Source organism: Zingiber officinale, chromosome 9B (genome assembly GCF_018446385.1).
Source record: "Zingiber officinale cultivar Zhangliang chromosome 9B, Zo_v1.1, whole genome shotgun sequence".
In the NCBI taxonomy this organism is placed as follows: domain Eukaryota; kingdom Viridiplantae; phylum Streptophyta; class Magnoliopsida; order Zingiberales; family Zingiberaceae; genus Zingiber; species Zingiber officinale.
Window position 1 is genome coordinate 38,409,394 of NC_056003.1, and position 72,089 is coordinate 38,481,482.

Consider the following 72,089-nt stretch of genomic DNA (forward strand, 5'->3'; position numbering starts at 1 on the left):
AGACCGATCAGGGCCTGGCTGTGTCACTGGATCGGTCAGCCGACCGATCCAGAGGCGAACAGAGACATGGGAGGTGAACTGATCGGTCTACCGACCGATCAGGGTGCTCCTGGATCGGTCGGTAGACCGATCCAGCTGCGCCCAACGCAGCAGGCGCACGGAGGCTCACTGATCGGTCAGTCCGACCGATCAGTGAGGTCCTGGATCGGTCGGCAGACCGATCCAGGTGCGTACAGAAGCGAAAGGAGAAGAGAAAGCTTTTGGATCGGTCCGCCGACCGATCCAGAGACTCCTACCGTGCCAGTATCAAGCTGGATCGATCCCGTGATCGATCCGACAGCCCAATCGATCTGTGGATCGATTGAAATGCCTGATTACAGCTAGCAGGTCATCCGGGAGGCATAGGTTGTCTCCCCTAGCAAGTGTACAACTCTTAGGTACACCCAGAGCATTAAGTTTTGATCAGTTTAGTAGAAAAATTTTAATTAGCCTAGCTTTCCGCACAGTATAGTTTAACAATAACTGTAGCGATTCGCCTTACAGCCTAGTAGTAGAAGGCGGGTCGTTACAGAGTGGTATCAGAGCGAGGTTCCATACTTCCTACACACATATCAGCATTGTGCCTACAGCTTCCAAGTAAGAACACCTCTACTTTATTTATGCTTCTTGTTTATTATTACAGTTCATGTTTACATACCTACTGCTTGTTAGTATGTGATAGTTTAAACATGATATCAGTAGTTAGATAACTGTGATAGTGTTAGTTATACCTATGTTCTCTATGTCTTTAGAAATGGCACGAGGACGCCCAGCTAGAAGGGCACTAGCTACTGAGCCCCAGCAAGAGGCAGGCAGTCCAGTGCCTCCTCCAGACCTTACAGCACTAGTGGCTCAGTTACAGCAGCAACTAGCTGAACAGCAACAGGAAATAGCCACCTTAATGGCTAATCAGCAGAATACCCCCACAGTCACCCCGGAACCGAATTTGACGACTCCGGTAGTCTTAGAGGTTCCACCAGCTCAGCCTACAGCACCAGCACCAACACCAGTAGCCCCAGCAGCTGAGCCAAGAAAGGAAGCATATCTGATCCAGTGGCAGCGAGTCAAGCCAGAGAACTTCTCAGGCGCTAGTGAACCATGGGATGCACAAGCCTGGTTCAAAACACTGGAGAGCACGATGGAGCTTCTGGACTGGCCAGAACACGAGAAGGTGAAGTGTGCCTCCTTCTGCCTGACAGGAGACGCACGCATGTGGTGGGAAAGAATCAGAACGAAGCGCCCAGTGAACCAGATGACATGGGCTGACTTTGAGAAAGAATTCTTTGAGGAGTTCTTTCATATGCGGGTTACAAATCGCCACTATGACGAGTTCACTGAGTTTCGTCAGGGCAACCTCTCAGTTGAGGAAGCCGTGAAGAAATTCAACAGGTTGGCTCGTCTATGCCCAGAGCTAGTCAGCACGGAAAAGGAACGGATCAGGTTGATGCTGAGGCCAGAGATAGCAGTGAACGTGGCTGGTGGCATACATAGGCCACAAACCACAGAGGAGTTAGTGAGCAGTGCCTTGACCACAGAGCATTACCAGAACAGCATGAGGCAGTAGAAGCAAGTCTCCTCAGAGTCCAAGGGCCAAGGAAACTCTCACACTCAAAAACAGCAAGGCCACAGCTCTAACTGGAAAGGGAACTCCAACAGCAAGCGCAAATCAGGGAGTGACTCAAAAGGAGGACCATCTAGCAAGCGACCTAGTTATCCAAAGTGTGCCACTTGTGGGAGATTCCACCCAGGGGTTTGTCGCAAGGGCACACGAGGATGCTTTGAATGTGGACAAGAATGGCACATGGCTAAGCAGTGCCCGAACAAGACCGGTCTTCCTCAGCCACAGCAGATCCAGTATGCAGGCCAGCCAGCTCAGTTACATCAGATGCAGGCCGCTCTAGAAGGTCCACTCATCAGCCAGGGCCGATTAGAAGCCCCTCCAGCTATGGCGAATGCGAGGATCTACTCACTCACCAGAGAGGACGTAGCAAATGCCTCGACAGTCGTCACAGGTCAGATTAGCATTTTTCAGTACAGTGCTACTGTTCTATTTGATACTGGGGCAACCCATTCATATATAGCCAGGATGTTCTCCGAGAAATTAGAAATACCCCCAGAAGTACTCAGTGGTCAGTTTCTGACGGCACTACCTTCAGGAGAGGTCATGGCATCGACGCACTGGCTCAGAGCAGTGCCAGTCATTATAGCAGACAGGGAACTCTTCTGTGATCTGATCCTGCTGGAAATGACTGACTACGACGTCATCCTTGGGATGGACTTTCTGATCAAATACGGTGCTTCCATAGAGTGCCGTAAACAGAAAGTCGTATTCCAACCCGAAGCAGAAGCACTATTCGAGTACATCGGAGAACCAAAGAGAAAATCCAGAAAATTTCTCTCAGCTATGAAGGCACAGAAGTTGATGGATTCGGGATGTACGGGGTACCTAGCACATGTAGTCACTACCAGCCAGGACGAGGACCAACAGCTAGCAGAGGTCCGAGTTGTATGTGACTACCCAGCAGTCTTCCCTGAAGAGTTACCAGGCCTAGCACCAGTCAGGGAGATTGAATTTGAGATAGAGATCTTCCCCGGCACCAATCCTATTTCCAAAGCGCCCTACCGCATGGCTCCAGCAGAACTGAAGGAACTTCATGAGCAGCTACAGGAGCTACTTGACAAGGGCTTCATACGCCCTAGTCACTCACCATGGGGAGCGCCTGTGCTATTCGTGAAGAAGAAGGATGGAAGCATGCGGCTATGTATAGACTACAGAGCACTGAATCGGGTCACGATCAAGAACAGGTATCCTCTTCCCAGAATAGATGACCTGTTCGACCAGTTAAAAGGAGCAGCAGTGTTCTCTAAGATTGACCTCAGATCAGGATATCACCAAGTCAGAGTCAAGGAGGGTGATATACCGAAGACAGCATTCAGGACCAGATACGGACATTACGAGTTCGTAGTCATGCCTTTTGGCGTGACAAATGCTCCAGCTACATTCATGGATCTTATGAACAGGGTATTCAGGGAGTATTTAGATAAGTTTGTGATTGTGTTTATCGATGACATTCTTATCTACTCAGGAACTCAGGAAGAACACTCAGAGCACCTGAAACTAGTATTGCAGACCCTTCAGCAGAACCAGCTATACGCCAAGTTCACGAAATGTGAGTTTTGGCTAAATCAGTGTCCTTCCTGGGTCACGTCATCTCAAAGGATGGTATTATGGTAGATCCAGCAAGATAGAAGCGATAGTAATGCGGAGGAGACCTAAGAACGCCAACGAGATCGGGAGCTCGGGATTAGCGAGGATATTACAGGAAGTTTGTAGAGGACTTCTCCAGATAGCCTCCCCACTGACACCAGGAAGAACAAGAAATTTCGGTGGACAGAGGACTGAACAGCTTCAGTGAACTCAAGAGGAGATTGACTAGTGCACCTATTCGACACTGCCGAAAATACAGACAGCTTGATATATATAGTGGCGCCTCTAAATTGGGATTAGGAGCGGTCGATGCAAGATGGCAAGGTAATCGCTTATGCCTCCAGACAACTCAAGGATTATGAGAAGAACTACCCCACTCATAATCTTGAGCTTGCAGCAGAGTGTTCGCTCTCAAAATTTGGAGACATTACTTGTATGGAGCTCGGTCAGAGTGTATACTGAGATCATCGTAGTCAAGTACTTCTTCACTCGTAGAAGGATCGAATATCGCGACAGCAGTGGCTAGAGCTAGTCAAAGATTATGACATAGACATCCTCTACCACCCAGGGAAAGCCAATAGGGTAGCAGATGCACTTAGCAGAAAATCCAACGCTACCTTATTATCTCTAGCAGTCATGTCACCACCCCTACAGAAGGAGATCGCGGATTTTGGTCTCGAACTCATCGTCGGACAGCTCTCTACTATGACCTTAGAGTCTACCTTGCTTGGTGATATTCAGTCAGCTCAGGATCAGGACCCTGAAATTCAGAAAATCAAGCAAGGGCTAACAGAATCAGAAAGTAGAGAATTCAAAGTGTCCGATAGCGGGGTGTTGTATTTTGGTGATAGACTCTGTGTTCCAGATCAGGAGGAGCTACGGAGACAGATTTTAGATGAGGCTCACAGGACTCCCTATGCGATGCATCCAGGCTCCACCAAAATGTATCAAGACCTGAAGAAACGTTTTTGGTGGCCCGGGATGAAGCGAGACATCGCCAGATATGTTAGCATCTGCCTCACCTGTCAGAGGGTCAAGGCAGAACATCAGCAACCAGGAGGAGTTCTGCAGCCTATACAGATCCCAGAATGGAAGTGGGAGGATATCTCGATGGACTTCATAGTGGGGCTACCTAGAACCACGAATGGTTTTGATGTCATCTGGGTAATAGTCGACAGGTTGACTAAATCAGCCCACTTTTTAGCTATCAAGATATCCTACTCCATGGAGAAGCTAGCTCAGTTGTATCTCCAGGAGATCGTCAGACTACATGGAGTCCCACGAACCATCATTTCAGACAGAGACAGCAGATTCACATCACACTTCTGGGAGTGCGTACAGTCAGCATTGGGCACCAAATTGAAATTCAGCACAGCATGCCATCCTCAGACAAATGGTCAGACGGAGCGAGTAAATCAGGTACTCGAAGATATGCTCCGAGCGTGTGCCATAGACTTCAAGGGAAGTTGGTGCAAATATCTGAGTTTAGCAGAATTTGCATACAACAACAGTTATCAAGCCACTATCGGCATGGCACCTTATGAGGCACTCTATGGGCGGAAGTGCAGATCACCAATCTGTTGGTATGAGAGTGGTGAACAGAAGGAACTAGAGCTTCAGACAGATCTAGTGGCAGATACCACAGCAGCCATCCAGCAGATCCGCCAGAGGATAGAGACAGCACAGAGCCGCCAGAAAAGCTATGCTGATACACGACGCAGACCCCTAGAGTTTTCAGTTGGGGATACAGTTTTCCTCAGAGTAGCTCTCATGAAGGGAGTCATGCGTTTTGGGAAGAAGGGCAAGCTAGCTCCCAGATATGTGGGACCATACCTTATCATGAAGAGAGTGGGCAAGGTAGCATATGAGTTAGAGCTACCTCAGGAGATGTCAGCCGTCCACAACGTATTTCATGTCTCCATGCTGAAGAAGCATATCCCAGACGCCACCCAGGTGATTGAGCCCCAGTTGGTACAGGTCCGTGATGATCTCAGCTATGACAGTCGGCCTATTCAGATAATAGACCGAGCAGTAAAGAAATTACGGAACAAGGAAGTACCATTAGTCAAAGTCAGCTGGCAAAATCACACAGCAGCAGAGGCGACTTGGGAGACAGAGGCCAGCATGAGACAGAAGTACCCAGAATTGTTCTAAGTTCGAGGACGAACTTTTTATAAGGTATGGGGGATTGTAACGCCCGAAAATTCTCAAAACTATTTTAGAATTATTCTAAGATTTTTCTGGAATTTTTAGATATTTTTCCGGAAAAATCCGAGTATCGGAAGTAGCAAAAATAATTAGAACCGTAAAATAGCTTAGGCGGGAATCGAACCCGAGACCTATGGTTTACGGATAAGATTAGTAACCGGTGAACCCAGCAGGGCCGTGCTGAAAGAAAGGAGAACCAAATATATTTATATTAGAGTTGGGTTCATTAAACCACTTAATATAAATAATAAACTTAAGTTGGAGTTGGGTTATTTTGGTTCGGCACCCTTCTCCTCAAACCCTCACCACCGCCCCTCTTCTTCTCCTCTTCCTCACGCACGGCACACCAAGCCCAAGGTCCATCGGTTCACCTTCCGGCGACGACTCCAACACGAAAGAGGTTCTTCTCCGCGAGAGGAACGCGAAGACGTGATCGGATCGTCGAGAGGATCATCTCCACCGGAACTCTAGCGAATAGAATCGTAAGAAATTACGATCAAGAGGTAAGAAACCCCTCACCTGCGGTATAATAGCTCCGTTTGGTTTCATACGCATTAGTTTTAGCTATATGCAGGTTTTCCGGCACATAGGGTATGTTTAAACCCTCCTCGAGGATTTAGGGATCTAGTTGAACACCTCTAGACGGGCCGGACATGTCGTTCTCCTTTAGTTGGAGATTCTAGACGTTGTCGGGTGCCTAGAGGTGATCTCCCTATTAGAGGAGAGAGTTGGAGCACACCAAGTGTTCGGTAAAATGTTAGTGTAGCTAAATACCACCTCAGTTATGTTTAATAGCTCAGTTAAATGCATTAGAGGCATTTAAACCAACACATTAGTTTAATTCAGTTTTATGGGACTAAGGTCCAATGGGTGGGCTCCCACAGTCGCCTCTAGGTTCAGATAACCTAGCTCTAGGTTCAGATAACCTCGAAACAGCATGTTATATCAGTTAGCTATAGATATCAGTATTTTATTTTCAGTGGCACTGTACTGGATTAGATATCCATTGGGTTGGACTCCCACAGTCGTCCCTAGGTTCAGATAGCCTAGACAACCCTGCTAAATTCGGGACTTGCAACCCCGGGTCTAGTAGGGATGCGCGCACAGCAAGTACAGTTGCCGGGCCCAACAGCATGTTTAGTATTTTCACCTATTATATATTAGATTTCAAAACTCAAAATCAATTATGCTAGTTGAGTTGGTTTCCAGTTACAGATTGAGTTTCAGTTAGTTTAGCTTATGTTCAGTTCAGTGTTTTATTGCTTGCTACGATATGATTCAGTGCTTATGCCATGCTTGTATGTTATGCCTTACGATTTCAGTATACCATGTCTTAGCAAGTTCAGCGCATATTTTCAAATAGCATGATTTAAAAGCATATTGCATCGAATGCATGATTTTGTGAGGTAGATGGTTTCTTACTAAGCTTTAAGCTTACAGATTCTACTTTTCCTTATACTGCAGATAAAGGTAAAGGAAAGATGGACTAACAGAGGAAGCTGGAGGGCAATGCAAAGATGGTGTGTGTGGCAGGAACCGGAATCAAAGGTCCTTAGGGGACTTAGCAAGTTTAACCAATTAGAACTCTAGCAGTTTTTACTTTCATACACTTTCAATTGTTAAATGTGTTTAGTGACTTAAAATGCCATGAACCAGTGAACCTTGCTCTAGCTTAAGTCTAAAATTGTTATTACATGTTGTTAGAATAGTTATCATGCATGGGATAGTTGATAGGTGGAGTCTTGGCACAACCCAGGGGCTGAAATCAGAGATCAGATTCGAAATCAGATCGGTCTCCAGACCGATCAGGGCCTGGCTGTGTCACTGGATCGGTCAGCCGACCGATCCAGACAGATACAGTATGCTACTGTATCCTCATGGATCGGTCAGCCGACCGATCCAGAGGCGAACAGAGACATGGGAGGTGAACTGATCGGTCTACCGACCGATCAGGGTGCTCCTGGGTAGACCGATCCAGCTGCGCCCAACGCAGCAGGCGCACGGAGGCTCACTGATCGGTCAGTCCGACCGATCAGTGAGGTCCTGGATCGGTCGGCAGACCGATCCAGGTGCGTACAGAAGCGAAAGGAGAAGAGAAAGCTTTTGGATCGGTCCGCCGACCGATCCAGAGACTCCTACCGTGCCAGTATCAAGCTGGATCGATCCCGTGATCGATCCGACAGCCCAATCGATCTGTGGATCGATTGAAATGCCTGATTACAGCTAGCAGGTCATCCGGGAGGCATAGGTTGTCCCCCCTAGCAAGTGTACAACTCTTAGGTACACCCAGAGCATTAAGTTTTGATCAGTTTAGTAGAAAAATTTTAATTAGCCTAGCTTTCCGCACAGTATAGTTTAACAATAACTGTAGTGATTCGCCTTACAGCCTAGTAGTAGAAGGCGGGTCGTTACAAAATCAGCCCACTTCTTAGCTATCAGGATATCCTACTCCATGGAACAGCTAGCTCAGTTGTATCTCAAGGAGATCGTTAGATTACATGGAGTCCCACGAACCATTATTTCAGACAGAGACAGCAGGTTCACGTCACACTTCTGGGAGTGTGTACAGACAACTTTGGGCACGAAGTTAAAGTTTAGCACAGCTTTCCATCCTCGGACAGATGGTCAGACGGAGCGAGTAAATTAGGTACTCGAAGATATGCTCCGAGCATGTGCCCTAGATTTCAAAGGAAGTTGGTGCAAATATCTGAGTTTAGCAGAATTTGCATACAACAACAGCTATCAGGTCACTATCGGCATGGCACCTTACGAGGCTCTCTATGGGCGGAGGTGTAGATCTCCAGTCTGCTGGTATGAGAGTGGTGAGCAGAAAGAACTAGAACTTCAGACAGATCTAGTGGCAGATACCACAACAGCTATACAGCAGATCCGCCAGAGGATAGAGACAGCTATGCTGATATATGATGCAGACCTTTGGAGTTTTCAGTTGGGGATTCAGTGTTCCTTAGAGTAGCTCCCATGAAGGGAGTAATGCGTTTTGGGAAGAAGGGCAAGCTAAGTCCCCGATATGTGGGACCATACCTTATCAGCAGAAGAGTGGGCAAGGTAGCATATGAGCTAGAGCTACCCCAGGAAATGTCAGCTGTCCACAATGTATTTCATGTCTCTATGCTGAAGAAGCATACCCCAGATGCCACCCAGGTGATTGAGCCCCAGTCGGTACAGATCCGCGAAGACCTCAGCTATGACAGTCGGCCTATTCAGATAATAGACCGAGCAGTTAAGAAATTGCGGAACAAGGAAGTACCATTAGTCAAAGTTATTTGGCGAAATCACACAGCAGAAGAGGCAACTTGGGAGACATAAGCCAGCATGAGACAGAAGTACCCAGAATTATTCTAAGTTCGAGGATGAACTTTTTATAAGGTATGGGGGATTGTAACGCCCAAAAATTCTCAAAACTATTTTAGAAATATTCTATGATTTTTCTGGAATTTTAGGATATTTTTACAGAATTTTTAGAGTAGCGGAAGTAGTAAAAACAAACAGAAACCGAAAACGGCCTAACCGGGAATTGAACCCGAGACCTATGGTTTACGAATAATTCTAGTAACCAGTTGAACCCAGCAGGGCCGTGCTGAAAGGAAAGGGAAACAGTTATATTTATATTTAAGTTGGGCCGAGTTACCCACTTAATATAAATAGAAAATTTAAGTGGGGTTTGGTTTATTTTTATTTGGTTCGGCAATTTCTCCTCCTCACCCTAACCTCACGCCGCACCTCTCCTTCTCCTTCTTCCTCTCGGCGCCAACCCTAGGGTTCTCTCCCTAGGATCCTAAGAGCACCTTCCGGCAGCGATTTCAGCACAAGAACGTTCCCCTCCGCGAGAAGAACGCATTGGAGCGAGGAGATTGTCGAAAGGATCGTCTCCACCAGAATTCTAGCAAATAGAGTTGTAAGAAAATTAGCGTACGAGGTAAGAAACCCCTCACCTGCAGTATAAGTAGCTTTTCGTACGATTGAATGTTTTTAAATTAGCTATATGTAGGCTTTTCGACGCATAGGGTGTATTTAACCCTCCTTTCCAGGTTTAGGGATCTAGTTGAGCACCTCTAGATGGGCCAGACACGTTTTCTCCTTTCAGTTGGAGATTCTAGACGTTGTCGGGTGCCTAGAGGTGGTCTCCCTAATAGAGAGGAGAGTTGGAGCACACCAAGTGTTCGATAAAATACTTAGCTCAGTAAAATGCTACAGTAGACATTTCTAATAGCTCAGTAAATGCAATAGAAGCATTTAAATAGTTTAGTTAGTCTTGCTACAGCTTATATGGGGCTACGGTCCAATGGGTGGGCACCCACAGTCGCCTCTAGGTTCAGATAACCTAGTAAAAGCAAGATAAATTAATTAGCTGTGATTCAGTATTTTATTTTCAGTAGGGGCACTGTACAGGATTAGATATCCATTGGGCTGGGCTCCCATAGTCGGTCCCTAGGTTTAGATAACCTAGTAAACCCTACTAAATGCGGGACTTGCAAACCCGGGTCTAGCTAGGGATGCGCGCACAGCAAGTACAGTTGCCGGGCCCAAACAGCAGTATGATTACTATTTTCACTTATTATGATAATAGCTTTCAAACTCGTAATTTAGTTATGTGAATATAGTGTTAGCTCAGTTTTAGTTTCAGTTTCAGTTTAGTTCTCTTAGTTGATGCCATGAAATAGCTCCATGCTTAGATTTTATTATGCATGCCATGTTTCAGTATTTATGCCATGTAACTTCAGTATGCCATGCTTTAACAAATTCAGTGCATGTTTTTAAATAGCATTTGTTTTAAAAGCATATTGCATCGAATGCATGTTTTAGTGAGGTAGATGGTTTCTTACTAAGCGAAAGCTTATAGATACTTTCTTTTCCTTATACTGCAGATAAAGGTAAAGGAAAGATGGACTAGCGGAGGCTGGAGGACAATGCTACGAGGATGTGTGTGGGCAGGAACTTGGAAAGAAGATCTTAGGGAACTCTAGCAAGCTTTGTTTAAACATTAGTACTTTTTAGTGTTTTAGCAATTTGCACTTTAGTATGTTGATCGCTATGAATTAGTTAACCATGCACTCTATTATGCTTAGAACATTGTTCTTTATGATGTTAGAATGTTAGTTGTGGTTGTTAGAGTGTTTCCCAGCCATCTTAGAACATGTAATGTGATTGAGGCACGAAATAGTGCTGAAATCAGGGGTTCTGGTTCGAAATCAGAAACCCAGATCGATCTACAGATCGATCAGAGTTGGGTTGTGCCACTGGATCGATCCAGTCGCGAACAGAGAGTTAGCGTCTGTTATGGATCGGTCAGCCGACCGATCCAGATGCGAACAGAGAAGTACAAAGCTCACTGATCGGTCAGCCGACCGATCAGTGAGACACTGGATCGGTCTACCGACCGATCAGTGTACTCCTGGATCGGTCGGTAGACCGATCCAGCCGCATACAGAAGCGATCAAGCTTGTGGATCGGTCAGCCGACCGATCAAGGGTTTTTCTGCGTGCCAGTATCAAGCTGGATCGATCACTGGATCGATCCGACAGCCCAATCGATTCATAGATAGATTGAAATGCCTGATTACAGCTAGCAGGACATCCGAGAGGCATAGATTATCTTCCCTAGCATGTGTACAACTCCTAGGTACACCTAGAATATTAAGTTCAGATTTTACAGTAATCAGTTTAGTAAAATTTTAATCAATCCAGATTTTCGCAATAGTAATTTAGCACAGCATAATGTAGCGATCGACCTTACAGCCTAGTCAGTAGAAGACGGGTCGTTACAATATTAATGTAAATAATTTAATCTAGGGTAAATACAAGTTATTGATGTCTCTGATTTTATTTTATAGAGTATCTATGTAAGATGTAATAATCTTCTTAGTAATTATTGGTCATTGTGCTTGTTGTTGCATAAATCATTTTTCCTAATATATGGAATGGATGTTCTTATTTGGTCTTTGTGACTAATTAATTTTGTTATGGTCTTCATGACTTGATCATCATATAGTCTATATGATTTATTTGGTCTTTGTGACTAATTAATATTTTACTCTAGCCTTTGTGACATAATCATCTTGTAGTCTATATGACTGACATGGTCTATATGATTAGATAACCTTTATGAATTGACTTGGATGAATGAGAGATGTTGAACGTTGCAGATATTGCAAAGAATTTGTAATGTTAAATGTCGAGGAGATGATTGATTCATCTCCCTCAGCATTTATTGCAATTAAGGGCTATCAAAGTATCAGTTACAAACCGATGTGTTGCAGATGTTGCAAAGAATTTGTAACGTTAAACGTCGAGGAGATGATTGGTTTATCTCCCTCAATGTTTATTGCAATTAAGGGTCATCAAAGCATCAGTTACAAACCGATATCTTCTTCTTATATATTTATGCGTCCAAGAACAATCGAAAGGTGAGAAAAATCATGGGGTGTGCTAAGAGGCGATGGTGGACAAAGGAACAGAGGAGAACATCTCTTCAAATTTTGGTTTGTGATCTTGCGAAGAATTTTTCGATTTGTGATCACTCTTCCGATAATAAATAAGAAGAACTTATAGAAATTTAGCTCATCGTATTCAAGATCATTTCGAGAGATCACTATAAGTATTTACAATTTCTTTATAGAATTTATTTGGTGCTTTATAAACTTGCAACATTATTAGGTGAAAATGACTTGACTTATGGGCTAGGCCACACACGTCCCAATCATGGCCATGTAGGAATATTTTAAAAATAATAAAAATATTATTTTTAAAATAAAATAAGAAAATCTTAATTTTCAAATTTTTTATTTACTTTTTACTATTTTATTTAAAAAAAGTTATGCTGAGCTTGGGTCGAACCTTAATTACAACTCTCAGCATAACCTTTCATATTTCATGTAAAGCTAGCTTAGTAAGTCATCTAAATGGGTTTGGATTCATGGGTCAATTTTTTTTACCTGTTACCATAAAATTGGATTTTTTTTTTTCCCTCTGATAAAAAGTGCACATAAGAATACTAGTTATTTAGATCTATTTTCATTCAATTTTTTAATTTATCCTGATAATTAATAAAAAAATTATTATTAATCTAGTCAATCATCTATCAAATTAATCGATTTGAATATCTAGATATTTAAATTATAAAAAATAATAAAGAAAATATATTTATAATGTAACTAATATGATAATATATATAAACATGGTTATTGCTCCTAAAACCAGAAAGCACAAGCTTTGTCCCCCCGCCCCCGCCCCCGCCCCCGCCCGCACAAATAGTTAGTATTTATGCTGAGTGTCGCATAAAACCGGCATTCAATGAATATAAATTAATAAACACGTGTAGTTCGAAGAATATGCTATTTTTAGGTAGACGGGGAATGGCCACCTACCAACTTTCAATGGTGAAAATTGGACGTTAGAACCTCGTGTGCCAAAAAAAAACGTCATGATTAATTGAACGGCTTACTTTATTTTATATATATATATATAAATAGACGTCAGAACCTCGTGTCCCAAAAAAAAAACGTCATGATTAATTGAACGGCTTACTTTATATATATATATATATATATATAATTTTTATTAAATTTAATATTTTAAATTAAAATTAAGTATAGTTTTTTATTAAATTAGGATGATTTTCATCATTTAAAAAAATTTAATATATTTTCCAATAATTAAATAACATTTAAAAAAATTTAATACATTTTTCATATATATTAAATTTCTCGACCATTTTTTCGGATGTGATATAAAACATTGAGAGTGGATTGTTCTAGTGGAAATGAATTAGATTTGCACATCTCACATCGAAGAGTTAGAATATTTGCTTCAATTGAGATGGCTAGATTTGTGCCAACTTCTACCAACAACACTATTTGACAAAAAAAAAAAAAGTTGGTAGAGTTAGAATATTTGAGATTGCTAGATTTGTGCCAACTTGAAACTTCTACGAACAACACTATTTGACAAAAAAAAAAAAATTTGATGAATAAGTAATTTTTTTAAAAAACATAGTGTTTGTGTGGAAGTGAAATAAACATACATTTGTGGGGTTGCTTCTTCTAAACCTTTTAAGAAAATCATTCATAGTTTTACTTTTGGCTTGGAACCGACGGTTTGACGATTTAGAATCACTAGTTAGATGGTTTTGAGGTCGACTTTTAACCTTAACTATCCATGATAGTTACAATTCACAATTCAGAACTGCTAATTCATGGTTCATGACGATTAATCACGGTTCAAGATTATTATTATATTTAAAAATTTTACAATTTATAAATTAACTAACAAACTTCTCTTAATTGACTAATAAATTATAAAATTATTATTATTTACTCTATTACTCTTCGTTGTTAAACAATTAACTAACAATCATACATATCAATATGATATAGAATATTTGGATAGGATATTTGACTTATACTCAAAAGATTTAGGTTAAAAAAAATCAATTGAATTGCCAGACTCGTTGACCCGGCTAGGTTCGAACATCAACGGGTAATCGACTCGTTGGCTAGGGCAAGGCCCAACTTGTTGACCATGGCCGAGTCCAGTTCGAATACGACCCGTGGGTAGATCTAAGTCCTAGTTGATGTATGCATAATGTTTGTTAATGTCAACCAAGGCTAGCTTTAGGAGGAGGCAGCCTAGGGTCTCCATATTATCAAGGTTTTCTATTTGTATTTAGGTTCTTTTATTAAATTTGATAATTGATCAATTTTTTGACAGACCAACTGGAATATTCCACCTATTTTATAATTGCACATGGATCATGAGACACATCCTGACTAAACCTTTTACATCCATAATTCATTATATTCAAGTATAAAAAAATCAATCTGAGTGAAAAAAAGTCGTTTCACTTTTTCCCTTTTTAATTATTTGATTCTCTCTCATATAACTCTATCCCTAATTTTCTACCCATCTTTCGCCTCGTCACTACGCCACCTTCAAATCGCAACGGAGAAACTCTCCAAAGAGATCGGTAGTCCGACAAACTCTAATCTTCAGCTCCAATCTCGAATCCCACTAGTCCATTAGTTCGGCACTGATAGTCTCTCATCTTTGATCTTCATTTTCCAAGTTCCTATTTGAGATGAGATTTTTTGCTTCATTTCTTTTTATTTCCCTTCATTTTCTACATTTGTGGTTTGCATCGTTAGTTTGTTGCACAACCTTTTGCCTTATTTGCCTGTAGTCGTAGAGTTTAATCAATTGACATTTTTTGGTTGAGATTTAGAGTTTTGTTTACTACATCATTTTGTGTATTTGATTCCATCCTAAAATTAAAATTGTTGCTGATAATTAGGTGGAGATCATCCTGATAATTGAACATGTCTTGATTATTTGGGACCTCACTTAATCATCTTGATTCCTGAACTATGATTATGTGAAGTCTGAATTTTTTATGCAAGATTTTGTTACTTTATATTCATATAAACCATGGCTAGTGTATTGCGCACTCAAAATAGGAGTCTACCAATGGCCTCACAGCAAACAAAAATAATATTTAAATAATGGACACCAAAATGTGTGGATTGGTAATTTGAATTAATTTATTAATGTGCATCCATATATAATTATGGTTAATCATTATTTGAGTATGCTTCATTGTGGTTAATTATTATTTGAGTATGCTCAATGAATGAATCAATGTATCAATAATTAGTATTTTAAAAGTATTTGTTTATTGCAATTATTAAAGTTATAATTCAGAATGTTTCATGCATCAAAATTACTTAATGCATGCAATTAATCCTATCATCGATTAATTTGAAAATCCTAAATATATATATTTGTTAATATTTAAATTATATTTTGTTTGTGTTTTGTTAGACTTGCATTGTGAATTATGAGGGAAAAAGAAAATTTGAATATAGAAGTTTGAAGAGTAAAAAAGAAAAAAAGACTAGAGATTCTTACAAAATTTCTCACTGGATTTATGGAAAGGTACATAAAACTTGTAGTTTCCGTAGTTGAAGATTTGACTATTATTATAAATTTAGATCAAAATTTGAATCCTGAGAATGTAGTTGTTGATCAAATTTTGACTGAGAATATAGTTTTGAATGATGAGATTCAAGTAAATAATAATCATGAGGGGACTAAAAATGGAAGAAAAAAAAATAATAATAATGGAATAGAAGATGTAAATGATATTAAAAATTTGAATGAAAATGTAGATATGAGTTGTCAAGAATTAGATGATTTGTTCAATCTGGGAAATTGGGAGAATAATATGTCTCAAAGAAAGATTGATTGGTTAACAGAGAGAGGTCCAAAAAGAGTTATGGATATTGTGTATCTAGTTAATGACCATGGCAGAAGCTTCAATGATAGATATTATAGTCGGTCTTTATAGAATGGAGAAAAACTTGATAGATCATGGCTAGTGTACTCTCAGAGGAAGGATAAAGTGTTTTACTTTTATTGTGTGTTATTCAAAAGAGATAAAGTTATATCAAGTCCTTTGACAAGAACTATTGGTTATGGTGATTGGAAAAATATTCATGTGAGACTTAGTGAGCATGAAAGAAGCATTAATCATATAAATAGCTTAACAAATTGGATGGAGGCAGAAACAAAGTTGAGAAAAAAAACTAATAATTGATTCTTCTAATTAAAAAGTCATTGAGAAAGAAAAAAGATTTTGGAGAGATGTTTTGAAGAGAATTATTAATGTTGTAAAAACTCTTGCTAACAGTAATTTGACATTTCGTGGAAGTAATGAAAAACTTGATGATCATAATAGTGAAAATTTTATAAGTATAATTTGGATGATTGTTGATTTTGATATAATCATGGAAGAGCACCTTCAGTGCATCTGAAGAAAGGAGATTCGTCGTGTCCATTATCTTGGCCATAATATTCAAAATGAATTAATACTTTTGTTGTCAGGCGAGATTAAGAATAAGATCTTTGAAATCATTAATAGAACAAAATATTTTTCTATAATTCTTGATTGTACTCCATATTGGAGTAATCTAGGTGCCTCCAAGTGTGATCTTATCAAAAGAGGAATGCCCAAGTATGAGTCTTGGCGGTGTAAGGCCAAGCATGTAGTCTTGGCAACATAAGTCCAAGTATCACTTGGCAATGGATGAAGTCCCGAAGGCACAACCTCTTGGCGGTGAAGACCTAACAACGATGACAAAGCTGAAGGAAGCTCTAGAAGGCAAGGTGTGAAGGATGGGGGGGCATCCGAGGGACGTGAGACTAATGGAGAATGCTAAAAGGCTAGGTCTAAGTTGGTCGAGCGAAGATGAGTGCTGAGTGAATGTACTTGGGGGGTCAAATCCTAGGGTTAGGGTTTGATCAGTTGACTGGGGCAGGGCACAGAATATTTCTGTGCCTGATGATTGTGAAAATAGCCTAGTTACACTAGCAGTCAAACCACACTGTAGCAGTCAACCGGGTACTGTAGCAGTTTCTATAGAAATAGACTGGTTCACTGTAGCAGTCAACTAGTATCGAGTCATTGACCTATAACGGTCAAATTCCATTTAGGACTAGTCGATTGGTGCTTTTTCCAGTCGACTGGTGGCGGGAAACACAACTTGTGTTTTATCCTGAGCTCTATCTAAGAGAGCTCGGGGTGCTTGGCCATGGTTGAAGAAATATGTTTGGTTAAAGTCTATTAGAAGTCTCCTAAGTGATCCAACCTTCTCTTGTGATCTAAGAGTGTTTGGATCAAGGTTGTGGTGATGTTTTTCCATCGAGAAGAATGTTTGAGCTAGCTGGAAGTTCTCCGGGGAACCATCCACCGACGGATCAGGATCGCCCACCTTACGGACAGCCGTAGAGTAGGAGCTTTATCTCCGAACCACATAAACGACCGTGTCTTTGTGGTTTGCTTGTCTTCATTCTTCTTATTTTAGTTTAACTTTCTATTTATTAATTTGTTTTGTATTCTGTTGTGCACTAACATTATAGGAAGCAAACAATTTCGATGAGACGCTATTCACCCCCTCTAGCGGTGCAAATGTCCCAATAGGTGCTATCAGAGCAGGCCGTTCTTCTATGGACTAATCACCGAGGGAGAAAAGCGCTAGAGGAGGATAGAGTCTGAAGGACCTCTATGATGGGATATCCGAATCTCACCTCCATACGATCAAGATGATTTCAAGTATTGGAGGAAGCGGTTGGAGACTTAGTTCCAAATAGTTTGGGACCATTGGACCGCGTTGGAAGTTCCATTCGAAGCTCCGACGAACAAGAAGGGAAAGCATCTCCGACCTCGTCATTGGACTAAAGAGCAAAGAGAGTAAGTGGAGACGGATAAGGAGGTAACTAAAATTGTATCGAATTTATTTCCTCCTAATATTATGTCACATATAGGTGAGTACAAGTGTGATCATGAGTTATGGAGCAAAGTAATCGCGCTTCATGAGAACCCTACACAAACACAAGAAGTGGAGGAGCCCAAAAAGAAGGGCACGTTGGTCCAAGAGGAGAAGGACCAATCGGATGTTGACACGTGTTCAACATCCGAGGAGGAGAAGGAAGATAATGAAGTGTCATCAACATCTTCAAGGGAAGAGGAAGTGGAATCGTCTATATCTTCAAGTGAGGAGGAAGAGGAGCCATTGAAGGAAGAAGAGATCTTGGAAGCTCAATCCTCCACCTCATCCACCAAGAAGAGCGGGAAGAGCCATATCAAATGCTTTGAGTGTGGTAAGATGGGGTACTATAAGAGTAGGTGTCCATCACTCCAAAAGGTAAGGGAGGTAAACCCTAAACTCACTAAAGTTAATTTAACTAATGTGAGTTGTAGGAAGAAGAAGGAGAAGACGCATATTAGATGCTTCACATGTGGTGAGTATGGTCACTACCACACCAAGTGTCCAAGGAGAGGAGAGCTTAAGAAATTAGCACACTTAAAGAAATGGGAAAAGAAGAGGAGCTCAAGTTAAGGAGGAGCTTCAAAGGTAAAAGGGAAGGTAATCCATATTTTGAAGTTTAATCCAAGCTCTAATTCTTATATGCTTGTTAGAAATAATGTAGATTATTTACCCAAGTATAATCATGGATTTAGATATAATGATAGGAATAGGTTAATGTAGGTGATAACCCTAGGAGACCTATTCATGCTAAATCTTATAAGAGTGGACCTAATAAGACCCAAACATTTTACCTAAGGGAAGAAAAGTGGGTGAAAACCTAGGCATTAATCCCAAGAAGGGGAGACATATGCCTAGGAAGGTGGGTAGGTCTAGGAATGTCCAAGGTGGGCATGTTAACTCTAGGGTTAGAATCCTAGAGTTGAAAAATCAAGCCTTGAAGGCAAGGCTTAAGGAAATGGAGAAAGTCCTAGATAGGTTCATTATTAGACCTAGAGGACTTAACAGGTGCTTGGGTAGTCAAAGACCCAAAAATGTCAAAATGGGTCCCTCCAAGACCAAAAGGAGGACAAGTGCTAAGGTGACACATGACATTGGTAAGGGAGGAGTGACCAAGGATAAGGGAGAATCATCCAAGGCTAATGAGAAGAAATATGCTAGGATTGCATATGTTTATGGTAAGGATGATGTGCCTAAAGTTAAGGACAAGAAGCAATTAACCAAATACAAAGTGTCAAAGGTTAAGAAGGTAAATTTTGTAGGCCAAGTGTCACTCGAGGTGCACCGAAGTGGCCTAGACATAGTGAATGAGTCACCTAGGGAGGTGACTAAGGCTAAGAGCTCTAGGGGGAGCTCAAAAAGTCTTTGGGACATATGATAAATGGATCTCAAGTGGGTATTACTTGAAAGTCTAGAAGAGCCATGAAATGTGCCAAAGGGTTTTGGAGACGAACTTGAGTCTAGAACCTAGGGAATTGGCACAATGGGATTGAGTTTCATGCATGAAAATATGATTTGGATTCATATTGTATGAAAATTTATTTTTGATGTATAGATGTCATATAAACTAATGCTAGGGATGATTATGGTTTGGTACGAGCAAATACATTAAGAGAAAACCAAAACTAGGACTTTAGGTCAAGGTTTAATTAAACTATTTAGCTAGTTTGAGATTTTATGTCAATCTTGGGATCTGTGATAGATATATTTATATATATATATATTTTCTAATTATATATTGGTAAAATAGACCTCTCCATAAAATTTAAAGATTTTTTGAGGTTTGTGAAATTGCTAGTGCATTTCTAAAGTTGGGTCAAAATATTAATTTTTTGCCAAAATAGATTACCAGTCGACTGATGAAGATATTTTTGAGCATAGAATGTCTCTGTAAGCTTGTTTTGATAAGAGCAGTCGACTGGAGCCTATTGTAGTCGACTGGTAATAATATTTTTGAGCACAGAATGTCTCTGTAAGATCGTTTTGATGAGGGCAGTCGACTAGGGTCTATTGCAGTTGACTGGTAACAATATATTTTAGCACAGAATGTCTCTGTAAGCTCGTTTTGATGAGAGCAGTCGACTGGATCCTATAGCAGTCGACTGATATAGTCTGAAACTATTTTTCAGCATTAGAAGCTGACCAAAAGGATGGTGATCATATATATAATCTTATGGGAGATTAATACATGATGTTTATGGTCATTAGAGGTCAAAGAATCCAATAATTAGGATATTATTGAAGCTCTTTTTGATGTATGGAAAAGGGAGAGAATTTTAGGTTTAAATGAAAAACCTACACACCTTTGCAAGAAATCCTAGCTTAAGGAGGAGCTTAGGTGAAGGGGGAGTGATTGCTCATTTATTGACAAAGGAGGAGAAATTTACCTTTACGGGAAATTCTAACTCAAGGAGGAGCTTAGGTGAAGGGGGAGTCTAGGGTTAGGTTCCATGTTTATGCATGAGTTGATTTGCATGTTTATTTACATTGTTATTGTAGTTATGTTTCCCTAACTTAAATGAATTGTCAAAAATCAAAAAGGGAAAGATTGTTGGAGCAATTTAGGTGCCCTAATTTTGATGTTTGGGTAAAAGTTTAAGTTAAGTTTATTGTTGTACTTGATATACGTTGTGAGTGTGCAGGATATAGGTACAACAAGGAAAGTCCAAGTGTGAGTCTTGATGGTGTAAGATCAAGCATGTAGTCTTGGAAACATAAGTCCAAGTGTGACTTGGCAATGGATAAAGCCCAGAGGTGCGACCTTTTGGCGGTGAAGACCTGACAATGATGATAAGGCCGAAGGAAGCTCCAAAAGGCAAGACGTGAAGGATGGGGAGGCATCCGAGGGACGCGAGGCTGATGGAGGAGGCTAGAAGGCTAGGTCTAGGTTGGTCGGAGGAGGATGAGTGCTGAGTGAATGTACTTGGGAGTCAAATCCTAGGGTTAGGGTTTGACCAGTTGATTGGGACAGGGCACAGAATGTTTATGTGCTCAACGACTGTAAAAACAGTCGAGCAGCACTGTAACAGTCAAACGACATTGTAGCAGTTGACCAAGTACTGTAGCAGTCGATTGATATCGAGTCGTTGACCTGTAATGGTCGAATTACACTTAAGACCAGTCGACTGGTGCTTTTGCCAGTTGACTGGTGACGGAAAACACAATTTGTATTTTCTCCCGAGCTCTATTTAAGAGAGCTTGGGGTGCTTGTCATGGTTGATGAAATATGCTTGGTTAAAGTCTATTAGAAGTCTCCTAAGTGCTCCAAGCTTCTCTTGTGATCTAAGGGTGTTTGGATCAAGGTTGTGATGAGATTTCTCCACCGAGAAGGAGGTTTAAGCTAGCCAAAAATTCTCCGAGCAATCATCCATTGACAGATCAGGATCGCCCACCTTACAAACAGCCGTGGAGTATGAGCTTTATCTACGAATCAAGTAATGAGTGTATCTTTGTGGTTTGCTTGTCTTCATTCTTCTTGTTTTAGTTTAGCTTTCTATTTGTTAGTTTGTTTTGTATTCTATTATGCACTAACATTATAGGAAGCGAACGATTTAGATGAGATACTATTCACACCCCCCCTCTAGCGGCACAAAGGTGCCAACACTCTGGACATTAGTTATGAAGAACAAATGCCCCTTATATTGAGATGTGTTGATATTTATAAGACTCCCATAACAGTGGAGAAGTTCTTTATTTAATTTTTGAAAGTTGCTGAAACATCAGGGGATGCACTTTACAATGAACTTAAATATGTTTTTGGGAATATTGGAACTTGATTTTAATGACATGAGAGGGCAGGGTTATGATAATGGTTCAAATATGAAAGGATAATATAAAGGAGTAAGAAATAGAGTACTTAAAGAGTATCCTAGGGTATTTTACACTCCATGTGATTGTCATTCCCTTAATCTTGCCCTTTGTGATATGACTATGAGTTGTATTCAAGCTAAATCATTTTTTGGAGTGATACAAAGAATTTATAAATTGTTCTCCGGTTCTACAAAAAGGTAGGAGGTCCTTAAATCTTTTGTAAAAGGTCACAATAGAGAAGAACTTACATTAAAATTATGGTCAAATACATGTTAGGAAAGTCGTCTTGATAGTTTAAAAGCTGTAAGATTTCAAGTGCCTCAAATAAGAGATTCACTATTGCATCTAGTAGAACATACTGGTGATGCAACAAAAGTGACTGATGTGGTGTCTTTGGAAAATTATGAACTTCAAAATTTTGAATTTTTGGTGGCCATGGTAATATGGTTTGAAGTATTACAGAAAGTAAATAAAGTCAGCAAGATTCTCCAAAGAAAATATATTACTATTTATGACGGTATTAGTCTCTTAAAAGGTTTGATTATCTTTTTGGAAGAATACAGAAATACTAGTTTTGAAGTCGTAAAGAGTGAAGCTAAAAAGATTTCTTTAAGAATGGAGGTTGAGCTCATATTTCGTGAAACTCGTATTCATCGTATAAAAATATTCTTTCATGAAAATTCCCGAGATGAACCAATATAAGGAGCTAACGAATATTTTCAAGTAAATTATTTTTTGTAAATAATTGATAATGCTCTTTCTTCACTCAAAACAAGATTTGAGCGGTTTCAGAAATATGAAGAGGCTTTTGGATTTTTATTTAACTTGAGCAAGTTGAAAGATGCAGATGATGAGAGTTTGAACAATTCATGTGCTGCACTTGAAGATTTTTTGAAACATGAGGATGATTCTGATATTAATGCGCTTGAATTATTTTTTTTAATTGCAAATTACTCAAAAAAACATTGCCAAATTGGATTCCAAACTCCTTGAACTCTTGGAGTTGTGAACAAAGCAAAGAATGCAAATAAAGTGTAAAAGGCAACAAAACGAGGAGAGAAAGAGGTGGCCGCAAAAGGAGGCTAGCAAATTATATTGCAAAACTTAGGTTTACAAAGGAAAAGAAAATATAAATAGATAATAAAAATAATAATAAAAGACTAATCTACCCTTATATAATAATAATTTATCATATACTAATATCCCCCTCAGACTCACGATGCACCAACAAAAAGCATTGAGAGTTCGTTAACTAGAAATTGAAACCATGCATTGGAATACGCCTTGGTGAGCAAGTCTGTAATTTGCATGGAAGATGGGACAAATGGCAAAGTGATGGTGTCATTCTGATAGTAATGACGAGTGAAATGACAATCAATCTCGATATGCTTAGTGCGCTCATGAAAGACAGAATTGTGAGTAATTTGAATGACACTGGAGTTGTCATAATGCATAGGGGTAGGGTTTAAGAGAAAAACACTCATATCAACAAGTAGCCAATATAACCAAACAATTCCAACAGTAGTAAAGGTCATAGCATAATATTCTGCTTCGGTAGAAGAACGAGAGACAATATCTTACTTTTTATTATTACAAGAGATAAAAAAATCTCCCAAGAAAATACAATATCCTGTGGTAGACTTACGATCTATAGAATCACCACCCCATTCTGCATCTGAATAGGCCCGCAATTCTAAGATAGAAGTGGAAGGATAAAGAAGACTATGAAACTAGGTACCTCAAAGATATTGAAGGATGCAAAGCACAGCTCCCTAATGTACTGAAGTGGGAGAAGCAACAAACTAGCTAACAATTTGTACAACATCAATGTCAGGTCTAGTAATGGTGAGATACACTAGACTACCAACTAAAATGCGATATAAAGATAGATCTAGCAAGGGAACACCATCAGTAGAAGAGTACCGAACATTAACCTCAAGCAGAGTATCAATAGTGCGAGTGTCGGATAAATGAGCTTGCTCTAGGATGTCACCAATATTTTTGGATTGCGAGAGAAGATAGTCATGAGGAGAATAAGTTACTTCAAGTCCCAAAAAATAACTCAGGGAACTCAAATCTTTCATATCAAACTCACGGGCCAAATGAAATTTCAACTCTTCTATTCCACTTAAATCATCCCCTATAATAATCATGTTATCAACATAAAGAGAAAGTAATGTGCGACCTGACGAAGTATAATGAACAAAAGAGTAAAGTCATGCTGGCTAGGAAGAAAACCAAGAGATCCAATCATAATGGTGAACTTGTCAAACCAAGCTCGAGGAGCTTGTTTAAGGCCATAAAGAGTCTTCTTTAATATGCAAACTTCACCAGGATTCTGAGTGACATCTAGTGGAGGCACCATGTAGACTTCTTCTTAAAGATTTCCATTTAAAAAAGTGTTTTTAACATCCATCTGGAAAATAGACCACTGACGAACTAATGTAACTGTAATGAGAGTACGGATAGTAATAAGCTTGGAAACTAGATCAAAGGTTTCCTCATAATCCATACCATACTGTTGGGAAAATCCTTTAGCAACCAAACTATCTTTATACTTCTCAACTGACCCATCAGATTTAGTTTTAATCTTATATCCATTGAGAACCAATCGCATGCTTCCCTAAAGAATGAAGAACAAGATCCCAAGTACTTGTTTGATACAAAGCAGGAAGTTTTTCCGCCATAGCCTTCTGCCAAAGAGAATCAAGAACAACCTCTTTATAAGAGGAGGACTCAGACAATTGATGAATAGAAGTCAAAAAAGAAGAAAAAGAACTAGAATAAGTAGAATACACAAAATTAGGTAATTGAATAGACTTACGAGATTATTGAGGGTAACGAGAAGGAGGATCCACTATCACGGGAGCATCATGGGAAGCAGTAGGAGTAGAGGAATCATAGGAGAGTTGAAAATCAGAATCTATATGAGTGTCAATCCTGCAAATAGCATCATTAGAAGAAGAGTTGCTAGGGTGGTCTAATTGTGGGGAAACATGAGATGACATATCATCAGAGTTAATGCAAAAAGGATCAATACGAGTGAGATTAGATTTTTGAAGAATAAGAGTCTCAGAGGGAATAGAATAGAATGAGATGTGTTCAAGAAAAATAACATGATGTGAGACATAGAGTTTTTGATTAACTGGATCATAACATCTATATCCCTTTAGAACCTCGCCGTAGCCAAGCAAAACACAAAGAGCAGACCGAGAACTGAGCTTACTACATTCAGCATGAGGATAAAGGACAAAATATATGGATCCTGTAGGATCGTTGTGCTAGAGGGGGGGGGTGAATAGTGCTCGTGACTTTCACATTTGTATAAAAATGTTCGAGTTAAGATGCAGTGGAATAAGCAAGAAAAGAAAGAAAGTAACAAAGCATCATGAACACCAAGAGTTACTTGGTTCGAAGCCTGTGGCGACTCTTACTTCAAGGCCCGCATGTGAGAGTGCTTTCATTGGGCAATTTGCTATCAGTTCTGAATAAGCACAAGTATGGAATTACAAGATTAAGACAATTGTAAAATGAAAATACCGACAACTACATATCTGAAGATTCTTGTTCTCGATCATCGGAGCAATGTTTATGTCACGCCCCCAAAGGAGTTCCTGTCAGACAAAAATCCGGCAGAACCTCCCCTGTACCGGTGACAATCTGAAGCATCAATACAAGCAAAATACATCAGCCACATGCGGCTGGAATATTTATATACACAACCACGCAGTTATAATAACAGCCCACACGGCTGGAATGAAATAATCACAACCACGCAGTTATATATAAAACAGCCCACACGGCTGTACTAAAAACCAACACAGCGGAAAAACGAAAACGGAAAGCCCAATACAACACAATCAACACACTGCTAGCCGGCTAGGCTTATACAACAAATACAACACCAAAAGAATAAGATAGCCACATGGCTAAGCACAAATACAATGCCACGAATAAGAAAAGAATATACAATAGAAAACGAACACAGTCTTCGAATGTGACGTAGGACCCGGCAGACAGGATACTCCGAGCGACACCCCAACCATCTACCTGAAAACATAAATGTATACATGCGGTGGTGAGTATAGGTAACTCAGCGGGTAATAGAAAAGACAGTGCATGGTCTACAAATAAAACATGGAGAACACAAGTATACAGTCTCAGTAGGGAATAAGAACATGATCATACTATCATAATCAATGCATCTGAACATACCTGACATAATAACCTGACATAAACTGTACAAACCACAACTAACATAATGACAGATACATACCCAATCTGGAATCGACACATGGTACAATGATCAGTAAACTCACTGGATCTGCAACAGATATACCCGTGACACCTGTGCAATATAAGTACGACTGCATATACATGTAAAATAAATGACATGTATGCAGTATGGCAACCAAATGCAACAACCATATCTCAATCAAGTGCAACAACGACAATCACATGCAACTAGTATCTACTAGGCATGTATGCAAATGCAGATGCACCGCGCATCAAATGCAAGAATAATAACTGCGTATGCATGCTCCATGGTCACCCCCGCCACCTCTCTAGACACCACGACCCCTGTATGGCCGAGAGGCTTGGGTCTGTGACGACTGTACTACCCTCCAGCCCACTATATAGTGGTCGAGGCGGACAGTCCGCTAGTAGCTATCTAACTACATAGCATCAGGGTCCCTGACTGCTCACAACGCCGGATCTCACTAAACCTCGTGACCGGGTGGCACGACAGGACTAGCAGCAACTGCTCCAACTACCACTACCCATGAGTGGCCGAGTGGGCGGTGCTAAACTAAACCAACTGATGACTCTCTCACCACAAGGGAGATAATGGTCATCAGATGCAATGAATGATGAACATGATATATATATATAATCATCATCCATGCAATAACCCCAAACCTCACAAATACCTCCAACATGAGTATAATCATCATGATAAATCCACACATCCCACCCAACACATGTACACAACTACACATGTATAATCAACTAAGAATCTCCAATAATCCCCCTGGACACATATGCACAGATCGTAAATACAATCAACATGTATCCTCCAATAATAAACACATCAGACACGTGTATAAAACACAAACATACAATCAACATAACTCCTCCAAAAGTACATAACCAAACACGTGTATACATACAACATGCGAATGTAGGGTCAACATGATGACTCCTAAAACACATACCCACCTTTGTACAGTCCACATCATATACCCAATCAGCATGATAATACCAGCCACCCGACAATCCCTACAAGACATACTCTACACGTGTAATCACAATAGAGTAGATATCAAGAGTGAAGACTGTATATGAATTAAATAGATCATCACAAGGGTCAAGCATAAGTATCATGCAGGAAAAATAACAACCGATCATGATAAAAGATAAAGCAGCCTAATTCATCCAATAATAACCATGCACTAAGTATAAGAAAATCTACATAGAGGTCAAGGAAGAAATACCCGCCTTTATCTGTCGACCGCGTCAGACAATCCAATCCCACGTCGAGACGCTCGCCTCGAAATAAAATCCTGTGATCACATAATATATTTAGCTAATTACATAGGTAGCAAATAGCTAACTAAACTCCCCAATCTAATTAGAAAGACCCCAATCGAAATAACTTACCTAATTCCTCACTTCAACTCTTTCTAGATCCAAACATAATCCACAATCTATTAATCAATCCAAAACTCACTAATCCAAACTCATCCTAAATCCACAACAACCTAACATCATCATCTACAAATAACCAAACCACCACATCAGACAATCCAACCAATAAGCAATCCAATGATCTCAAGAATGATCACATAACAATCCACATCAACCAATCATCATATCCACAAATTTCAACCCAATATAAACCTCAATCAATCCAACACATACAAATAATGATCATGTATCCATTTACATAAATCATTCACCAAATAACCATCACAAATCAACTTATCATAATCAAATTCCAAATTATAACCATTTAATCCATTTATCACCATCATTTAATCTATGTATCAACAACTAACATCAAGAATCAATCCTACATCACACTACTCATAAACCTAAGCAGAACAAAGTCTCACAACCCATAGAAAATCCAATTTAGCATCATACTAATAGGATACCCAAGTACAACACTAGAAAAGCACTGACCTTGAAGTATGACAGCAATTCCAATAGCTCAGCAACCCTACAACTCACGGCCAAGAAGCTACAAAGAATACCCACAACCAATTCATCCAAGAATTAATCCATAAATCCAATCATATAGCAAAGGATTTGTTAAAACCCTAATTCACAGCACGAACTCACCTCAACATATCCCTAACTCTTCAGCCGAGACCTCCACAACTCCAAGAAATGGAATTGGCAGTGATCGGTAACAAGGAAGATCCACCACATACTAGTCCAATGCTTCCTCTATTCCAGAACAGAAAGAACATCACCAAGAAGATCAATCAAATAAGATCTTAAAGCTGTATGTTTCGAAATGAAGCCTACCTCGATTAAACTCTTCCCGGTGGTGTCACCCACTTCGATCCAACTGGTGGATGGATACAGACCACTTTCCAGTAAACAGATCGAAGAGGATGAACGAGGAGATCAACTGGCTAGAGACGACGCGAATCAGGGCCCTCGCTGTGCCCTAGAACCGGATCCCTTCGATTGCGCTCAACAACCGGTCGAAGAGACGATCGCTCATAGAAGATAGCCACCAGAACGCCTTCTCGGCCGGAGATAGCCGGGTATCCTTCGATATCCAGCTGCTCTTCCTCAGGCGACTCGGCGAGGCTGCGATCGCGATGGAGAATGCACCGTGTCGGCGTCGGGCGTTCGCGCGAGAGAGGAAAAGGAAATCGAGAGGGAGAGGGAGAGGCTTGATCAGGCTTACACCGGCGGGCGGTGGCGCGCTTGCCTTCGCAGGGAGAGAAATCGCCGGAGAGGGAGGGGTTTCGGGCAGAGAGAATCGGGGAGGAAGAATAGGAATCGGGGAGGAGAAAATAAAGAGATGGGATTTAAACTTAGGTTAGACTAATTAAAGTCTAAGTCCATTCCCAAATCAACTCCTACTTAAATGGTGTCCCAAACAGGCCTTTATTGTACCCCGAATCCATCCCCTCTAAACGAGTCATACGAACTCCATTTAAATCCCGAAAAATTCCTAAAAATTCCTGAAAAATCCAATAAGATTTTTCGTCCAGTAATATTTATTATTTATTTTGCGATATCTTACATTCTCCCCCACTAATAAAAATTTGGTCCCCAAATTTACTGGTCAACTTAGGGACCCTCCTCCAAGGTAACTACCAATCAACATACTCATATGTCACTCATCCAAGTATCATAAACAAATCTCCAAATATGATAATCCTCCTCCAAGTGACTAGCGGCAACTCTGTGAGCTATGAACTCACCCTACTCCCGCTACTCTCACTCTGCAATCACTCTCACTCTGCAATCTAGCCAACTGTGGATAAATCAAACACCTCTAAAATCCAAAATCCACTATCAATAAATCCTCCAACACATGTATAGAGCGCTCAAACTATCCATCAGTTTGAGATGAAAATCTATACTAAAGTGAAACTCCTAATCCAAAGTCTACTGTAATCACAGTCAAAACCAAGATGTGAAATCGCGGATCTCCATCCAAAACAACCCTCAGAGATACATCATCCAGTCCGGTAATTCCTCTAGAGTATAATCCTGCTACTCAATCCAAAAGAATCTGTCCTACAAATCAATAGCCAGGGAGCAAGTCGTCGCCCAACAATGATTACCCGAACCATCATATCCTCTCCCTATCTTGGATAATTCCACAACAAAATCTGTCAAAACATGCTCCCAACTCTACTCTAGTATCCAAACCAACAGAGACAATCCTACTAACATCTGATGTTCAGCCTCCACTTGCTGACATAATAAACATCAAGCTACAGAATCCGCGAGGTCTTTCTTCATATCATTCCACCAATAAGAGTGCTCCAATGTCTCCACACATCAGATGTCACCCGAATGTATCGTCAATCCAGATCAAGGTGTTTCCTGCAGTAACTCCTCCCGGTTAAGAAGTGACTCGAGAACACACATGATCTCCCACGAAAATAAAGAATCTCATTCTCATTACACGATTCTCACTACTAGCACGAGATTACTCCGCTCATGCTATATCGGAACTGCACCGACTCCTAGATACGATATATCTGTGTAGAGTACAAATCCGTCTACACTAGAAAGCATAACTAAGACGGTGCAGTTATCTAAACTGATCTCACAACCATCTATCCAGGAAAATCCCATACTCTTCCTAGACAATCCGGTCAACTGCGTAAATGCTGGAGAAAACCCTCAATCAATCTCTAGTAATATCCAGCCAAACTAAAGGAAGCTGCGAGTCTCTGGTATAAACTACGACTACTTCCAACTGGTAACAACTTCTAATTCCCATGGATCCACTAATATCTCTCTACTAAAGATAACGCGTCCCAGAAATCTCGCAGAAGACAATCACAATACGTACTACTAACTGCACATATAGATGTTCCCGTCGAAACATCTCTAGAACTATGCGAAGCTAGTGTACGTGATCCACCTCAGATCGGGAATAGATCACAACATCGCCAATAAAGACAATAAAAACTGATCCAAACCCTAAGAATACCAAGTACACGGAGTCCATGTAAACATCTAGGCACGGTATGCCTAAATGGTAACACCAAGGACTCATATTGTACGTACCACCGGCTTACTCAACCATAAGATCATCAACAACAAGTCTGTAAACTAATGACCAACTACAATCACTAAATCCCTAAATATCACAGACACATCACTCCTCATGTCTCTATCAACCTCAAACACCAAATAGTAGACCATCAACTAAATATCCACCAATAGGTCATCAACAGATAACATATCATCACACCTGATCTCCTAATATCTATCAAGCAAAATCATCCTCAACATCAATCAATCATACCGGATAGTCTCCTACACAAAGATAGAGAAAAACGAAAGCATCCAACCCTCAACACCTACTGCCAACAAACTAAATGTATCCATAAAGTCTGCCAAATCTCATCATCTCATCCTTTCTGATAATCAAATATCCATAGTAACAGAATATCAATCCAAAGTCAAAGGGTCACACAATCTCCTGACCAAGAATCTACCCATCAAGCAAGTACCTCCGCAACCCTCATCTATAAATGTCCCTCGACAAATACCGATAAAAGGTCAAACCCTCTAATATGAGATATAGGCTACAAGATCTGGTAAAATGATCACGTGGCCAAGGTCTTGAGTCACCTGATATAGACAATGTTAGCTGAGTCGTCTAACCATTGTCTCGTACCCCATCATACTATGATTGCTCCACCCTGAGGCTCAGCAACCTCCGCTATCGAGCAATGAACACAAAGATAGAGGAACGCTACAACTAAATAACTGATCAAAATATCTGTCAATCGACGCTCTACCCCTCATAGATCATCATATGAAATTATACCTAGTTATGATCAGAACTCCTAGGTATTACTCAACTAATACCCCTACCTCTGTATCATCACAGGTCGCAAATCACTAGGTACATCAAGGATATCTAACTACATCCGACAGCTCTATGAGTCAGGATCTCCCATGGAGCAACGTTAGATGAGTTTACTAGTCATCACCTTAAAATCCATCGTGCTATCGAAAGAGGTAAAGAACTACTCTCTCTCCAAAACATCTCAAGGAAATCACTAAGTGATGACCTGATCTCCAAAAACATTCTCTCCTTCTTCCTTCACGTGGTACCGGGTCACGTAAAGGTTAAGCAGCCAACTTCAACTATCTCATGGCAGTACAAATCGTATATCCAAATGTACTCTCCAACTCATACACCCTAGTAACGGTTGTATCTCAAAGTGTTAAGCACGTAGCTTTACACTTTTCCACACCGTGCGGTATCCTACCTGAATGTACCTTCTAAGTCATCCTACCAGGTACAGACAGTCCATAGTCAAAGTCCCCATGGAATCGGATACGACAATCCTCTACAGACTGACTAAGCCGATATTGGTATACGGCCAATTCAGTCCTTTCTACCCCGGTACAAGTCAAAATATCTAACCAAGTATGAAGCGTCCCAAAGATAGGAATCTCTAAAAATAGAGTAAGTCAGTCCCCTACTGGTCGGACCAACAAAATAAATCGATCATCTCCTAACTGATCCAATAAGAGTAAATCGATCATCCACTGATGAAACTAACTAAGGTAAATCGATACACCACTACCCAAGTCAACAAGGGTGAATCGATCCTCTACTAACCGAACTAATAGGATCACAACACCAACTAAGATAAGTCAAACCCCAACTGTCCAAGTCAACAAGGGTAATAAGTCAAACCATAACTACACAAGTCAACCAAGTAAATCAATCCTCAACAGGAGTAAACCGATACTCTACTAACTGAGTCAACATGGGTATACATATATCATTCACTACACAACTAATGATAACCGAGACTGGTATACGACTCTACCTCTCAACCAACTAGTAGTAATAGACACTAAACTACTAGTAGTATGATATGATGAATCCCGTGAGACTGTAATCCTTGATCTCCATTAGGTCAACCGTGATCAGTGATTGACCCAAACCATGCAATGCATGCTACAAACAAATAGACTAGTAAAGAGAACTAACACACATTATAACTATACGGGCAACAATACATACACCAACGTAAATGTATGATAACAATACGCAAACATACCTCCTATAGCTCGGAGATGTCCTGCTGCCTGGTCCCAAAACCCAAAAGTCACATCAAGAAAACCGAATCACGAATCCAAAACACGAACAATAGACATCGTATACCTGATACAAAAATGGTATCGATAAATCTCTAAAATCCAAAACAAAACAAAGCAGTATCAGATCGCCTCGATACACTAAATCACACGCCCAAAGGAGTTCCCGCTGACAAAAATCCGCAGTAACCTCCCCACGTGACAATCAAGCATCAATACAAGAAATACATCACCACACGCTACCGAATATTTATATACACAACCACGCTAGTTATAATAACACCTCACACTACCGGAATGAATAATCACAACCACAGCTATATATAAACAATTTCACACTACCGCATTTAAAACCAACACATGAAAACGAAACCGAAAGCCCAATACAACACAATCAACACACTGCTAGCCGGCTAGTTTATACAACAAATACAACACCAAAAGAATAAGATACCATATGCAAGACAAATACAACGCCACGAATAAGAAAAGAATATACAATAAAAACGAACACGCCTTCGAACGCGACGTAGAACCTAGCAGACAGGATACTCCGAGCGACACCCCAACCATCTACCGAAACATAAATGATATGCGGTGGTGAGTATAGGTAACTCAATGGGTAATAGAAGACAGTGCACGGTCTACAAATAAAACATGGAGAACACAAGTATACAGCCTCAGAGGAATAAGAATACGATCATACTATCATAATCAACGATCCGAACATACCGATATAATAACCCGATATAAACCTGTACAAACCACAACTAACATAACGATAGATACATACCTAACTGAATCGACATACGGTACAACGATCAAGAACTCATCGATCCGCAATGATATACCCGCGACACTGCAAGAATATAAGTACGATCGCATATACGTAAAATAAACGATACGACGCAGATGGCAACCAAACGCAACAACCATATCTCAATCAAGTGCAACGACAATCACACGCAACTAGTATCTACTGTGCACGATGCAAACGCAGACGCACCGCGATCAAACGAAGAATAATAATCACAGATGACGCTCCACGGTCACCCCGCCACCTCTCTGACACCACGACCCCGACGGCCGAGAGGCTCGGGTCTCGCGACGATCAGATTACCCTCCCCCACTATATAATGTCGAGGACAGCCCGCTAAGAATGCCTAACTACATAAGATCGTGGTCCCCGATCGCCACAACGCCGGATTCACTAAACCTCGCGATCGGTGGCACGACAGACTAAGAAGAATCGCCCAACTACCACTACCCACGAGCGGCCGAGCGCAGGTTAACCAAACCAATCACGACTCTCTCACCACAAGGGAGATAATGGTCATCACGAATGGAACGTATTAATACGATATATATATATATAATCATCATCCATGCAATAACCCCAAACCTCACAAATACCTCCAACATGAGTATAATCATCATGATAAATCCACACATCCCACCCAACACATGTACACAACTACACATGTATAATCAACTAAGAATCTCCAATAATCCCCCTGGACACATATGCACAGATCGTAAATACAATCAACATGTATCCTCCAATAATAAACACATCAGACACGTGGATAAAACACAAACATACAATCAACATAACTCCTCCAAAAGTACATAACCAAACACGTGTATACATACAACATGCGAATGTAGGGTCAACATGATGACTCCTAAAACACATACCCACCTTTGTACAGTCCACATCATATACCCAATCAGCATGATAATACCAGCCACCCGACAATCCCTACAAGACATACTCTACACGTGTAATCACAATAGAGTAGATATCAAGAGTGAAGACTGTATATGAATTAAATAGATCATCACAAGGGTCAAGCATAAGTATCATGCAGGAAAAATAACAACCGATCATGATAAAAGATAAAGCAGCCTAATTCATCCAATAATAACCATGCACTAAGTATAAGAAAATCTACATAGAGGTCAAGGAAGAAATACCCGCCTTTATCTGTCGACCGCGTCAGACAATCCAATCCCACGTCGAGACGCTCGCCTCGAAATAAAATCCTGTGATCACATAATATATTTAGCTAATTACATAGGTAGCAAATAGCTAACTAAACTCCCCAATCTAATTAGAAAGACCCCAATCGAAATAACTTACCTAATTCCTCACTTCAACTCTTTCTAGATCCAAACATAATCCACAATCTATTAATCAATCCAAAACTCACTAATCCAAACTCATCCTAAATCCACAACAACCTAACATCATCATCTACAAATAACCAAACCACCACATCAGACAATCCAACCAATAAGCAATCCAATGATCTCAAGAATGATCACATAACAATCCACATCAACCAATCATCATATCCACAAATTTCAACCCAATATAAACCTCAATCAATCCAACACATACAAATAATGATCATGTATCCATTTACATAAATCATTCACCAAATAACCATCACAAATCAACTTATCATAATCAAATTCCAAATTATAACCATTTAATCCATTTATCACCATCATTTAATCTATGTATCAACAACTAACATCAAGAATCAATCCTACATCACACTACTCATAAACCTAAGCAGAACAAAGTCTCACAACCCATAGAAAATCCAATTTAGCATCATACTAATAGGATACCCAAGTACAACACTAGAAAAGCACTGACCTTGAAGTATGACAGCAATTCCAATAGCTCAGCAACCCTACAACTCACGGCCAAGAAGCTACAAAGAATACCCACAACCAATTCATCCAAGAATTAATCCATAAATCCAATCATATAGCAAAGGATTTGTTAAAACCCTAATTCACAGCACGAACTCACCTCAACATATCCCTAACTCTTCAGCCGAGACCTCCACAACTCCAAGAAATGGAAATGGGCAGTGATCGGCAACAAGGAAGATCTACCACATACTAGTCCAATGCTTCCTCTATTCCAGAACAGAAAGAACATCACCAAGAAGATCAAACAAATAAGATCTTGAAGCTGTATGTTTCGAAATGAAGCCTACCTCGATTAAACTCTTCCAGGTGGTGTCACCCACTTCGATCCAACTGGGGGATGGATACGGACCACTTTCCAGTAAACAGATCGAAGAGGATGAACGAGGAGATCAACTGGCTGGAGACGACGCGAATCAGGGCCTTCACTGTGCCCTAGAACCGGATCCCTTCGATTGCGCGCAACAACCGGTCGAAGAGACGATCGCTCATAGAAGACAGCCACCAGAACGCCTTCTCAGCCGGAGATAGCCGGGTATCCTTCGATATCCAGCTGCTCTTCCTCAGGCGACTCGGCGAGGCTGCGATCGCGATGGAGAATGCACCGTGTCGGCGTCGGGCGTTCGCGCGAGAGAGGAAAAGGAAATCGAGAGGGAGAGGGAGAGGCTTGATCAGGCTTACACCGGCGGGCGGTGGCGCGCTTGCCTTCGCAGGGAGAGAAATCGCCGGAGAGGGAGGGGTTTCGGGCAGAGAGAATCGGGGAGGAAGAATAGGAATCGGGGAGGAGAAAATAAAGAGATGGGATTTAAACTTAGGTTAGACTAATTAAAGTCTAAGTCCATTCCCAAATCAACTCCTACTTAAATGGTGTCCCAAACAGGCCTTTATTGTACCCCGAATCCATCCCCTCTAAACGAGTCATACGAACTCCATTTAAATCCCGAAAAATTCCTAAAAATTCCTGAAAAATCCAATAAGATTTTTCGTCCAGTAATATTTATTATTTATTTTGCGATATCTTACAGTTTAGGCATCGAGGATGCATTTTTTGAGCAGCACGCAAGAGCAAAAGTTGTTCTAAATGTTGTTGTTTATCCCCTAGTTGAATATTGCTTATATAGGCTGTTACGGGCGCCTGGACCACGTGTCCCGACCAATCGATGTGCTCTATATAGGTTTATGGATGATTTTTTGGGTCCAAGCACTTGGACCGAGTCCAGGCACCTAGACCGCCTGGGCGCTTGCCTCCCCCCTGGGAGAGGCTAGTCCTGGTGCCTAGACCAGCTCCGGACTCCTGGACTAGTTTTTTTTTAGCCTTCCTTTTTTCTTCAAGACGAAGTTAGTCCGGGCAATAAACAATATATATAATATAAATTTGACAACCTCTGACTGTCCGATTTTGACTTTGAGTTTCATTGAAACTCTAGGTCGAGCCGACGCTTAATGTTCCCTCTTCGGGGGAATGCGTCCTCACCTACTCCTCTCAAGAGAGTTTACCTTTTGCCAGATCGGTCCTCCACGATCGTCTGGACTTTTGCTCAGCGTCTGAGACTTTAGGTCTTCATGCTAAACACTCGCTCCACGACCCGTCTAGACTCCCACCTGGTCCGTGACCACCAGAATTTTCACCTAGAGTCCCCGACTCTAGGATTTCACCCAAAGTGCTCAACTCACCAAGACTTCGTCTTGCCTAACGACAGTTAGGACTTTTCATAACCTAGGGTTACCACCCCATTGGATCTAGGGTTACCTCCCCCTAGGGTTTTCCACCTGCTTAAAATCCACTAGGACTTTTGCCTAAGCACACTTAGGACTTTCCTGCAAGCTCATTCAACCTTGTTAGACAACAAGTAACCTTAACTTTCGACCCTTTGTCATAATCAAAACTTAGGTTCGATCGTCTGGTGCTCCCTGCACCAATAATCTACACCTTTTTGATTATGGCAACCTGGCTCAAAGTTAAGTAAAACATAACAATAGTATAAAGAACTTAAGCATGAGCATAAGTGAAATAATTAAAAGAACTTATGCATAAGCAAAATAATTTTGAAAAAAATCTTCTTTATGCTCCCCCTTAATCAAAAGTTATATGTTTAACTTAACTTTATCCTTTCTAACATTTGACATTCTCTCCCCCTTTGATATAATCAAAAAGATACTAAGATAAAAAAATACTAACTTTTAATTTCTTTCAAAATCTTAATTTGAAGCTCCCTTTAAATTTATCACTTTAAACAAATTTATCCTAAAAGGGATTTAAAATACTTAGCTTTTGAAAGATTAAAAAGTATAACTCAGTGCTTAGTTTTTAGAAAAGATTTTCTTTAAAAAATTTAACTAAATGCTTAGCTTAGAAAGATTTTCTTTAAAAAAAAGTTAACTAGATATTTGGCTTTAGAAAGATTTTCTTTAAAATTTTTTAACTAAATACATAGCTTTAGAATGATTTTCTTTAAAAGTTTTAGCTAAATACTTACCTTTTCGAAAAACTTGGATAAATTTAAGTTTTGAAAATTCCTTAGCTCTTTTTTTAAAAAAATTCTTGTAAACATATTTAGCTAAGAAAATGATTTCAAATACTTAAAAATACTTTATCAAATACTTAGCTTTATCAAAACTTAGTTAAAAACTTAGCTTAGTTAAGTACATAAAAAATAATTTTTCAAACATTGATTTTTCCAAATAGAAATATTTGAACTTCCTTTTTCAAATAAAATGTTTAAAGATGCTTTTCAAAAATAGTTAGACTTTCTTTTCAAAATAATTAAATAAAAAAAATTAACTTAAAAGAATTACTTTAACTTAAAAGAATATTTAATTTTGAGAGTAATTGAAAACTTTAACTTTGAGAAAATATTTAACTAAAAAATATTTAATTAAACTTAAGTTCTTTCACTCTCCCTTGATTAATGTCAAAAAAAATTATGAAAATTGTTTAATTTTTAGGGTCCCAGAATCCAAGCAAATAAAATAAGTTAAAAGTAATTACCTATTTTCTTGATTTTTCATTTCACCCTTTCTAGGTTATCAAATATGTTAAGCTTAAGAGTTTGTGTGAGATGGAGAATTTTGAAAGATATTTAAGTCTAAGGAGAATAATTTGATTTTGAATATCAAAATAGATTAAATTTAAAATTTTAAGTTTAAATTTTAATTTGAAAAATAACTAAGTTTAAATTTTGAAAGTTATGTTTTGAAAATTAATAAAATTAATTATATTTTTAAAATTATTAGGATTAATTTTGAAATTGATTAAGAATTTGAAATTAATTATAGATACTTATGAATTTGAAATTATATTTTTGAAATTAATTATACTTAAGAATTTGAAATTATATTTTTGAAATTAATTAATATTTGAAATTAATTATACTTAAGAATTTGAAATTATATTTTTGAAATTAATAAATTGAAATTAATTTTAGTTTAATTTTAGTTAACGTAATTGAATTGAGTTTAATTAATTTGAGTTAACTACTTTTTATTTTAAACCTAGGTCCATCTCACCCTTTTCTAAATTTTCAATCAGGGAACCTTATGGGTTTTTGTGATATGATTAATTTTATCTTCAATTTAGATTATCATCTAAGAATTGAATTATATTTGAGTTAGACTAAAGTTTAACAGTTAGCCAATTAAATATTTATTTCAATGATTGGCTTCCAGGTTGTAGCAAGACACTAGGTCTTCTTGGGTATTGGATCATCAACCACTTCTAAACAAAACCTTTCAAAGAAATTGAATATTTAATTTTATTTCTGAAAATCCTAGGTCTAACTAGTCTAGTGTGAATCAAGCCTAGGTCCTTATCTACCATAGTCTAAACATATATAGTGAAAGCAATAAAGCAAGTATCAAATAAGTCTATCTAATGATAAAAATGGTCTTTCTATTGGCTCCCCTTAGATCATAGCCTCGATAAGGTCTATCAAGGGAGTGGATTTGTTCCTTGTGAATCCAATATTGACTAAGTCCAATTTAATTAATCAAGTTCAACTTGGGGACCCATACTTGGACTATTCTTCTATTGGTATGATTAAAAAGAAATAAATATGATTTAAATTTGTATTTAGCCTTATACCCAAGTCCAGATTGATTGTATGCGTCTCATTGTTTTCTAAGAATTACAAGATTCTTGAAACCCAAGGTAAACCGTTCCAATGAGTTCTTGAGTTCTTTGACTTGAGTTTTTAAATTGAAATTCTCTTCCTCAAGTTATTGGACTTGAGTTGAGGTTCCTTATTGAATTTACTGAGTCAAAAAGCTCAAGTTAGTCTTTTCCTTAAGGACTGTTACTTCCTTTTGGATTGACTTGACCTGAAGATTGGATTTAGCCAATTTTCTTAACAAGTATTCAATTAAATTTTATAATTCATCTATTTGAGTACCAACGAATAGAGAACTTACAATATTGTTTGGCCCTTCAGAAATGGATACGGATCCATGGCTTCTTTCAGACTCAGTTTCTAATTCCACACCGATTTCAGACTCGGTTTTGACAACATACGCTTGTGCTGGTAAAGCAATGAAGCTTGCTTGCTGTGTTCTTCTTCATCCGACTCTTCTGATGACTCAGACCATGTTGTATTCAACACCTTCCTTCTTCCTTATTTCTGGTTTAGACATTCAGGCTTGTAGTGTACCTTCTTGTTACAACCGTAGTAGGTAACTCCAGACTTGACTTTCGTGTTTAATTGAGTCACCTTCTTCTTCTTAAGTGCTTTCCAAACTAGTTTGACTAGTTTGGTGGTGATTTTGTCTTCTTCTGAGTCCAATTCATCTTCAAACTTGAGTTCGGTCCAGCACTTAGGCTTCAACTTCTTATTCATGAGTTTCCCTGCAAATAGCGCAATACCTTTCTTGGCCCAAGTAGTATTAATTTGTTCATGAAGTTTGAATTCAAAAAATAACTCATCTAATTTAATTTTTGAAAGATCCTTTGACACTTTATAAGCATCTACCATGGATGCCCACAAAGTGTTCCTTGGAAATGCATTGAGTGCATATCTGATGACGTCGTGATTTTTCACCTTTTCTCCAATTGTGTGGAGACAGTTGAGAAGGTCTTGGATGCGTGTGTGAAGTTGTCTTGTTGATTCACCTTCCTATATTTTTATATTATAAATTTTATTTAATATCAAATCATGTTTGCTTACCTTCGTGTTAGAAGTTCTCTCGTGCAGTTTGATCAACTTTTCCCATAATTCTTTCGCACTTGAAAATAGGCTGACTCAGTTCAACTCTTCTTTTGTCAGGCCGCATTATAGAGTCTGATTAGCTTTGGCGTCAGCTTCGATCTTCTTTCTAGTTGGTGCATCCATTTGTCACATGGGATGAGGACTCCATCTTCGATGGGATATGTGAATCTCATCTGGATGATTATTCACATCTTGACTTGTGTCTTGAGGTGATACTTCATTAGACTTTTCCAGTAGCCAAAGTCTTCGCCGGTAAAGAGGAGAGAGCATGTAGTGCTATACCCCTCTTGGTGGGCTATTTAAAAGAATATTCTTCTTGCACAATAAAAACAAATAGACTTGTCCCAAGACTTAGTCTTGGATTAGTAGTGGTGGAGAAAAATAAAATAGTATTTCACTAATTTCGAGAAAAAAATAATAAAAAAATAAATTAAATAATAATAATAAAAATTATTACAAATTTTTGTTAAATGCGATATTTTGTCAACACTGACCAATGGTGAAAAAAATGAAAATGAATTTTTTTAAAAAAATTGGAGGGAAAAAAATGAAAGGCGTAGTTGAAAAAACAGATGACAAAGCAAAAATTGCTCGAAGGGTAGTTGTGCCAATTCAGAGCTGCCTTACTCTGATACCAATTGTAGGATCATTGTGCTAGAGGGGAGATGAATAACGCTCGTGACTTTCACGTTCATATTGTTAGAGTGTATACTAAAAGCCTAACTTTTTGTAAAGATTTATTTTTAAATAAAGAATCACATTGGTCAAATGTCTACATTTATATGCTAAGTGTAGTTGTTCAATTAATTTATATTATAGATAACATGGTGTGTGGTGTCACACAGAAGATCATGTTATCAGTTCCTTATAAATTATAAATAGTAGCTCACGACTAAGATGGATAGGAACAAACCATTGGAATAGTCGTAGTGTAATTTGGTATTAGTTTATCTCGACTATAAAATTACACTAGTACACTCTGAGTGCATTGAGAAGGACCATTTAAGGTAGTTTCCTTTTATACTGACTGCATAAAAGAACAAGACCTTTGTTATTATGGAAGTGTGTACTCTTAATCTTGATATAATAACAAACGCATATATTTAGTATTTATTTCTTTAATTTATCAGTGGATGAGATTTAGTTCGATAAATCAAGACGCCCGATAAGTTGGGAAATAATATTATTTATAGTGTGTGTTGTTGATTATAGAAGGAAACTGTGTCCTAGCAATCTAGGTTGATGATGTCCCCAAGAGGAGCTTATAAGGATTGTCATGTAAATCCTGCAGGTGGACTTAGTCCGACATGACAATAAGGTTGAGTGGTACTACTCTTGGAGTTAGATATTAATTAAGTGAGTTGTCGGTAACTCATTTAATTAGTGGACATTCGATTTCTTAAACATAGGGAGATTAACACACTCAAGATAAGAAGGAGCACATATAGTAATATGTGATTGGTGCGGTAGTTCAATAATAACTCTTTAGTGGTATGAGTTATTATTGATGAACTCGAGTTGGGTGTTCGAGGAGAACACGGGAAGCTCAAGTTCATCGGGAGACCAAAACCAATTCCTCCTCTCGGTTCCTGTCGTAGCCTCTTAATTATAAAGTCTTATATCCACCTAAAGCCCACCTTCTTACCCATCCTTAGGTGGTCGGCCAAGCCAAGCTTGGAGCCCAAGTAAGGGTCGGCCAAACCAAGCCTTGGATGGGATTAAGATGTGGCCGACCTAGCTTGGAGCCCAAGCTTAGGTGGCCGGCCATATAAAAAAATAAAAGGGAGTTTATTTTTAAAATATTTCATTATGTGGAAGCCATGATTTTAAAAGAGAGTTTTAAAAATTAAATCTTTCCTTTTATAGTTTATACAAAGGATTAAGAGAAAGGTTTGATATCTTTCCTTATTTGTAGTTAAAAGGAAGATTTTAATTTTTGGAGAAAACTTTCCTTAATTGTAATCATCCACATATTTTAAAAAGGATATTTTAATTTATAAAAGTTTCCTTTTATAACCAACCATGAAGGGAATTTAAAAGAGAAATTTTTATTTTAAAAATTTTCGGAAACAAATAAGGAAGTTTTAATTTTATGTTTAAAACTTGCTTGTTTAGTGCACATGGTTTAGTGCACATGATGTGGCCGGCCATTGAAAGATTAAAAGGAAGTTTTAATTAAAATTTTCTTTTTAGTCATTGGTAAGGAAAATAAGGAAGTTTTAATTATGTTTAAAACTTTCCTTATTTGCCATGACCAAGGATTATAAAAGAGAGGGAGGGGTTGCCCCATGAGACAACACATCTATTATTCATCTCCTTTCTTCCTTGGTGGTGGCCGACCCTCTTCTTTCCCTATTCTTCTTCCTTGGTGGCCGGCGACATCTCATCTCTAGGAGTTGTTGGTGGCCAGATCTTGTTAGAGGAAGAAGGAGAGATAGGAGACATTGTTTCTTAGCATCCCTTAGAGCTTGGTTGGTGGCCGAAGTTCTTCATCTCTAGGAGATTGTTGGTGGTCGAAACTGTTGGTCCCTTTGGAGGCCGGCAAGAGGGGAGGGGTGAATTGCCCTACAAAATAAAACTCGAACCTTTCTCGGATTTCAACTATATAACATAAACACTTGTAATAAAAAGTAGAGACTAAGTAAAGAAATCATACACCAGAGATTTACTTGGTTTGCAATCAGAGGATTGCTAATCCAAGGAAAGTAAGCGCACTATGATCTCCTCTAGGCGGAGAAGCCTCTTTACAATGTTGACAGCACAAATGAAAAGAATACAACTGAAAGCAGAGAAAGAATTGATTACAAGTGAGTTCCTTTCAATGTACGGATCAGTACTTTATTTATAGTACTGGTCCGGGCGCTTGGAAGTGCTTCCGGGCGCCCCCGGGGGGATAAATTTTATCCCCCAACGATCAGATTGTGAAAATCGCGATCCTGGTCAAAATCATGTTCCGGGCGCCCGGAAGCATTCCGGGCGCCCCGGACAGCTCCAAGCGCCCGGAATGGTTCCGGACACCCCGGAGCAAAAAGTCAACTGCGGTTGGCTTTTTGTCCGGGATCACTTCTCCGTTAAGTCCCAGTCTCGGTCCGGGTCTGTTCGCTCCGGCTCCGCTAGCTTGGGTGATCTCGGCCTTCCAGAATAGGGCTCACCCGAACCCATGTTCCGGCCTTCTCCTCGAGCAGCCTTCCTTCCCGATTTCTCGCACGCTCTTCTCGTCCACCGGTGTACTCTTCCGCGGACACCTCGTCCCTCAGACGCACCGAGCCCGTCGGCTCTCTCCCGTGCCGTCCTTCTCGCTAGCCGCGTCTTCCGCTCGACTTCCTGTGTTCCTAAGCTCCTGCACACTTAGACACAAGGGTTAAACAAACGCAGGACCTAACTTAGCTTGTTTGATCACATCAAAACACCTTGGGGTTCCAACAACTCCCTTGATGAGCAACCCAAGTTAAGTTAGGGTAACCATATGCAATAAAAACAATTTATATTCAATTAAGTCCAAATATTTTTCAATTGAAAAATTATATTACCTCCCCCTAGACTTAACATACTTCTCCCCCTTTGATCACATAAAAATTGGGGTTATAAACTAGTCTAAGGTAAATTCAAAAAAAACTTTGAGTGTAAAAAAAAATGTCTAAGTCAATTTAAGTAAAACTTAAGTTTTTTAGAGAATTTTTCTTTCGAGAAAAATTTAAGTAAAACATTTTTCAGAGAATTTAAGAAAAATTTAAGTTTGAAACTTATTTTAACATTCCCAAAAAGAACTTTTCTAAAAAAAATTCTAAGTTAATATTCATACGAAACAATTCTAAGTCAATTTTTTTAAAAAATTATAAGGCAATATTATCAAAAAAAATTCTAAGATTTCTAAGTCAATTTTCATTAAAAATTTCTAAGATAATAAAAAATTTCTAAATTTTTTTTTTTAAAATATTTTCTAACACAAATTGAATAACTCTTTTAAAGCATTAAGTAATTTAAATTAATACTTTTTCAGTTAGTCAATTAAACTTTTCATTTCGATACTTGGCTTCCAGGTCGTGGCGAGGCACTAGGCCTTCTTGGTTATTGGAGCAACAACCACTTCATTAGACAAAGCCTCATAAAGAAATTAGTTGTTTAATTTCCTTGCTGAAAATGCTAAGTCTAATTTTAATTCTAAATTAAATAGGTATTTGGAACCCAATAGAGGTTCCTACCTACAGGATTGACCAAGTATTTCCAAGGTATATAGATTTTTGATATATTTCTAATTTGACTTTGATGAAATCTATAATACCAATTTAAACCTCTATAATTTCTAAAAGTAGAAATATTTGAACCATTGAATTTTTTCAATCTTTCTATTTCTTCTTTTAGTTTTTCATTTTCAATTTTCAATTTTTCAAAATCCTCTATAAGACATGATTTTGCCAAAATTCTCTTTGTTTCTAAAATTTTATTTTCTAATTTGGCATTTTTATTTTCTAATTTATACATGGATTTAGTCATAGCTTTGATACCAGAGTAAAGCTGATCAGGGGGTAAGAGGCATACCTCACTTACCATGTCGGACTTGAAGCCTGAATCTCCCCCTGCTTCACTTCTTTCATCCGAGGTCGCTCCCTGATGTGCGTAGATTATATACTCTTTTATGCATGTTTTTACGCACATTTACATACTTTGAGCATGCTTGATCTATGCATTTTTATACTTCCAGCTTTCCTTTTAGCATATTTACTCTTTTGGTTCGGAGATCTGCTTTTTGTGCATTTTCTGTACACAGGAGTCGATTTGGTGAAGAATCTACATCCTTGGGCAAGCATTGGAGGAAACAAAGGGAGAAAGCACCGGGCCGTGTACCTCATACGGCCCTGCACTGGTATGGAGCTCGGGCCGTGTGGAGTTTGGCATTGATTGACAGGATGCGATTGGAGCAAACATGGAACTTAAATAAAGTCAAGAGCTTTCAGAGCGTCTGGGCAGTGTGGATCACACGGGCATGTGAAAATTAAGTTTTTCCAGATTCTGGCCATGTAGATTCGACACGGCTATGTTAAGGCCATGTGGAATCGACATGGCCGGGGCAAGTCCGTGTGGAATCCACACGCTTGTGTCAAGGTCGTGTGGATTCCTCCTCTATTTAAACACCGCGGAGTGAATCTAAAACGGCAATAACTTTGTTCTTGGGAGGAGTTACGGGCTGCTCTTTATATCAAAATGTAGATAACTTCAAGATCTACAACTTTTATGAAGGCTTGATTCAGAGACCCAATCTTGGTAGTCTAACTGTTTCTTCTTGGCCTTTCGTGGGGATTTAAGGAATGCTTGTATTCTCTATTTCTTCGGGTTTTCTTCCTCGATTCATGGAGTAGATCTTGTATTCTAGGATGAAGGGAGTATTTGTATGATGGATTGATGTAATCTCTTATGGATTTGCCATTCTCTTGTTTCAATGACATTATCTTGCTTGTATCAATTAGATCTTGAACGATTAAAGATGATTCGTGCTTAATTCTCATTCTTGATTAATTGTTTGAATTTCTTATGGACTTTGTAAAGATAAACTCTCACTCGATCATCCGAGGGATCCACGTGACAGGTGCAAGCCCGTGTAAGGACGTTTGAGAGACAATCTTGAAGAGGAAATAGGAATATTCAAGAGAGTAGGATGGATTTTGTGATTAGTTTCTTGTATCTTGATAGATTGATAAGTCGTGGGCTTCTACGTTGATATCCGAGGAAGGCATAGCAATAGGTGCACTTCTGTGTAAGGACAACATAGGTTCATGTCTAATTAATCCTATTTAGATACATTTCTCAGTCCTTAGCCGGTTGTCTATTGCAAGAGAGAACCGACAACTTTCTACATGTTTGGCAATTGAGGGATAAGAATTGGTGAACCATTTACATTCGAGAAATCATACAAAGAAACCGAAACTCCTAGAATCTCCCTTTATCATAACCCAAAACACTAAACTCTTGTTTGTAGATCTTTAAGATTAGATTTGTTTACCTTACTTTGCTTTTGAAACGATTGGATAGTTGTTTGGCTAATTCGCATTGAGACATTTCTAGTGCTTATTCCAGTCCCTGTGGATACGATAATCTTTTATATTACTTGCGACATTTCCGTACACTTGCGGAGAGCGAACAAGTTTTTGGCGCCGTTGCCGGGGACTGCGCTATAACATTAGGAATTATCAATTGAGTTAGACTAAACATAACTTTTCTTTCTTTCTTTACATTTTCATAGTTGTAACTAATTTTTTTTTTTTTTTTAGAATTCTGTTTCTATAAGCTTTTATTTTCTTGAATAACATTCTCGACAATTCTTTTTGTTGCAATTCTAATTCTAATTCTAAATTTGCATTCTTGATTTCTAGCACTCTAATCTAACTTTTCTCTGTTTTCTCTTTTGATCTAGTTTCTTTCTTCTTTTCTTTTGTAAACATATCTTGCAATCTTTAGCATATTAATTATTCTAGACATTTTTCTTTTTCCTTTTATCTTTTCTTTCTTGTTTTCATTATGCACTTTCTTTCATGCAATTTAAATTCTGCATTTTCTTTCTTGCTTTTCATTATGCATTTTATTTCTTGTCTTTAATTCTGCATTTTTAGTTTTGCTTGTAATTTTTTTTAGATATCTTGAGCACTAACATGTCAAGCAGGGCTTCAAGAGAATTTTTCACACCCATGAGCGTAAGATCTTCCATTGATGAATATTATGGTTCAGAAGATGATCAATTTGAGTTTCTTTGTAGAGTGTGTGGTAGCACATCTCATCCAGCTGCTATTTTCCATTTTTTTCAAAAGACTGCTATAACTCTGGAACTTCAGTGTTTGGTTCAACCTCAATATCAAGATACATATGAGCAAGTTCCTGATACTTATGGTTATGACTGGGAAGATCATCAAATTCAGTACCTTCAACCCCGGCTAATTTCAGAGCAGAGTGAGCAGTCATTGTTCCAGCAGCAGATCTCTGACCCTCCTCAACATTATAATCACTTTTGGATGAATCAACAAAATTTGGACTACAACTACATACAAAATGTTGAGTATACTTCCCAAGTAAATCAGGGTTTGTCAAAATTTCAGGATGATTCTTCATTAGGTGGACCACATCGTTCACAATTTGATGAGCCAATTGTTTGGGAGGACTCCCAAAACTCAAATACTCTTGCTCCCAATCAGATGAAGACCACAACACAAGATTCTGAAGAGCTAATGGTACAACGGGGAATCTTAGCTTTACGACTACTACTACAAAATTCCAATAAAGTTGTTGATTCCTCTATTGATGATATTGATGTTAGTGGACTCTTCACTACTTATGATAATGATGTGGTGGATAAAAGTGTAGGGACATGTACTATGGAGGATATGTCCCAAGGATCACCTCCTTTGGTGACACAACCAATTGATACTATGGAATGTGTAAGAATAGAATTGGTTGATGATAATTGTGTAGGGACTTATGCAATGGAAGCAAAGTGCCAAGAATCACCATTTTCAGAAGCACCACCATTTGAGTCTGAGCTAGAGACACTATATAATTCTGAAGAAGTCACATCCCCTTGTTTAGAACTTTCAGGTACATCTCAACAATGCAAGGTTAGTATTCTTAGTGATCTTTTAGAAAATTTCATAGATGTACCTATAATTGATTTTGTTGGATGTGATTCATTTTTTGATACATACTCAATTCATACTAATATGGTTCTAGTTCCTTCTTATATAACATGCTTGTGGGAGGTTTGTTTTTCTTTTTGGTGTGAAGGTTTTCAAGAAGCCAATAATTGGAAGCTCATACTGAACCGTCTTCGACCACCTGAAAGAACTTTAAAGAAGGCAAAGATGGACAGGGCGATACTTCACTTTTTAACTCCAATATTGAAAGCTCCCTCCAAAATAAGAACCCTTGGTAAGAAGGTTCTAAAATATCTTACCCCTCCAAGAGAGAGATTTCGATGAATCTAATGAGGTGGTCGAGCTAATGACCTTAAACAAGAGCTTCTTGGGAGGCAACCCAAGTTCATTTTCCTTATTTTCTTTTATGTCTTTAGTTCTTTCTTTATAATAAACATGTATCCTCTACTTAATTCTTCTTGTCTATTATTTTTATAGAATTCAAAGTTGTAGAGGAATGTGAGCATTGGATAGAGGAGTATTTTTAAAATATGAATGTCAACCATTTGGAGCTCATCACTTGGTAACTTCTCTAAATTTCATAAATCTTCTCCACATTGTTTTTAGTTTTCATTGGGACAATGAAAAGTTTAAGTCTGGGGGGTGTTATGTACTGTTTAGTTTGGTTTTCAGTTTCTTTTTGTTTTTGTTAGTTTTTCATGTTGGTTCTTATTTTCATTGCTTGTTGCTTTATTTTGCTTGTTTTTAAAATAATCATGGCAAAAAAAATTTGAGAACATCAAATCTTCACTTATATGCTTTCTTGGATTCAAGTGAAATGTTAGCACGATTATTGTCTTGATTCATGATGTTCGAATGATGCTAGTAGTAAACTTTATGTACTTCTTTTCTCTATCTTGGGTAGCATGAAACAAGCTAAGAATCTTATGGTGATGAGTTTTAGTTTTGGTTCAACCTTAAGGATTTTATCTTCACTACACTTGTGCTAGATGCTTGAATAGTTGATGTCATTGAAATAGTCATGATTCATCTTGTTTGCTTAGTACTTGGTTTCCATGGTGATTTCTCAACTTTCATTTTGGTTACTGGATGAGGCTCAAATCATTAAAGCTCATTTGGAAAAATCAAAATATCCCAACATGTGTGCTAAAAATTACATTTGTGAATAAGTTTTGCACAATGCAAACACTTATAAAAAAAACAAAGGAAATAAGGGATATAAAAAACAGTTGTCATGAGTGGAATCTAGCAAGTCACCCATTTGAGACCGAGTTAGGTTACTGGGGAAATGACTGTTTAGCTTCTCTTGAGATTGAGCACACCTTTGAGACCTTGGGTTAGTTGAGAAATATGAACCAAGTGAATGGTGAGTAAGTGCCTATCACTGATTACTTGTCTTTCACTGGAAACACTAGGAATTCAAATTTGATGACGACTTGACTAGGACATGGATTGAAACTTGAAGAGTGTTGAGTTACTTTTACACTGTGCACAAGATTCTTATGCTTGAACCATACTTTACTTGTTTCTATGATCATGCTTTCTAATGAAACTTTTTGATAGAGTTAGGAAAGTGCACTAGGTTTTATGAATGTGTTGTAGAACATATGAATTTAGACTATGACATTTTGCTTGAGGACAAGCAAAGGTTTAAGTTTGGGGTGTGATGTACGTAGATTATATACTTTTATGCATGTTTTACGCACATTTACATACTTTGAGCATGCTTGATCTATGCATTTTATACTTCCAGCTTCCTTTTAGCATATTTACTCTTTTGGTTCGGAGATCTGCTTTTTGTGCATTTTCTGTACACAGGAGTCGATTTGGTGAAAATCTACATCCTTGGGCAAGCATTGGAGGAAACAAAGGGAGAAAGCACCTGGCCGTGTGCACTGGTATGGAGCTCGGGCCGTGTGAGTTTGGCACCAGAAGTGGAGAATGACATGGCGTGTGAACTTCACACGGCCGGTTGAAGCCAACCAGAGCAGAAGCCTTACATGGTCGTGTGGATCTACACGGCGTGTGAGGTTTCCGAGACTAAGCGGTGTGGTGTGCACCACACTGCCTGTAGCATTTCCGAGAGCGGAAGGGTCCCGGCGTGTGAGTCACACTACTGCAGCTGGCGAGAGAAGGCTGGACATGGCCGTGTGAATCTCACACTGCCGTGTCATGCCGTGTGGCGCCGATTCCTCCTCTATTTAAACCCTCCTTCATGAATTGAAAGGGATCTCTCCCTTGGGAGAAGGCAAGATTTGGTGGTTTCTCCCATTCTTGGGAGGATTTCAGGGCGATTCAAGGGGAGTTTGAGGATTGGATCCGAAGACGAAGTTTCTTCGTAGATAAGTTTTCTCTTTCCCCCTTTTCTTGGTTTCTTGGATTGGGGATTTAAGGAATGCTTGTATTCTCTATTTCTTCGGGTTTTCTTCCTCGATTCATGGAGTAGATCTTGTATTCTAGGATGAAGGGAGTATTTGTATGATGGATTGATGTAATCTCTTATGGATTTGCCATTCTCTTGTTTCAATGACATTATCTTGCTTGTATCAATTAGATCTTGAACGATTAAAGATGATTCGTGCTTAATTCTCATTCTTGATTAATTGTTTGAATTTCTTATGGACTTTGTAAAGATAAACTCTCACTCGATCATCCGAGGGATCCACGTGACAGGTGCAAGCCCGTGTAAGGACGTTTGAGAGACAATCTTGAAGAGGAAATAGGAATATTCAAGAGAGTAGGATGAATTTTGTGATTAGTTTCTTGTATCTTGATAGATTGATAAGTCGTGGGCTTCTACGTTGATATCCGAGGAAGGCATAGCAATAGGTGCACTTCTGTGTAAGGACAACATAGGTTCATGTCTAATTAATCCTATTTAGATACATTTCTCAGTCCTTAGCCGGTTGTCTATTGCAAGAGAGAACCGGCAACTTTCTACATGTTTGGCAATTGAGGGATAAGAATTGGTGAACCATTTATTGGTGCAACCTTAGGTCAAGGTTGACCTGGTTGACCTGACTCGAGTTGTATTTTGATGTTTGACTTAGGAAGATTGTTGGTGCAACCTTAGGTCAAGGTTGACCTAGTTGAGTTGTATTTTGATGTTTGACACTCGGGGAAGAGTTGTATTCTTGATATGGGACAAGAATATATGTTTGGGAGATTATTGGTGCAACCGTAGGTCAAGGTTGACCTGGTTGACCTGATTCGGGAAAGAGTCCAAGTATGGAGACTTGGCAACGGAAAAGTCCAAGCAGAAGACTTGGCACTGGAAAAGTCCAAGTATGGAGACTTGGCACGGAGAAGTCCAAGCAGGGAGCTTGGCACGAGGGAAAGTCCTAACTGGGATGTTAGGCAGTGTGGAAAGTCCTAGTGAGTGAAGCTGTGGGAAAGTCCTAACTGGATGTTAGGCAGTGGAAAGTCTGAAGCTAGGCAGGGGGAAAGTCCTAACTGGGATGTTAGGCGGTGGAAAGTCCCGTGAGTGAAGTCGCAGTGAGAAAGTCCTAACCGGGATGTTAGGCGGGTGGAAATCCTGGTGAAGCCGGTGAAAGTCCGGGTGAGTGAAGCCAGGAGGGAAAATCCAGATGGATCGGGGATGATCGGACATCGGTGTTGAGGAAAGTCCAAGTAGGTCAAAGGATTGACCTGACACTTGGAATTCTAGCAGGTCAAGGAGTGACGGATGCTAGGAATGAAGTACCAACAGTCGAGGTTGACCGAATATTGGTTTGGAAGGCTTGGGACTTGGTTTGGGCAAAACCAAGTCACTAGTTATCTCGATCGGTCGTGACCGATCAAGAATCGATCGTGCTATCGATCGGTATTCGATCACCGCACCGATCGAAGGTGATCGAGTCGCAGAAAGACTCATCGTTGGTGCGTGGACCGATCGAGCTTCTGATCGGCCGTGGCGGCCGATCCAGTGGCCTCGATCGGTCCACGATCGACGTAGTACGCATGTTTACGTACCGACCGATCGGCCGGGACCGATCGCAGGCCCGATCGGTCCACGTAATCGATCGGGGTTCTAGCTGCTGCAACGCAACGCCTAGTTTCTTCACCGCTTCTTCGCGGTATAAAGGAGACGAGGGCATCTTCGCTACCGCTTCTTCCTCTTCTCTTCTGCCAGAGCTGCTATTCGGTGCTTGAGCTTTGTTGAGCTCTTCTTCGAAGCTTCGCGTGAGCTTCTTCCTTCGGTGGGACTCGATCTAGCTGCTGGTTCTGAGAAGCTGTTGCTTCTTCAACAATCGACGAGAAGGCAAGGGTTGTTTACATTTGCTGTGTATTTACTTCTTGCTTCTCTTGTATTTGTACTCCTTATCTTGCTGTTGAAGAAGTAGTTGTGTGAGGTTTCTCCACCCATAAGGAGCTCATATTTAGCCGGTTCTCCGGGGACTCATCCACCGACGGATTGGTAGGCTTCGTCCACCTTACGGACACGTCGAGGAGTAGGAGTTCATCTTCGAACCTCGTTACATCGGTTTGTTTTTCTTCTCCTTAGTTTCTTCCTTGTATTTCCGCTGCGACTAACCCTAACTGTAGGAAGAATGCGAGAATTTGGGGCGGCTATTCACACCCCCCCTCTCTAGCCGAGTACGAACGATCCTAACAAGTGGTATCAGAGCGAGGCCGCTCTTCGACGGATCAACACCCGGGGGAGCACGGGCTAGAGATGGATCTCTATGGAGAAGATGTCACGATTCAACCCTTCTACGAGTCTCACGACAACTTCACATATTGGAATGTAAGGATGATGTATTTTCTTAGGACTAATATGTTAAATTGGTTTTGTGTACAAGAAGGGTTTTCCCCTCCGATGGATGAGGAAGGAAAACCTATCAAGAAGAAGGAGTGGACGAAAGAGCAAATCCGACAATCCGAAATCAATGACGAGGTAACAAAAATTATTGAATTTGCTTTACCTAATAATGTTTTGTGCAAGATAGATAGGTACAACAACGCCAAGGAATTGTGGAACAATTTGGCAAAATTCCATGAAGAGGAGCCTAGTGAGCCAAGTAGCTCACATCATGGAGGAAGCGAATTGGGAGTTGAGGGTTACTCAACATCCAAGGAAGAAGAGGAGGAGAGCTCTTGTTCAAGATCGGAGCAAGAAGAGGCATCTACCTCCGGAAGGGATGAAGAAGAAAGCTCATCTACATCCACAACCCTAGGTAACTCAAACACTGTGATTTCAAGCAAATTACACATAATGTGTTTTGAGTGTAGGAAGTTTGGGCACTACAAGAGTAAGTGTCCAAAGAGGGTTAGAAAGACTCCACCGGCACCAAAGGTCAAGGAAGCCGGAGTCCCGACATGCAAGAGAAAGAAGCACGTGGTGTGCTTCCAATGCAAGCAACGGGGACACTATAGGAGTCAATGTCCAAGGGGGAGGCAACCTCACAAGGACAAGAGGCCAAACACGTGTAAAGGGGGAGCTAAGGCAAACCCTAAGGTAACATTTAAAGCTCATTCTTGCAATTCTAGTAGGATGCATGCTAGTAGTCTTATTGCCATTGTCAATAATGATAAGCATGTTAACACTAGAAATCGATACATGTGCTTAGGAGCCAAGCATGTTAGCCTAGATAAGAACAATTCTAGAAATGCTAACCCTAGAATTAACTCATCTAAGCCTAAGGAAAATCTAGATAGAAATCCCAAATCATCTAGACACATGCCTAGGAATACCTCAAAGAAAAATGATAAATCAAAACTTGAGGTATTAGAGAAAGAAAATCAAGTCTTGAGGTCAAGACTTGACTCTCTAGAAAAGGCTCTTAAGGATTTGACTCTAGGGTCTAGGGGTCAAAAACCCAAGTCCAAGGACAAGAAAGGTTTGGGTCACAAACCTAAGTCCCAATTGGTCAAGCCCACTTATCATAATGTTTCATTCGATTATGGAACAAAACCTAGGGCTAGGAAGACCATTACCAAGGTCACAAGGAGTCACCCTATAGTTGACCTTGATGAGACCCAAATGACCAAGGCTTTAAAGCCTAAGAGGGTCATTAGGAGGTTGCGGAAGTTATCCCTAGTGAATATTTAGTGAACCCAATGAGCTCTAATAGGTATTGGGTTCCTAGGAGCATCTTCTCTACCCCATAGATGGGTTAGAAAGTGTCAACTCCGATTAGAAGGGTAGTTAACCCAACTTTGAGGAAATTGACACTCAAGGAGCATTTTCAAGGTTTTGAGAACTTTTGAAAATGAAATGGAATTATCATTTAATCCTTTGAAGAGTTAAATGTGCCTAAAGATTGGAAATTTCATTTTTAATCTCAATTGGCACAATTTGGGAAAATCTAGAGAACTCTCGAAGAAAAAAAAAATGAAACATGCCAAGTTTTGAGGATAAATTTGATCTTTAAGTGGCATGAATTAATCTAGAGTTCAAGAAGTGTCAAAATTAGGATTTTGGCATTTTGGGACAATCTAGGATTAAATTTGAAGTTAGCCAAGTGGTTAAGGATACTTAGATAGGTAATCTAGGTATATTTATTTATGCTAAATCTTGCCATGATTGTTTGTCCTCACATGTCATGACATCATGTTTAGTTTTATTATCATTTGAAATGTCATGATAATGCTCAGACTAGTTTTTATGTCATGTTTATTTAAGTTTCAAACTTTATGCCATGACATCATGACATTGGCACATGTTTTCATTTATGATACCATTTTATGCCATGTCATTATCTCTTGCATTAATAATCAATTGAATTGATTTAAGGATGAAAAACACATTTTGATATTGAGATCAAATTTGTGTTTAGAAAATGCATGAGACCTTAGTCTAAGATACCTAAACTCATATCTCACATCAAAATTTCCATGGATGTGTTTGATACACTTTAGATGTGTGTGAGATATTAGGATCATGAATTAGGATCAAGGTGCATAGTTCTTGTACCTAGATGAGCCTAATTCAAGAAATGGAGGATCATAGGGAAAGCTTGTGTACAAGTCATGTACATTTAGCCCTAAGATTATGGTCCTAAATTAAAAGGTTTAAAATCGTTTTGAAATTGATTTGGAAAACCTTGATGAAGCCATCTTAGTGATTGCATTCATCATTGAACATTGTGATACAAAGTTGAGTTAAACTTGAACTATTTCAAAGTTTTTGAACTTTGTATCAAGATTGAAAAATGGAAGTTATTTTCATAGAAAACTATTTTTCCATGATAGTATATGTTATGAGGAATGTATCCTCAAAATTTTATAATTTTTGGAATTTTCTGGAATTTGTTGTGAGTTTCTGAATTTCGGGAGAAGGAAATCAGAACTCGAGTCTGTCCAAGGCTGGATCGGTCATTGGACCGATCCAGGGAAGGCTGGATCGGTCTGGGGACCGATCCAGAGGGGTCCTGATCGGTCCGGTGACCGATCAGGCGTGCTGGATTTGCTGAATTTCGACTGTGGTCTGAAATTTCAGCTGTGGGAGTTGAGTTTCGGGTTTCTAAAGGTTTGAAACTCTCCAAGACATTGTTGGTGCAATGGTCAAGGGGGAGTTGACCTTTAGGGGGAGTCTTAACTAATTGTCAAGGGGGAATTGACTTTTAGGGGGAGTTTTTACTCCTTAAGACTTTTTGAGGATTAGTGATATGAGATTGCCACTAAGTTGATTGTTGGATTTAGTATCAAGGGGGAAATTAAGGGTTTCAATGAAAGGTATGGGACTTTCATTAGGAAGAAACTCTTGACCTTGATTCCCTCTTTTTGATGTGTGTCAAAAAGGGGGAGAGATGTCTCAGGGGGGAGAGTGTAGGTTTTGGAAGAATGTTCAAGGAAGAACATTGGAAAACCTAAGTTAGGTTATCGGGTTAACCTAATTTGATTTTGGATTTTGTCAAACATCAAAAAGGGGGAGATTGTTGGTGCAACCTTAGGTCAAGGTTGACCTGGTTGACCTGACTCGAGTTGACCTGACTCGAGTTGTATTTTGATGTTTGACTTAGGAAGATTGTTGGTGCAACCTTAGGTCAAGGTTGACCTAGTTGAGTTGTATTTTGATGTTTGACACTCGTGGAAGAGTTGTATTCTTAATATGGGACAAGAATAGATGTTTGGGAGATTATTGGTGCAACCGTAGGTCAAGGTTGACCTGGTTGACCTGATTCGGGAAAGAGTCCAAGTATGGAGACTTGGCAACGGAAAAGTCCAAGCAGGAGACTTGGCACTGGAAAAGTCCAAGTATGGAGACTTGGCACGGAGAAGTCCAAGCAGGGAGCTTGGCACGAGGGAAAGTCCTAACTGGGATGTTAGGCAGTGTGGAAAGTCCTGGTGAGTGAAGCCAGGCAGTGGGAAAGTCCTAACTGGGATGTTAGGCGTGTGGAAAGTCCCAGTGAGCTGGCAAGTGGGAAAGTCCTAACTGGGATGTTAGGCAATTGGAAAGTCACGTGAGTGAAGCCAAAAAGTCCTAATGGATGTTAGGCGGTGGAAATCCTCGTGAGTGAAGCCGGTGAAAGTCCGGTGAGTGAAGCTGGGCAAGGAAAATCCAGATGGATCGAGGATGATCGGACATCCGGTGTTGAGGAAAGTCCAAGTAGGTCAAAGGATTGACCGGACACTGGGAATTCTAGCAGTCAAGGAGTGACCGGATGCTAGAATGAAGTACCAACAGATCGAGGTTGACCGAATGTTGGTTTGGAAGGCTTGGGACTTAGTTTGGGCAAAACCAAGTCACTAGTTATCGATCGTCGGTGACCGATCAAGAATCGATCGTTGTGTTATCGATCAGATTCGATCGAGACCGATCGAAGGTGATCGAGCCGAGAAAGACGCCTAATCGGCCTGCGTGGACCGATCAGAGCTTCACGACGGTCATGGCGACCGATCCATCAGGCTGATCGGTCCACGCCGATCAAAGTATGCAGAATGTTTATCGATCGATCGGTCGGGACCGATCACTCGATCGGTCCACGCATCGATCAGGTTCTAGCCGCTGCAACGCAACGCTAGTTTCTTCATTGTTTCTTCGCGGTATAAAGGAGACGAGGGCATCTTCGTGCTACCGCTTCTTCCTCTTCTCTTCTTCTAAAGCTGTTACGGTGCTTGAGCTTTGTTGAGCTCTTCTTCGAAGCTTCGCGTGAACTTCTTCCTTCAGCTGGGACTCCGACTGAGCTGCTGTTGTGGTTGGCGCTTCATCAACAGTCGACGAGAAGGCAAGGGTTGTTTACATTTGCTGTGTATTTACTTCTTGCTTCTCTTGTATTTGTACTCCTTATCTTGCTGTTGCAAGAAGTAGTTGTGGCGAGGTTTCTCCACCCATAAGGAGCTCATATTTAGCCGGTTCTCCGGGGACTCATCCACCGACGGATTGGTAGGCTTCGTCCACCTTACGGACACGCCGAGGAGTAGGAGTTCATCTCCGAACGTCGTTACATCGGTTTATTTTTCTTCTCCTTAGTTTCTTCCTTGTATTTCCGCTGCGACTAACCCTAACTGTAGGAAGAACGCGAGAATTTGGGGCGGCTATTCACACCCCCCCCTCTAGCCGAGTACGAACGATCCTAACACCATTTACATTCGAGAAATCCTACAAAGAAACCGAAACTCCTAGAATCTCCCTTTATCATAACCCAAAACACTAAACTCTTGTTTGTAGATCTTTAAGATTAGATTTGTTTACCTTACTTTGCTTTTGAAACGATTGGATAGTTGTTTAGCTAATTCGCATTGAGACATTTCTAGTGCTTATTCCAGTCCCTGTGGATACGATAATCTTTTATATTACTTGCGACATTTCCGTACACTTGCGGAGAGCGAACACTCCCCCTTCATCGATGCTAGGTTCTGATATACTTTGTCTATCATAGCTTGCCATTAGTGCTATCCCGACATATTCTTGAGCTTCTGATTCGGATGAAGAAGTGTCGTCCCAAGTTGCTTTTAGGTTGTGTTTCTTGGGAGACTTCCTTTTGACCTTTTTGAGTTTTGGGCAGTCTTCTCTTAGGTGTCCCTCCTTCTGACACTGGTAGCACCGCACCTTTCTTCCACCTTTTTGATTCTTTTTATTCTGCATTTTAAATTTATTAGATCTAAAAAAACTTTTTAAAATTTCTTACCATGTATGCTTCTTGATCGTCTTCGGAGTCTGACTCGAGTTCATCCTTCTTGGTTGCGTTCAGCGCCATAGTCTGGGTTGTTTCCTTTGTCGTTCCTGCACATCTGGTTTCATGCAATTCAAGAGTAGAAAACAACTCTTCTAAAGTACTTACCTCCAGGTCTTTTGAGATGTAGTAGGCGTCGACGATTGATGTCCATTCCGGAGTTCTTGGAAACGCGTTGAGCGCGTAGCGTATAGTGTCTCGGTTTGTTACCGTTTCACCAAGATTTTCGAGACCAGTAACTAGTTCTTTTACCTTTGCATGTAGACCGGCTACTTTCTCATCTTTCTCCAGACGGATATTCATCAGTTTGTTACGGAGGATGTCCCTTCTAGCGAGCTTTGCTTCGGACGTACCTTCGTGGAGTTCCAAGAACTTCTCCCAAAGTTCTTTAGCAGATAAATAGTTTCCGATGCGGTTGACCTCTTGAGGCGGTAGCACGCTCAGCAGGTGATGTTCCGCACGGCTGTTTGCTACCGACTCATTCTGCTCCTTCTTTGTCCAATCGCTCTCTTCTTTTTCTTTTCCATCTTTATCTATTGGAGCTACAAAACCATATTTCATAATAAACCGAATTTCAAAATCTGTTTTTAGGAATACCTCCATACGACGCTTCCAGTCTGCGAAGTTCCCCTCGAATTTTGGTGGGACGATGCTTGGTCCGGCCATCTTTGTTGCTTCGATCGGCGATTAGTCCTCCTGAAGCGCACTCGGCTCTGATACCACTTGTTGGTCCCTTTGGAGGCCGGCAAGAGGGGAGGGGTGAATTGTCCTACAAAATAAAACTCGAACCTTTCTCGGATTTCAACTATATAACATAAACACTTGTAATAAAAAGTAGAGACTAAGTAAAGAAATCATACACCAGAGATTTACTTGGTTTGCAATCAAAGGATTGCTATTCCAAGGAAAGTAAGCGCACTATGATCTCCTCTAGGCGGAGAAGCCTCTTTACAATGTTGACAGCACAAATGAAAAGAACACAACTGAAAGCACAGAAAGAATTGATTACAAGTGAGTTGCTTTCAATGTATGGATCAGCACTTTATTTATAGTACTGGTCCGGGCGCCTGGAAGTGGTTCCGGGCGCCCCCGGGGGGATAAATTTTATCCCCCAACGATCAGATTGCGAAAATCGCGATCCTGGTCAAAATCATGTTCCGGGCGCCCTGGAGCAAAAAGTCAACTGTGGTTGACTTTTTGTCCGGGATCATTTCTCCGTTAAGTCCCAGTCTCGGTCCAGGTCTGTTCGCTCCGGCTCCGCTAGCTTGGGTGATCTCGGCCTTCCGGAATAGGGCTCACCCGAACCCATGTTCCGGCCTTCTCCTCGAGCAGCCTTCCTTCCCGGTTTCTCGTCCCTCGAGCGTCGCGCACGCTCTTCTCGTCCATCGGTGTACTCTTCCGCGGACACCTCGTCCCTCGGACCCACCGAGCCCGTCGGCTCTCTCCCGTGCCGTCCTTCTCGCTAGTCGCGTCTTCCGCTCGACTTCCTGTGTTCCTAAGCTCCTGCACACTTAGACACAAGGGTTAAACAAACGCAGGACCTAACTTAGCTTGTTTGATCACATCAAAACACCTTGGGGTTCCAACAGAAACTTGCAAGGAGAAGGAGGCTTGGGTGGATTCTCATCTTGGTAGATCGTCGCCCACACGACGTCCGAGATAAGAAGAGGAATACGACAGAAAATCGTGAGGTCTATAAGATACAAAAGGTATAACTAGTTATTAGTTTCCGCATCATAACTAGTTCATCCTTTTGTTTAGATCTTGAAATACCAAACACAAGAGGCTAACGATTCTAGGTTTCGGATTTATGATTCGATTTTGTGTTTCTTTTGCTTTTCGATCTTGTGATTCAATTGTTCTTAATGGTTAAACCTAGGGTTACTGTAAGGAGACTAAATATTGAATTTCGTTGAAAGGCTTTGTCTAGGAAGTGATGGATGATCCCATACCCAAGAAGGCCTAGTGCCTCGCCATGTTTAATCTGGAAGCCGATCTCTGAAATAAATATTTAATCAAATTTGTAACATATGTGGATTTAGATTAATAATGTTAAACATCGTTTGCAATCCAAGTCTAAACCTCTAAGAACAGATAAGTTGAATTTGGAATCAATAATGTTAAGTTCTGTTTGCGATTCCAAATTTAATTTCTAAAGAACACAATAAGTTATTAGGAAAGGTTCGGGACTTGTACAAAATTTTTATACAGGGGAACCGTGACGATATTCCGAGTAGCAACCAACACATATAAAAACGTTCGAGTTAAGATGCAACGGACTAAGAAAGAAAAGAAAGAAAGTAACAAAGTAATCATGAACACCTTTTGCCAGATCGGTCCTCCACGACCATCTGTACTTTTGCTCAGTGTCCAAGATTTCAGGTCTTCATTCTGAGCGTCCGCTCCACGACCCGTCCAGACTTCCACCTGGTCCGCGACCACCAGAATTTTCACCTAGAGTCCCTGACTCTAGGATTTCGCCTAAAGTGCTCGACCCACTAAGACTTCGTCTTGTCTAACTGCAGTTAGGACTTTTCATAACCTAGGGTTACCATCCCCTAGGATCTAGGGTTACCTCTCCCTAGGGTTTTCCACTTGCCTAGAATCCACTAGGACTTTTTCCTACGCACACTCAGGACTTTCCTGCAAGCTCATTTATCCTTTTTAGACAACAAGTAAACTTAACTTTGGACCCTTTGCCATAATCAAAATTTAGGTTCGATCATCTGGTGCTCCCTGCACCAATAGATCCAAAAACTCTTAAGATAGAATAATCAGAAACATAACCATATACTTTTTCAAAAGGAGACAAACCAGATGTAATAGAAGATGAAATTCTATTGATAGAATAGACTGTATTAAGAATATATTCACCCCAGAACTCTCTAGGAACATATGCAGATAATAGGAGAGAGCGTGCAATTTCAACAATATGTCTATATTTTCTTTCAACAACACCATTTTATTCAAGAGTGTTAGTACAAGAACTTTGACGAAGTGTACCATCTGAAATAAATAGTTCAGAAAAAATATTAAATGTATATTTACCACCCAAATCACATCAAAAACATTTAATAACAATATTATGTTGAGTTTTTACCATGGCAGGAAATATTTGATAGATACCAAGGGAATCAAAATAATGTTTCATAAGATAAATCCAAGTGTAATGAGTACAATCATCAATAAAAGAAATGTAATAACAGGATCCACCAGGTGTACGAACAGGAGATGGACCCCACACTAGCGCCGACGACAGAGTTTCTACTGATGGCAGACTTCATCACATGGCGGGCTAACACAAAGCATTCCATGCTGGTAGGAATAATTTGGAGATCATGAGGGAAGCATAGGGTTGGGATTGGACAGATTTTGCTCGGTAATGTAGTAGCACGGTAGCTGGGTGGTCGGCCAGCAATGGGTCAAGTCAGCATCAAGACAAATGGAGGATGGATACAACAAGAGAAGGGAGGGTCATGAGGTTATGCTATAGTGTTCTGATCGCCATATCACAAGGGGCCTTAATGGATGACTACCGAAGATTCATACGTGCCGAGGGTGGACTTGCATGGAGGGCTGAGCATGGATGGGCTGCCGGAGTTCCGAAGAATCATCGAACGACGGGAGGGATCAGATTCAGATGGATAGTGGCTTCCCAGATTATGCTTGTGTCATAATTGAGGTGTTGAACCAGGTTGGCCAGCTAGAAAGGGGGTTGAATAACCCTAAACAAAACACAAACACAAAGTACCTTTCTCAAACTTTTAAAATAACACTTGCATATAATTAAAGAAAAAAATCAATAAATTAAAAGAAGAGGCTCATAGACTTGACTTGGTTACAACCGGGGAGGTTGTTAATCCAAGGAAAGAATCACACACTAAAAAGATCTCCTTCAGGTGGAGAAGGCTCTTACAGCAGTGAAAGCGTAAAAAAGAGAAGCTAAACTAGAAATGGAAGCTCACAAGTGTTGTATTGCTAATTCTTGTTGTATTTAAAAGCTTCTGGACCAAGGCTATATTTATAGCCTTGGTCGGGTTACCTGGAGGGTTCTAGGTGCCTAGGAGGGGGATAAAATTTTATCCCCTTTGTAACAGATTGCGGTCAAATGCGATCTGGTCAAAATCAAGTTCCGGGCGCCCGGAATCGTTCTGGGCGCTCGGAATCGTTCTAGGCGCTCAGACTGGTCTAAACGCCCAGAATGGGTCTGGGCACCCGAACCACTAAAGTCAACTTGGTTGACTTTTGGTCTGGGCCCTCTGCTTCGGTGCTGCTTGCCTCGGTCCGGGTCTTCCGCTCCGGCTCCGCTTGGTTGGGTGATTTTAGCCAACCGAAATAAGGCTCACCCGAACCCAATTTTGGCCTTCTCGAGCAACCTTCCGCTCCGGCTTCTCGTCCCTCAAAAATGCCACTCGCTTCTTTCTCGTCTGCCCGCATACTCTTCTGTAGCACCTCGTCCCTCGGACGCACCGAACCCGTCGTCTCTCTCCCGTGTCGTCCTTCTCGCTAGCTTCGTCTTTTGCTCAACTCCTTGTACTCCTAAGTGTTGGATCGTGTAATTAGATAGAGGGGGGTGAATATCAATCGAAAAGAATTATCGTAGAGTAAGCAGCAGAAAATAAGACAATGAAAAAGTACAATGCTAACACGAACCTTTTTACTTGGTTCGGAGCCTTGGTCGACTCCTACTCCAAGGCTCGCACTTGTCGAGTGCTTTCGTTGGGCAATCCACTAGCAATCTAAAAAGATGATTATAGAATTTGAAGTACAGAGATGCTAAAATGAAATAAGTACCGACAACTAATAAAGAAAAAGAAATCAGTGCGTTTGTCGGAGAAGCTTCGTCGTAGGGGCACAACGTAAGATCGCAAGCGTCAGAAGGCGTAGTCGTGTGTTGTATCTGTTGGTGCGGTTAGCACTAACGGTCTAACTCAGGTTTTGATGAATGACAAATCAGGTTAAGTTAGGTTTGTCGTTATCTAACACTCTGAACGAGTGTGCAGGCTAAGTCCAGACAGGTCGACGGGCTGACCGGATGTCTGGCACGAAGTCCAAGTGGGTCGACGGGCTGACCGGACGCTTGGCGAGAAGTCCAGCTAGGTCGACGGGTAGACCGGATAGCTGGCGAGAAGTACAAGCGGGTCGACGGGCTGACCGGACGCTTAGCGAGAAGTCCAGACGGGTCGAAGGGCTGACCGGATGTCTGACAGGTGAGTAAATGTAAGTCACTGGAAGGGAGTGACTGTGAGGATGTGTTCCCGGGAAGGAAACATTAGGCGTCGATCCGGCTTAGATCCATTTCGGATATCTAAGTTGAGATCGTAACTAGATTCCGGTCTCGGAAAGGCGGAATCTAAGTCATACTTCTTATATTGAACTTATAAATTGTGCTAACACTTTGTTTTGCAGGATATACATTATCTATTTGCCTCAGACTAATCTTGTTTTGCAGGAAAGATGTTCCCTGGAAAAAGGTGGGCTGGGCGCCCAGAGGGGATCCGGGCACCGGGGTGGCAATTTTTATCCTATCGCGTCGTCGCCACGTGGAGCTCGCTGGTTGGACCTGCCATGTCTCACCAGGGCACCTGGAAGGGATCCGGGGTGCCTCGAGCCTCATATAAAAGGAGATTCAGAGGTGGAGCTCAACACAACAACTAAAAAGAAGATCTTCTACTGCTTGCTCTGCTGCTCTGCACTCTTGCGACGCTAACGAAGTTCCGACAACACAATTCTCCTTTTCGATTTATTCCTTTGTCGATATTTCTTTTAGTTTCATTAGCATTTCCTGTACATAGTTTGTAATAAATTTCGAATTGCTAGTGATTGCCCACCGAAAGCACTCAAAGAGTGCGGGCCTTGGAGTAGGAGTCGACACAGGCTTCGAACCAAGTAAAATTGATCTGTGTTAGCATTGCTTACTTTTTCCGCTGCGCTTAACTCTTTTCGAAAGAATTTTCGTAATCAATATTCACCCCCCCCCCCTCTATCGAAACGTCACGATCCAACAAGTGGTATCAAAGCAGGTACCGCTCTGATTTGGCGCAACCACCAATCAGGCAAAGGGGGTGTTTTTTAAAGAAAAATACATCATCATCTTTTCACCATTGTTTAGTATTGACAAAATATTACATTTTCAAAATTTTGAAATAATATTTTTTATCAATATTTTTTAATATTTTATTATTTTTCTCGAAATTAGTGCAATACTGCATTTTTTTTCTTCCCGCATTGCTAATCCAAGACCAAGTCTTGACACCACTTTTTAAGTTTTCCATCTTCAACATTCAATGACTCTTCTAGAAGGACAGAACCCTCACGAACCACTACCATATGATCAAGATTTCAACTACTGGAAGCGATTAATGGAATGCTTCTTAGGAAGCTTAGATTTTGATTATGTGCTAATATTGAGAAAACCCTCTCAGGACTCGGAATTGAATAAAAATGTAAGTAAAATTATTTGTAGTGTTTTACCTAACAATATTTTATGTAGACTAGAAAAGTGCAAGAATGCGTGTGAACTTTGGACCCAGTTGATCAGCTTCACGAGAAGCCGTTGGAGTCAGACGATCAAGTCAAAATTGAATCCGAACTTGAGTTAGATCCAACGGAGAAGCCTGCTGAATTAGGGGTTGCGCTCAAGGTTAGTAATATTTATCAAAACACCCTTGCTAGTAGTAGTTTAAAATATGTGCATGTTAATTTGGATATGTCTGAAAGTATATGTGAAAATAGTGTACATGACAATACTTGCAAAAATACATCTAAGATATTTTCTGATAAAACAAATATAATTAATTCAGAAAATACAGAAAATACCCCAAGGATATTTTCTGATAAAACAAATATAATTAATTTAGAAAATACAGAAAATATGAAAATAATTAATAAATCTAAAAATTTGAATTTAAACCTAAATAAATTTGAAAATTCAAACAAAAAAGATGACAAGGTCAATATTTATCTAAATAAAATTAATAAATTATTTAATTAGACAATATTAATCTAGAAAGTCTTATCCAAACTCGAGATAATCTAATTAACAAAAAATTAAATATTAAAGATAAAACTTATCTAATAAATTCCACTAATTATATCAACTTAAAAGTAAAGAAAATATAAGGATAAACTCAAACACTCTGATAAAATCAAAAATAAATTAAAAAAATTTAAAATTAAATGTTAAAAATAACATATTAAACAAAGATAATCTGGAAAATTTAAAATTAACCGTTAATAAAAGATTAAAAGATAAACCTTTAAAGAAATATAATTTAATTAATTCAAATTTAAAAATTAATAAAAACTCAATCATTAACAACAATCCATTAAATAAAGACAATTCAATTAACTTAATAAAATTAAAATTGAAAGAAAATTTAAATATTAAATACACTCTCTTAAAGAAGGATAATTTGACCAATTTAATTAATTCAAAATTAAAAACTTAAATCTAAATTACAAATTAAACATTAAATCTTAACTAAAACTAAAAAATCTTAAAAGGAAAATCAATAATTTAGGGGGAGGCTCCATAATAGCTGACACCGCCAAAATAATCTACCCGACAGGGTAATCAAAACTAATCTACCCGACAAGGGTAACCGAAACCAACCTACTCGGCAGGGTCATTAGGACTAGAATAAAGGATAAGGTTTAACTTGACCAATGGTACTGGTGAAGTTTTGGATAATAGTACGTTAGGGAAGCTTTGTCTATGCATGTCTAGGAAGATATGACTTTGACCTGGTGCATTTGGCTAAGTGGAATTAACCGAAGCTACCCTTTATGGATCCTAACTAGTTAGACCAAAGTTTTGTATTAAGTTCAATGGATAGGACTATTTGGAAAACCTCGAAGGCATGGTTACTCTAATGATGTCCAAGTGACTTACCATAGCCTAGAAGTTTATTCAGATAATGCCTATTTGTTGAGCCCAAAGCTAAACCTGAATCAAACACAAAGTTAAACCAAACCCTAAAACTGAACCTAACTCATCTCACAAAAATCATAGGTTTCCCTGATTGAAAACATAGATCGGTGAGATGACTAAGGACAACAAACCGAATCCAACCGAATCGAATCGAATCGAATCGAGTCAAATCGAATCGAATCAAAACAAATCGAAGCGAATCGAATCGAATCGAATCGAACTAAGTCTACTTAAATTAAATTAAATTAAATTAAAAAACTGAATCCAACTGAATCGAATCGAATCGAGCCAAATCGAATCGAATCAAAACAAATCAAAGCGAATCGAAACAAATCGAATCGAACTAAGTCTAATTAAATTAAATTAAATTAAATTAAAACAAGTTATTCTAAAATTTATATTAAAAAAATATTTTAACTAAAAATTTATTTTAATCCTTTTAACAAAAAAAACTTTTTTAAAAATTATTTAAAAACTCTTTTAAAAATTATTTTAAAAACTCTTTTAAAAATCATTTTAAAAATTATTTAAAAACTCTTTTAAAAACTCATTAAATCATTTTTAAAAAGTCTTTTAAAAATTTATTTTAAAAACTTTTAAAACTCTTTTTAAATTTCTTTTTAAAAAGTATTTTAAAAACTTTTAAAAATCATTTTAAAAATTCTTTTAAAAATCATTTTAAAAACTTTAAAAATCATTTAAAAAATTACTTTAAAAATTATTTTAAAAACATTTAAAAATTATTTTTAAAATTATTTAAAAACTTTTAAAAATCCTTTTTAAAAATTCATTTAAAAATTATTTTAAAAACTTTTATAAAAAAAATCACTTTAAAAATTCTTTTAAAAAATCATTTTAAAAATTATTTAAAAGCTTTTAAAAAACACTTTAAAAATTCTTTTAAAAATTCTTTAAAAAAGTTTTAAAAATAATTTTTAAAAATTCTTTTAAAAATTAATTTAAAAACTTTTAAAATTCTTTAAAATGTATTTCAAAAACTTTTAAAAATCAATTTAAAAATTCTTTTAAAAAAGTGTTTTTAAAACTTAAAAAAAACATTTAAAAAATTCTTTTAAAAATTATTTTAAAGGCTTTTAAAAATCATTTTAAAAAATTCTTTTAAAAATTAATTTTAAAACTCTTTTTAAAAAATTCTTTAAAAAGTATTTTAAAAACTTTTAAAAATCATTTTAAAAATTCTTTTAAAAACTTTTAAAAATCATTTTAAAAATTTCTTTTAAAAATAAAGTTTTAAACTTTTAAAACTCTTTTTAAAAAATCCTTTAAAAAGTATTTTAAAATTTTTTAAAATTCTTTTTAAAAATTCTTTTAAAAAGTATTTTTAAAATTTTAAAAAATCATTTTAAAAATCATTTTAAAAATTATTTTAAAAACTTTTAAAAATCTTTTAAAAATTAATTTAAAAACTTTTAAAACTCTTTTTAAAAATTCTTTAAAAAGTATTTTAAAAACTTTTAAAAAACACTTTAAAAATTCCTTTAAAAAGAAAAAATTATTTTAAAAACTTTTTAAAATCATTTTAAAAATTCTTTTAAAAAATCATTAAAAAAAATGCTTTTAAAAATTATTAATCATTTTAAAAATTCTTTCAAAAATTATTTAAGAAATCATTTTAAAACCTTTTAAAAATTATTTTAAAAACATTTCAAAAACCTTTTAAACATTATTTAAAAATCATTTTAAAAAAACCTTTGAAAAATCTTTTTAAAAATCATTTTAAAAACCTTTTAAAAAGTCTTTTAAAAAATTATTTAAAAATCATTTTAAAAACCTTTTAATCACTATCATGTTAGAAATCTCTCAAGAAATAATAATAAAAATTCTTTTGAAATTATTTAAAACTTAAACACGTAACCAAAAAAACTTAAATTCCATTAACTTAAAATTTACAATTAAAATTAAAGTTAAATCATCTTTAAAAATTATATTAAAAAACTTTTTTAACTCAAAAAATAAATTTCAAGAAATCTTAAAGTTAAAAAAATAAAATAAAATTCAAATTTCTTTAAAATATGTTAAACTAAACCTTAATGATGTTATTAACAAATAATTAAGTTTTGATTAACTTAAGATTATAAACTCTTAATAAGTGAATAATTGAGGCAAAAACTTCAAAAATTAACTTTAACTTACACTAAACAGTTAATTAATTCTTAACCTTAATTCAACTCTATAAATCTTAATTCTAACATTAATCAAAATCTTAATTTCACTATAATTAAATCACAATTTATCATTATTAACGATTGATTCAGTAAATCAACTCAATCAATTAATATGAAATTTAAATTATTTTAATAAGTATTAAATTATTGAATCAAGTAAAATTTAATCGATAAATTATTGATAATGATTAATTGTTATTGAATTAATAACAAGTTATCTTATTTAACCTTCAACTAGAGTTTAAGGTTAATTAATTTTAGAATAATTGAGTAATTAAACTTAAATAAACAATTATACCAAGTACATAGAGATACTTATATTAAGAGGGAGTAATAAAATAAGGAGGATTAATAAATTAAAGGAGTATCAAATTCAGGGGGAGAAATAAATTAAGGAAGAGTAATAAATAAATAAATAAATAATATCAAATTCTGGGGGAAGTTCACATTTTTTTATATTTACTAAAAAAAAAATCTTTTTATTTTCCTAATTTTTTTCTTAGGATTTTTTAAAAAATTTCTCTTTAATTTTTTTTTAGAAAATCCTACCTCAATTTTACAAAAAAAAAATAATCCTACTTTGAATATTTTTAGCAAATGTTTTCAAAATTTTATGTCAGGTTTAGGGGGGGTTAATTATTTTCATATTTATTTAAAAAAAAAACTTAGTTTTAAAAAAAAAATTGGATTTGAAAATTAAATTTTACAAACTAAGTTATGTAAACTAGATTTTACAAACTTAATTTTGCAAATTGAATTCTCCTTCTTGGCTTTGAAAATCAGAGTTTACTTACTTTTGAAAATTTAATTTTAAAGTTGAAGTCTACTCTGTTTTAAATATTTTAAGTTTGCAAGCTGTGATTTTAAAAATTCCTCTTTGAAAAATTATTTCAGAAATTAAATTTCTCAAAATTAGATTTTCCTGTTTTTGAAAATTTCAGTCTACAAACTAGATTTTGGAAAATTAAGTTAATTTTGTAAAACTACTATTTAAAAATTAACTCTTAAGTTTGGAAAATTATACTTTCCAAAGTTATCTTCATAAATTAGTTACTTTTCACAAAACTTAGCTATTGTGTTTCAAAACTTAGCCTTTAAATCTGATCTTTGGAAATCTAATTTGATAAATCTATTTTTGAAAACTAGCTTTTATAAAACTAAGATTTTAAATTGGATTTTATAAACTAAAGTTTTGAAAATTGAATCCTTTGCAAACTTAGTTTTGAAAAAATAAATTTTAATTAGTTTTGAAAAGTAGATTTTTCAAACTTAGTTTTGAAATTTTGGTTTTAAAAACTTATGTTTGAAAAGTGTTTTAGAGTTGAAACTTAGTTTGAAAATTTAAAACTTGATCTGAAAATTTGGAACTTATACACTTATGTTTGAAAACTAGACTGTCCAAAACTTTTTTTTGAATTTTTTTTTTTTGGAGTTTACAAATTCATTTTGAAAATTAAATTAATTTTTGCAAAACTTATCTTTCAAAATTACTCAAAATGTACTAAATACTAAGTTATGTTGCTAAACTAGCTATTTTCAAAATTTAGTTATTTTACAAAAGTTAAGAAACAAAAGCTAAATTACTAATTAAACTCCCCCAAATTAACTTGACATCTTTTCTTGCAAGTTTTACTTTGTCTGTATTCCGAAATTACTTGACTTATGTTCTTATTTGATGAATTCCAAAGGGGGAGGGATAGGTGGTTAAGTTAGAGCAACAAATGTCAAATTTAAAACCTAACTTAAACCTTAAAAATCATGCTTGTTTGTTTACTTGCATATTTTTTTTACTAACTTAACCAGGTTGTCATTCCATCAAAAAGGGGGAGATTGTTGGTGCGGTTAGCACTAACGGTCTAACTCAGGTTTTGATGAATGACAAATCAGGTTAAGTTAATTTTGTCGTTATCTAACACTCTGAACGAGTGTGCAGGCTAAGTCCAGACAGGTCGACGGGCTGACCGGATGTCTGGCACGAAGTCCAAGCGGGTCGACGGGCTGACCGGACGCTTGGCGAGAAGTCTAGTTAGGTCGACGGGCTGACCGGATAGCTGACGAAAAGTCCAAGCGGGTCGACGGGCTGACCGGACGCTTGGCGAGAAGTTCAAACGGGTCGAAGGGTTGATCGGACGTCTGGCAGGTGAGTAAAGGTAAGTCACTAGAAGGGAGTGACTGTGAGGACGCGTTCCCAGGAAGGGAACATTAGGCGTCGATCCGGTTTAGATCCATTTCGGATATCTAAGTCGAGATCGTGACTAGATTCCGGTCTCGGAAAGACGGAATCTAAGTCATACTTCTTATATTGAACTTATAAACTGTGCTAACACTTTGTTTTGCAGGATATACATTATCTATTTGCCTCAGACTAACCTTGTTTTGTAGGAAAGATGTTCCCTGGAAAAAGGTGGTCCGGGCGCCCGGAGGTCCTGGCGCTCGGAAGGGATCCGGGCGCCCGGGAGGCAATTTTTATCCTATCGCGTCGTCGCCACGTGGAGCTCGCTGGTTGGACCTGCCACGTCTCACCAGGGCACCCGGAAGGGATCCGGGGTGCCCCGAGCCTCATATAAAAGGAGGGTCAGGGGTGGAGCTCAACACAACAACTAAAAAGAAGATCTTCTACTGCTTGCTCTGCGCTCCTGCGACGCTAACGAAGTTCCGACAACACAATTCTCCTTTTCGATTTATTCCTTTGTCGGTATTTCTTTTAGTTTCATTAGCATTTCCTGTACATAGTTTGTAATAAATTTCGAATTGCTAGTGATTGCCCACCGAAAGCACTCAAAGAGTGCGGGCCTTGGAGTAGGAGTCGACACAAGCTCCGAACCAAGTAAAATTGGTCTATGTTAGCATTGCTTACTTTTTCTGCTGCGCTTAACTCTTTTCGAAAGAATTTTCGTAATCGATATTCACTCCCCCTCTATCGAAACGCCACGATCCAACAGTATCTTGTTCCAGGCCTCACCATCCTTATATAGGAGGCTCGGGGCGCTTGGATCCCTTCCGGACACCTAGAGTGTGGCGTAGCCCAGCCAACCATGAAGCTCCACGTGTCGACGTGCGTTTGAGGATAAAATTTGCCTCAGGGCACCTGGATCACTTCCGGGTGCCCGTACCTCCTGGCGCCCGGATCCCTTCCGGGTGCCCGGACCTCTGGGCGTCCGGATCCCTTCCGGGCACCCGGACCCTTGTTTTCTAGTGATCTCCTTCCTGCAAGAAAATATTAGTCCGAGACAAATGTAAATTATATATGTGCAAAATAGAGTGTTAGCACAGTTTATAATCAAACAGAATAGTAATTAGATTCTATCTCACCGAGACCAAAATCTAGTCAAGATCTTAACTTAGAGTTCCGAAATGGTTCTAAGTTGGATCAGCGCCTAAGTTCCCTTCCTGGGAACACATCCTCACAGTCACTCCCCTCCAGTGACTTACCTCAACTTACTTGCCAGACGTCCGATCAACCCGTCGACCCGTCTAGATTTCGTGTCAGCTATCAGATCAGCCCATCGGCCTAGATGGACTTCGTGTCAGACGTCAGGTCAGCCCGTCGACCCATCTGGACTTCGTGCCAGCTATCAGGTCAGCCCATCGACCTAGCTGGACTTCGTGCCAGACGTCAGGTCAGCTTGTCGACCTGTGTGCGCTTCTCCTACACACTTCGTAGAAGTGTTAGATCAATATGAAACTAACTTAACCTACTTTGTCATTCATCAAAACTTGAGTTAGACCGTTAGTGCTAATTGCACCAACAATCTCCTCCTTTTTGATGCAATTGCAACCTGGGTTAAGTTAGTGAAAAATTATGAAGTAAAATAAGCATTGATAAGGTTTTTAAGTTAGTCTTATTTGATATTTCGT

At 38.8% G+C, this 72,089-nt stretch overlaps 2 long non-coding RNA genes across 2 annotated transcripts; both read right to left on the bottom strand.

Annotated features, from left to right (window-relative positions):
- Window positions 1-27,107: 27,107 nt before the first annotated feature.
- Window positions 27,108-28,001, bottom strand: LOC122025661. The gene is made up of 3 exons (XR_006123796.1): window positions 27,948-28,001; window positions 27,789-27,846; window positions 27,108-27,166 (listed from the first exon to the last, which is right to left on the bottom strand). It is a non-coding gene; the product is annotated as an uncharacterized LOC122025661 (long non-coding RNA).
- Window positions 28,002-34,419: 6,418 nt separating this feature from the next.
- On the bottom strand, window positions 34,420-36,042 carry LOC122024426. Its single transcript, XR_006123424.1, has 4 exons — window positions 35,450-36,042; window positions 35,260-35,368; window positions 35,101-35,158; window positions 34,420-34,478 (listed from the first exon to the last, which is right to left on the bottom strand). It is a non-coding gene; the product is annotated as an uncharacterized LOC122024426 (long non-coding RNA).
- Window positions 36,043-72,089: the final 36,047 nt, after the last annotated feature.